The 72,089-nt window shown below is 44.3% G+C and overlaps 3 protein-coding genes across 4 annotated transcripts; 2 read left to right on the plus strand and 1 right to left on the minus strand.

The window, feature by feature from the left end:
* Positions 1 to 21,856: 21,856 nt before the first annotated feature.
* Positions 21,857 to 24,317, plus strand: LOC136528267 (uncharacterized). The gene is made up of 3 exons (XM_066521196.1): positions 21,857 to 22,141; positions 22,441 to 22,668; positions 24,024 to 24,317. Exons 1-3 carry the CDS (start codon positions 21,970 to 21,972, stop codon positions 24,197 to 24,199), a joined length of 576 nt encoding a protein of 191 aa, XP_066377293.1. The 5' UTR covers positions 21,857 to 21,969; the 3' UTR covers positions 24,200 to 24,317.
* A 1,355-nt stretch (positions 24,318 to 25,672) lies between these two features.
* LOC136528497 (uncharacterized) lies at positions 25,673 to 29,392 on the plus strand. Its single transcript, XM_066521460.1, has 9 exons — positions 25,673 to 25,985; positions 26,083 to 26,170; positions 26,357 to 26,467; positions 26,656 to 26,738; positions 27,089 to 27,203; positions 27,709 to 27,800; positions 28,188 to 28,253; positions 28,338 to 28,431; positions 28,920 to 29,392. The coding sequence occupies exons 1-9, from the start codon at positions 25,678 to 25,680 to the stop codon at positions 29,028 to 29,030; spliced, it is 1,068 nt and encodes a 355-aa protein (XP_066377557.1). The 5' UTR covers positions 25,673 to 25,677; the 3' UTR covers positions 29,031 to 29,392.
* A 150-nt stretch (positions 29,393 to 29,542) lies between these two features.
* On the minus strand, positions 29,543 to 35,403 carry LOC136528496 (WRKY transcription factor 72A-like). Of its 2 annotated transcripts, none has more exons than XM_066521458.1 (5): positions 35,273 to 35,403; positions 34,477 to 34,551; positions 33,767 to 34,348; positions 33,524 to 33,637; positions 29,543 to 30,559 (listed from the first exon to the last, which is right to left on the minus strand). In XM_066521458.1, exons 1-5 carry the CDS (start codon positions 35,324 to 35,326, stop codon positions 29,597 to 29,599), a joined length of 1,788 nt encoding a protein of 595 aa, XP_066377555.1. In that variant the 5' UTR covers positions 35,327 to 35,403; the 3' UTR covers positions 29,543 to 29,596. The 2 variants fall into 2 exon arrangements, with proteins under 2 accessions (XP_066377555.1, XP_066377556.1); XM_066521459.1 differs by having other exon boundaries at positions 35,268 to 35,371.
* Positions 35,404 to 72,089: the final 36,686 nt, after the last annotated feature.

The raw sequence follows: 72,089 nt of genomic DNA on the forward strand, positions 1-72,089 counted from the left end.
AAGTTGAGGGTCCCGGCTGTCAGTGACTGTGAAGTGAAAAGATAGTTCATTTATTTCTAGATTTGCATGCAACTTTGGAAAATCATAAGTGGAGTTTTAGAGATCCAATTTTGGTGAACCAAATTTTGTGGTGTTCCACATAAAGTGTAATATGTGATAAAAAATATGTAACACACTATTTCTTGTATTTTTCTAGGTGAATAAAATAGAGTTTAATAAGTGCTTTTAAATGGTTTCACTTTTGTTAAATCTATAACTTGAGCTAGCAAAGTGCTAAAAATGTGAATCCAAGTTTGTTAGTCTTGTATTGTTATGTACTACATGGGAAAAATATTGGTTGCACGGTGATCTTGCTGAAAATATGAGTTTACTATTTATCTTAAATAAATACTAGATTCTTGTGCTATTTTTCATGGTAAAAATATGTATCCAGTGAGCATGAAACTTTGTGTACAGTGTTATGGTGTTATGATGAACCTAAGAAAAATATAAAATATGTTGCTTGACACTTTTCACTAGGGTTTCCTATTTATGCTATTTTAAACCCTGTGGGCTTGTCATTTTTCTGTAGGGTGTTATATTTGTTCAAATGATGTGAAATTTATACGGTAGTCTATTGGGGACATGTTTAAGCTACTGTAATTTTTGTGGAATTTTCTGTACACTTTGGATATGTGTTTATTATTTAACCTAATTATCTAAATAAATTAATAAAGGCATGAAAATAATTTATTTAGGAATGGCCACTATGTTTTCTTATGTTCATTTGATGTATGTTAACTGTTGGTAACATTGATAGTGCTCATAGTACTATTCTTGTATGTAATAAAATATTATTTTCACTATAATTCACTTATAGTGACTTTCTAGACAGATTTTAGAGATAAGCAAATTAACTGGTGAAGATGATGTTTTCAGTGAATTTGGTCAATAACAAAGTTGTAGGGAACTTATTTATCTAGTTTGTGTCAAAATTTCAAGGCATTTGGCCTAGTAGTTTGAGAGTTATATTAGTTGGAAGACAGCACTCCCAACTGCCTGCTCTCTGGAATCCACAAACAGTTTTGTAAGATCTGTCTGTTTGACCTAGTTTGAGTTTGAATTAGACTTTAGTGATTAAACGAAAGTTGTAGAAAATTTTATAAACTTTCCATATTGTCTTGTTTCATGTCTTTTGGATTAGTACAACGCTAGCTATGAATCAAACTTGTTGCTGCTGTTTGCAGCCTAAAAACTATTGAGTGCAGTGAATAACTTATTTGCTTGATATGTGTTGATGTGATGAGTTAGATGCTAGGCTAATTAAAATAACTTGTTAGTTGTAGGTGCTAGACCTCTTGTTGAAGATGAACAACTTTATCTTAGGTTGTTAGAGCTTGGTGAGTGTGTAGTTCTTCTTTTCTAAAAGAGATATGCACCTACTCAGTAAAATAGATGTTAATCTTGTATCATCGTATCTTTCATGCGTCCATCTATACATGGCTGTACATTTCATCATCACCTTCCATCTCTTGTGCATGCATGATTCTTATACTATGCATAGTCATGCAATAGGTGTTTCGGAGGGAGTCACGCTTCTGGAATTTGAGCAAGTACTTTCGGAGGAGTAGTAGCAAGCTCAAGAGCAGGAGGTGCAGGCCCCAGAAGAAGGAGCCAACGAAGAAGTCCTTGAGTGTCCCGATCACCAACCTTTATCTTTTCTAAAAGGCAAGTCCCGGAGCATTCTAAGTCTCCTATGTTTTGAAAATGATTACTTGAGTATCTTTATATGTTTGATGCATTAAGTGATAGGAACTGTTTGCAAACACTTGCTGCATATATATCTATTCCTTGTTCAATAAACGTACCCTGAATCCTATTTAGGTCCAGGAGCGAATCAAAGCTTAGCCTTGCTTAGACCGGTAAAAGTAAGGTGATTTTCTGTCACCTACAAGCTAGGATGATGTCTGGTCATGGTTGACTATATTTGCTATCATGAAAAATAACCATGTGTTAATAATGAATTGAGACTAGGCAGGATGTCGATAGAGAATCAACAAGGCAAGGAGGCCTTGGGTGTGTATCTATCCCTGTCTGAGTTGTTTAAGGACCGATTCACTGTACGTCCTCATGTCATGTTGAACGCATATCTATCACTTAGTTAGCCGAATAACTCGTTCCGACCGCAAAGCCGAGGAGCTCAACTTAGGCCGGAAGTCTGAGAAGTGAAAGTGCGCATTCTGGAGGTAGTAAGGATGTGCTTGGGGACATTGGCGTGAGTCCAAGGGGTCAGGTGCTTAAAATTCCTGCACTTCCTGGCAGAGTGTCGCCCTTGAGAATGCGGCGCTGCTCGGAACCACGATTCCTAAGTTGTACCAAAGGTGATCTAAGGCTACCGTGGCTGGTAGACATGGGTTTGTGTTAGGAATACCCCTCCAGCTGAATAGGAATCGATTCGAATCGTCGCCTCTCCTGGATAGTGAGAACTTGACTGAGCAGCGGCAACGTAGGTACACTTAATGGAACTTGATGGTTATAATGATGATGATGATGTTACAACATTGTACCGGATATGGTTACTAATGTTTGGAGTTAATCAATTGCTTGCTCTAGTACATGTGCTAATCTAGATGACAGGTTAATATGGATAACTTGCTGCTTACTTAATAAATTAAGTTATGCTCTCATATCACTAAAGCTTCTATGCAAAATGGTTGCCAAGCGAGATCCACTGATAGAGCCTTCCATACTCCTTGGTGTCATTTATTTTTGGTTTACGACGGGTAAGTCTAGCTGAGTACATTCTTGTACTCAGGGATTATTCCCCCTTGTTGCAGATGATGTGCTCTATAATGGCTACTGTAAGTATTGTCTCCACCCTGCGGGGGATGAAGACTAGATCATGGGCATGATCATCTATGTTATCTTATCATGTTGCTTTTAATGGATATGACTATGGAACTGGCTTATATTTGAACTAAGTGTGTGTGATGGTCTCAAACTACTTTGCTTTCGCTATTTGTGAACTTGTTTTGTAATAACTATGTGAACTCTGATGTATGAGGTACTTGTGAACTACTTGTGAAATGGATGTAACATGTGGCTTGTTATGTTGAATTACTATGATCTTGGTTGTATGCAAGTTGGTTTGAAATCCTTCATGGTTTCAGTTGACTACCGGGTTTATATGGGTTCAAGTATGATGGTTCGATCACTCAGATGATTGCTTTCGTACTTGTGCTCTTATAAATTGGTCGGTTCTGTTACAGCTGGTATCAGAGCTAGATTCAACATTAAACATGTCATATGTGTATTTAAAACAAAGGTTTTTGTTTGCAAAAATTAGTTTTGACAACTTATAGCTACTTATATATAGGTGTGTTCAAATCTAAAATTTCACTTAAGTGTGCCAGTGGTCATATCCTCTATGCCCAAATAAGGACTTTTAGGTGGCTTATTTAAGTAATGACTTTGGGGGGATAATTGTTGCATTTTATTTCGTCATCTATATGGCGTGCTATTGTATGGATGCCATCCGCTTGGGTGGTAATGTATGGATCAATTGCCTCTACGCCCAGATAAGTGTGAGTTGTGAGAGCATGACCATCCAACTGTCGGGCTAGGGGAGAGTTAGTTGTGGTTACCAAAATATTTACATATTGTACACATGTACATATGAAGGTACTTAATTATGGGTATATCTGTTGGGTAGCTTTGGATACTGAAGTATATATATCCGGGGATGTATATATGGAGAGTATCTTAGTTTACTGCTTTCATTGTGTGCTTATTTCTCTTTTGTTGGGATGGGCTGCAATGAATTTGTCTGCAGGTACACTAACAACGCAACGTGTAGCTCGACTAGATGCGTATATGAGAGAACGTATGTATGTCACCGTGTATGTCGCTAGAATTTTAATTTTTCCTAAGATTTGTGAGGACGTACGGAACGCGCATGCATCATGTTCACTCATGCCATTATATTTTTGCATCACTCCCTCCCTTATCTTTAATTATTCTGTTATATATTTCTCATCCTATAAGATAATCCTCTCACTCCCAAATGGCTATGTTGCTATAGATGGCCGCACTAGCACTAACGTCCAGGAGCAGCACATTCATGCACATGTTTGGCACCCCAATCCTGTTGTGGAGGGTGCTACATTCAGTGGGATATGCGGAGCCGCCTCATTATACTTGGAAGCAAGGGAAGGCTGAAGGAGGGATGCTGTGGTATGACGTTGAGGTGGTTGTCCCGCCTCACACAAACAGACCCTAGTGGCTTGGTTCGAGCGTCGAAGCTGATGGACAAACCCCTTGGGAAGGGGCACAGGTGGCAGCTTTGGAAGTGCTAGTTGATATTTGTCAGGAGTTTGGTGATGAGTTGATCAATGGACCAGCTGAGTCCATTCCTTGAGTAGCCCCATCTGAGGCAGAGTGGCTGAATTTTCAGGATGATCCCTTGGTAATGACTGAGGCAGAAAGGGCACAGAGCTCAGGGCTAGCCATGAGTGCTATGATGGCTGTTCTGAAGATGTTTCAAGATCGCCAGGGCACTTATGTTAGTGCCTTGACAGCCCTTCGGCAGGCACTGAATGAACAACGCAAGTGGAAGAAGCGTGCATGCAAGAATGGTAAGGAGCTTAGGATAGCTCAAAATGATATTGGTGGTCTTATGAGTGCTTTGGAAAACCACATGCAGTAGTTTGTACGTGCTGTCAGGGAAAGAGATGCTAACCATGATCAGATCATGCAGTTGAGTCATGAGCGAGATGATGCAATCCATCTAGCACAAACGAGGAACAATGCTAGGATCATGACAGCAATTCGAGCTGAAGTTAGAGAGAATGAACTCCTCCGCCAAATTGAAGAACTGCAGATTGACGTTCACCGCTTCAACAATCAGATCAATCCGATTCCTCATCTTGTTCCTGTGTACCCTGTGGTGGGAGGACCATAGGTGATCTTCGCTGATGATGAGGGCATGGACTTAGATGCCAATGTCATCGTAGTACCTAAAACCGATGAAGATGTAGAAGAGGAGGAACTCAATCCTGTCGAGGATGAAGATGGTGGAGTGATCGATGCTAACACTGATGAAGATGTGTAGTTTAGCTATAGCACTAAGCTAGATGCACTAGTGCTTATCTTTTGCTTTCTTCTAGAAGAACATGTAACTTAATTTTAGTTAGAGACTTGGATGTAATCTCTAGAACTTGCCTGTTGGCTCCATGTGGATGTGAGCTTTAAATAAAAGTCTAGTTTGATGTTGGCAAGATTCGGCATGTAAGCATATGCATCACGAGAATGTGCGGAGTAAAGTTATTAGCGATGTTATGAGGATAAATTATTGTGCCTCTGTTTATTGTATGAAATTGTTCTCTCCAATAAGTTCAGTTTGACATGATTCTATAATTCATCTGTAATGTGTCTGACATCATCCATCATTACTCACAATTGCACTTCTGTAGATGTCGCTCAATCTGTGTTCAGGCCATGCTGAGGGTAGTGGTGATGATGATCTTCCACCGCCACCACCGCCCACACCGTCTGATCTATTGGCCATGCTCATAGAAGGTCAGCGTGCGTTGGGGGACACCATGCGTACCCTGGCCCAGCATCAAGCGCAGGGCCGCAATCAATGATAGGGACCAGAGCCCAACTAGTATAGTCATTTTAAAGAATTCCAAGATACCAAGCCGCTAGTCTTCAAAGAAGTTGAAGAGCCGCTCCAAGCAGAAGAGTGGCTGAACACGCTTAAGCACAAGTTTTGTTTGCTCAGGTTGATAGAGCAGATAAAGGTGGAGTATGCTTCGCATCAGCTACAAGGACTAGTAGGTATATGGTGGCGTCATTATAGGTCCACCTTACCTGAGAATGCCCAGATCACTTGGAATCAATTCCAGGAGGCTTTCAAGAGTCATTATATTCCTCTCGGTTTGATGGCCATAAAGCACAATGAGTTTATGAAGCTGGTGCAAGGCACCAAGACACTTACTGAATACCTTCATGCATTCAATCATCTGGCAAGGTATGCTCTAGAGTTTGTTGATTCAGAAGCAAAGAGAATCGCTAGCTTCAAGAGAGGCCTTAGTCCCAAATTGATGAAGTCCATGAGGAATAACAAGAGTGTCACTTTCAATGAGTTCGTAAGTGATGCTCTTACTCAAGAGAATAACAATAATGTCCATGCAGCTTCCAAAAATTGCAAGAGGGCCTTTGAGGCAAGTGCCTCTCAGGCTAAAGCTCCAGTGGCTAAGACTCAGTTTCACCCCCCGGCTATAGCCATTAGGTACTGGACGCCTCAAAAGAAGAATCAGGCAAAGACTGGGTTCAAGAAGGCATTTATTGTTCCTCTTCCAAAGGGCACCATAGGACTAGAGAATTCTTTTGTTCCACTAGCTAACAAGCCCTACTAGAATTGTGGTAGGACAGGTCATTGGTCCAAGCATTGTCCTTATCCTCGGAAGGATAATCAGAAGTAGGGGAATTCTGGTGCTTGTCAAGGTCAAGTTAACTACACCAACATGACTGAGATACCCTCAAGAGAGATGGTTACTGCGGGTAAGTTTCTTGTGAATCAACATCCGGTAGTTGTACTATTTGATTCTGGTGCTTCACATTCATTTATGAGTCCAGCTTTTGCATCAAAATACAATTAGAAGGTAATTACACTATCCACGGGTAGTTATTGCATTAGTGCAGCTGGAAGTAATATTTCTATCAATCAAATAGTACCAAATGTGAGTATCAAAATAGAGGGACGAGTGTATACGGCTGATCTGGTAGTTTTGCTAGGATTAGGTATAGATGTAATATTGGGGATGAAGTGGATGAGCGGTCATGGAGTACTCATCGATACTTCCACTAGGGTCATTATGTTGAGGGATCCTATCAGCAATGAGGCTTTCCTTGTGCCACTTCCTAGAGAGCTGGACCTCCACAACACTACGAATGCTATCTAGACCCCGAGAATTGAGGATGTTCCGGTAGTTTGTGAGTTTCTAGATGTATTTCCTAATGATTTACCTGGTTTACCGCCGGATCATGATATAGAATTCAAGATCGAGTTAGTGTCGGGTACTGCACCTATTTCTAGAAGGCCTTATAGGATGCCACCCAATGAGTTGGCATAGCTTAAGGTTCAGTTACAAGATCTGTTAGAGAAAGGTCTTATCTGACCTAGTGCTTCTCCCTGGAGTTGTCCTACTATATTTGTGAAGAAGAAGAACAAGTCATTGCGCATGTGTGTGGATTATCATCCACTCAATGCTATGATAATCAAGAACAAGTACCCATTGCCCCGCATTGATATTTTGTTTAATCAGTTGTCTAAGGCAAAGGTATTCTCCAAAATTGATTTGAGATCTGGTTATCATCAGATAAAAATTAGACCGGAGGATGTGCCTAAGACCGCTTTCTCCACCAGATAAGGGTTGTATGAGTATCTTGTTATGTCTTTCGGTCTGACCAACGCTCCTACATACTTCGTCTATCTGATGAATTCAGTATTCATGGAGGAAATGGACAAATTTATAGTTGTCTTCATTGATGACATCTTGATCTTTTCCATGAATGTTGAAGAACATGCCGAGCATCTGAGAGTTGTTTTATCTAGTCTACAAGAACATAAGCTTTATGCCAAGTTTAGTAAATGTGAGTTTTGGCTAAAGAAAGTACCTTTCTTGGGTCATGTGTTGTCCGATGAAGGGATTTCGGTTGATCCGTCTAAGGTGCAAGAAGTATTAGATTGGAAGGCACCAACTTCAGTGCATGAAGTTAGAAGTTTCCTTAGTTTGGCTGGATATTATCATCGATTCATCCCGGATTTCTCTAAGGTAGCCAAGCCCATGACCAGCTTGCTTCAAAAAGATGTGAAGTTTGTTTGGACTCTAGAGTGTGAGGCTGCTTTTTGCACTTTGCGGACCTTGTTGACCTCAGCTCCTATTTTGGCACAACCTGATATCGAGAAACCTTTTGATGTGTTTTGTGATGCATCAGGTACCGGTTTAGGATGTGTCCTTATGTAGGAAGGTCGGGTTATTGCTTATGCCTCGCGTCAGCTAAGAAAGCATGAAGCTAATTATTCAACTCATGATCTAGAGTTAGCTGCTATTGTTCATGCTTTGAAGATTTAGAGGCATTACCTGCTCGGTAACATGTGTCATATCTATACTGATCATAAAAGTCTCAAGTATATCTTCACTCAACCAGAATTGAACATGAGACTGAGAAGATGGCTATAGTTGATCAAAGATTATAACTTAGAAGTACATTATCATTCGGGGAAAGCAAATATTATTGCTGATGCTTTGAGTAGAAAATCTCATTGCAATTCTCTATTGGAAGCAGATTACCATCTGGCACATCTGTTACATCCTGCTGTGTTGCACAGTATCACTCTTAGCTGCTCTCTAGAAAGTAAGATCATCGAGCTTCAGAAATCTAATGTGGGTATGTTCCACATCAAAAGGAAGATGATGGAACAAGAAACAAAACACTTTCGTGTAGATGAGAAGGGTGTCCTATGGTTTAAGGATAGACTTCTAGTACTAAAGGACAAAGAGCTTAGAAACCAAATCTTACAAGAAGCTCACTCATCCAAGTTATCTATCCACCCGAGAAGTAGCAAAATGTATCAAGATTTGAAATCTCGCTTTTGGTGGACCAAGATGAAGAAAGAAATTGCAGCTTATGTTGCCAAGTGTGACAATTGTTGTAGAGTCAAAGCAATTCACTTGAAGCATGCTGGACTTCTTCAACCATTGTCTATACCAGGATGGAAATACAAAGAGATTAGTATGGATTTCATTGTTGGACTCCCCCCTACCCAAAAGAATTTTAATTCTATATGGGTAATAGTGGATCGTTTAACGAAGTCTGCTCATTTTATACCAGTTAGAACTGACTATTGACCAAGTGACTATGCTGAGTTATATTTTAATCAGATAGTATGTCTCCATGGTGTTCCTAGAACCATTGTATCTGACAAAGGATCTCAGTTCATCGCTCGTTTTTTGGAACATTTGCACAAGATGTTAGGCACCAACTTAGTTAGAAGTTCTGCTTATCATCCACAAATCTCTAGACAGACAGAGCGGGTGAATCAAATATTGGAAGACATGTTAAGAGCTTGTGTCATATCATCCAAAGGTTCATGGGATAAGTGGTTACCCTTGGCTAAATTTTCCTATAATAATAGTTATCAAGAAAGTATCAAGATGGCTCCGTTCGAAGCGTTGTATGGCCGCAAGTGTAGAACTCCTTTGAACTAGGTTGAATTTGGAGAAAGGAGATACTACGGCATTGATTTCGTCGAAGAGGTTGAACAACAAGTCCATACTATCCAGAAACATATGGAAGCCGCTCAGGCTAGGCAGAAAAGTTATGCGGATAAAAGAAGGAAGCCCATTGAATTTGAAGTGGGTGATCACGTTTATATGAAGGTATCGCCGATGAAAGGTGTGCAGTGATTTAGAGTAAAGAGGAAGCTTGCACCTAGGTATGTAGGCCCATATCCGATCATAGAGAAGAGTGGGAATGTAGCCTACAAGATAGAGTTACCTTATGATATGAGAGCTATCTTCAATGTTTTCATGTCTCTCAATTGAAGAAATGTCTCCGCGTTCCTAAAGAAAAAGTTTCACGTGGAAATATCAAGTTTAAATCAGATCTACCCAATGAAGAAAGGCCAGTGCGGGTTATTGATATGAGAGAGAGAGTAACCCAGAACCATGTGGTCAAGTTTTACAAGGTTATGTGGAGTAATCAGGGTAGTGAGAGCGATGCAACGTGAGAATGAGAGGATTATTTGAAGGATGTATACCCTACCTTTTATTCAAAATGGTACGCTTTTCAAATCTCGGGGGCGAGATTTTTATAAGGGGGAGGGCTGTAACACCCTAGGTGCTAGGTTTGCATAATTGCACTTGCATTACATAGCATAAGCATCATTCATTCATGCATAAGCATTTCTATATGAAACATTGCTATGAAACATGTGAAACATACTATTGTTCTTTTATGTTTCATTGTATGTATGCTTTATGATCATGTGTGATTGAGTGCAAGCGATTGATGTTGGTAACTAAAATACCTTATCTATACTTAGGATGTCTAATGGAACAATGTTCATGTTAATGACCTTGCCTAATTTTGCTTCTAGGGTTTAGTTTGACTAGGTGCTCCTCTTGAGTGCTTTTGTTTGACTGAACTGGAACAGTGCCATAGAGTGTTTGCATGTCTGAGCAACCTAAAGCCAAGTTGTAGCAAATTATATGTGGAACATACTTTGTTTAGAGGTCAAGCCATGAAAATCTGTGGAACAGTCCCAAACATGGCCCACAAGTCAGATTTGGGTGCTGATTCAGCACTTAGAAAATTTTCTAAGTCCAAAACCGATTTTCAGTTTGATTGGCTCACATTTGGGATGATTTTACTCCTCAACCATTGAGAATTGGAATGTGATCCTTTAAGAAGAATTGTAGATGGTAGTACGGGCTACAACTTTGATTTAGATTGTTTGCACTGATAAGCTATGTATTAGGAAATTGATCGGCTCCAAATCGCTCTGTCAGGCTCTGATCGTGGTTTCTGATGGTGGCTATAGTGCTGACCGGTTTCAGACTTCAGCCGCCGCGTGGATGGCCACGCGTCGTCATTGGCCTGACCAGCTAGGCCACGTCGAGCCTCAGCCTAGCACTTCACTCCCAAGCATTCGCCCATGACTGTCTGCGCTCCCATTTTCATTTCCCTGCCTTCTCCTTTGCCATAGTGCTCGCCCGCAGCAGCCGCAGCAGCACCGAGCTTGCGTTGTCGCCATTGCTAGCCCGCAGCTTGCACCGCATCACTTCTCCACCACCATAGCAGCTTCACCATGATTCCACTATCTCACCGCGCCCACATTGCTATCTAGAATCGCTCGGTAAGGTCTTCTCGCCGCGCATGGCCTCGCCGGTGTTCCGTCGCCAAGCCCCATCACTGTGGCCAGCTCGCATCCACTGCCACTTACCTCGATAGCATGTTCACTAGCTTTGTCGTGGTCTATAGAGTCTTGGCCAAACCCTAGATCGAGCAGTCACGGCCACCTCTAGCGTCTCACCGTCGAGTCGCACCGCCATGGTAAGACTAGATCTGAGGGTACAAGAAGAGACATCCTATCCTCAGAAGAAGGAAGTCGTAACTCGACAACTCTTTACTTCAGATCCAAGACTACCCCATATACCCATAACCAGTTCATTCCCAGAATTGCATCAATGCCTTGCCTAGGTAGCACCATGAACTGGAGACGGTAAGTATGAGTGGCTAATACTAAGCTCACTATGTCCGTCCGAGTATTAACGCACATCTGTGCACCTAGAGTACTAATTCTATTGATAAAAGGTATAGCCATAAGAGGTATATTATGCCGGTGTGCAAATCCCATGCTCATGAATGAATGTGATGCACCAGAATCAAATAACACATAAGCTGGATGGGAATCAATGGTGAACATACTAGCCATCACCGGTTCATTTTGCAATATTTCCTCAGCCTTCGTGAAATTAACCTGTTTAGATCGGCTGACTGGCACTTTCTTCTTGATCACTGTTCGCTTGATTAGCCTAGAGTTAGTTGATGGCTCAGCAGACTGGGCTAGCTGGTTTTGCGGACACTCCCGGGCATAGTGGCCTTCCTTGCCACATTTGAAACAAGCACCCGGCTTGTTTCCCTATCCCTGACGATATGTGACCTACTGTCCCTAGGGCTACTGATGTTGCACCTGCTGAGTGGGTGCACGATACTGAGTGGAAGGAGCCTAAAAAGTCTGCTGAGGCTGTCAAAACGAATGCCTGCCCAAGGACTGATAGGGCACCTGCCTGACAACCTATACTTTCTAGGCATGGGGGGTGACTAGATGACCTAGTAGCCACCCGCTTGCTCTTCCATTCTGCCTGCGAGTCATGCTACAAGCCCTCCATGGCGATAGCTGCATTCATCATCACCCCAAAGGTCTAATAGTTCCTAGTATATAGCTCCTTTTGTAGGCTACAAGAGAGGCCGCGATAGAAGCGGTCCCTCTTCTTCTCATCTGTATCAACATGAGTCCCAGCATACTGTGACAAGTGATTGAACTTATTGACGTAATCCATCACGGACATACTTCCTTACCGAAGGTCTAGAAACTCTGTCAACTTTCTATTGAGAACACCAGCAGGAATATAATATTATCTGAAGGCCGCCATGAACTCCTGCTAGGTCACCCGATGATCCACCGGCTGCATGGCATTGAATGTATCCCACCATGCACTCGTAGACCCCAACAACTATTGCGCTGCAAAGTGCACATTCTGCTCATCAGTCACGGTGAGCAACATAAACTTTTGCTCTAGAATGCAAAGCCAATGCTCCGCATCCAGGGGCTCAGTCGTCGGTGTGAACATGGGTGGGTGCGTCTTTAAGAAATCCTGATAAGAGTAGGGGCCCTCAGGACCGTGGGCACCACCCCCATTCCCACCATTGCCCCCGTGGCCTCCACGGGTGAAGCCACCGATAGCCTGTGCCAGCAGCTCCATGGCACGGGCTAACACATGGTGAGTAGCCAACATTTCCGCCATCATCTCCGCATGAGTCATCAGAGGCGGTGGTGGCGGAGGAGGAGGAGCCAGAAGTGGAGCCTCATGGCTCTCCCCGTTGCCGTGCTCATTGCCCCGGCCACTTTCACCTTGGCCTTCACCAAGACCGTGGTCTGCCCCGACATTGGTGCTCCCACGACTGGACCTCAGGTTCATCTGTAAGAGATAGGAACCATCCATTTAGAGTAACCCTCTAGATCAGAAACAAGGGATTAGAGAAATGACAAGACATTTATTAAAGCATTCTTTTAATTTATCCCATCAATTTACTAATCCAATTTATACGTGTAGGGAGAATTTAGTTTTAGCAAGAATCTATTATCATGATGCATGCATCGGCCTGTACGCTCACTCAAGCTGGAATATAGCAGCATTCACAAAATTTCGGCACATCGCACACTCACTTTCCGTATGCTAAGCGATTTCTTACGCAACGTAAGTCAGTGTACATGCCATATTGCTAGGGCTTATACTTATTCAGATAATTTTATCGTATCCTACTTTTCGCAAAACTTTTGTTGGTCAAATTTTGAGTTTTGGAAAAGAGTGATAAAACTCATAAACTCATTATTGGCTCTGGTACCAGCTGTGGTAGAACCACCCAAAATAACACTTACGGAGGCGCTCGTCTTCCACCAGACACAAAGCACCCCAAAAGTGAGCTACAGCGAGCGAGCTCCATCGGGCACACGCTAAGGAAGAGCCTGAATAGTCCACATTTTCCCTAAGGATCCAATAATGAGAACGAGTTATAATACTTAGTCCATTTCATACATCCGGAGTTCTTAGAAAGTCATTATTACATTGCTAAATTCAGAGTGCGGAATATTAAACAGTGGAATGATAATAAACATATATCGATAATGAACAAGAATCCGTCTGTGCCCACCAGAAGAATCCTTCACACAATGATACTCCTCAAGTTGAACCTACAACAGGGGTAAATAAACCCTGAGTACACAATATACCCGCAAGACTTATCCGACTAGTGGGAATAATTTCCCGACTCCAAGGGTTATGCAAAGCTTTATGGTTTGCTGGGTTTCTTTTTGTAGAAAGCAATTCTAGTAGTGAATCGTTATTTATGTTATTATTAGCAGTTATGATTAATTTATTATCTAGCCATTCTATGTAAGCACCTGTTCTGCTTTCAAGCAAGGGTTGAGCAATCAGTTCCATTTCATCACCTTTTATCTTTTAGTTCTTACTACTATGCTAGACTATAGACAAATCGTACCGGAACGTCGACGATTCACGAATCAATGCCCCCAGCTGGGTACCCAAAAAACACACACCCTGCTTGTACCCAGGCACAAGTAGGACCAACCCATCACTCTCCTGTCATGGGGTCCAGGTCCTCATCCAAACATGGACTCCAAGCCCGCTCCTGAGTCTCGGACTCAGTGCGGTGCTTAGACCTCCACCATCCCCGCCTCCAATTAGTCAGTCCAGAAAGAGCCAGAACCCATGACAAGAGAGCAACAAATCTTTCCTGCGCCCATACCCAAGTATGTGATCAGGATAATAAGTCTATGACTTGCCTAGATCCTAATGCAACGGCAGATCCTTAACCGACACCGATAGGGAAAAAGTGTAACCAAGCTATGCCCTGTTGGCCGCAGGACACAACCTCTTACACCCACCAATACCCAAACCATATCCCTGCCTCGATCTCTATTTTTCCTTTCCACCATTTTATCATGAGTGATCATAATTATCACCTATTGTGAGTAACGGCAGGTTACTCATGCTACCGATATCTTGAGCATAGCAGCTACTCGACCTATACTAGTAGCACTCATAGGTAGATATATCTATGCATGTAGTTTCCATAAAATGCCTGTAACGTAAATGCACATCATATACGGTGTGTCAACAAAGTTAGCAACGAACGGCTACGGGACTCCCTCCTATACGAGAACATCCTCCTCATACTCCTCAATAATCTTCTTCTAGTCCTGTTCGTCCATAGGCACGAACTCTACCAACTCGTAATCTACATGCATGAAATGATGATGCAACACTTAGTAATACGGCAACAACAACTCTTAAAATACAAATACATCTATTAAGCTCATAAGCGAGTTCTATCGACTAAGGTGCTACGCTACCTATTGTTACCACTAACAACTATGAAACATGGCATGTACTATCTTAGCAACTAAAGGCATTCTTACTCTTAATACCGATTTACTCTATATATGATAAAACGAGGAGTACTAGCTACTCTATTTATCAACCTACTCTAGGGCTACAAAAATTATAGTGAGTGCATAATAATCTAATGAGCCTACTGTAAAAATTTTATGACTAAAGCTATCATCAATTTGCCACAAAAATTCATACAAATATTAAGCTAACTAATACTAAGCTTTCTAAATTGAATTTATGAATCTATCGTTACCATAGATAATTGTAAACTAACTACACCATCAGCTAGATAACATTTTTGTGAACCTAACAAATTTTTATTTCACTATTTTTGGATACCTACAACATTTACTATCATTTTTCAAAGTTCAGCTTAAAACCAAAATAAATAAACCTTTACTAATTCACTGGAAATTGAAAAACCGAATTCCACCGCGCGGCCCATGAGCGAGCGGCTCGGCCCACTCCACTTGGCGCGCACGCTTGCGCTCCACCAGCGTGGCCCACGCGGGGGCGCGACCCAGCCAAGCGACGACGGCCCGCGACGAGAAGGCCAGCGCGCGTCGGTACATTTGCTGAAACGCCCTTTCTCTAATGCCAAATCCAACCGAGGTCCACAGTACTATTCCATCAGTCAGCTGTCTTACAATTCTGCCCCTTCCCTTTTGCTTCTTTACCACGGCCATACCCTTGGGCCCCCACGCGTGCACCGACGCGGCGGCGCTGGCACCAGGTGGTTTCGCTGGCCAGACTAGCCCTTCCCCGCCCTATCTAAGGAGCTGATACCTGCCTAGGCGTGAACGCGAAGCCCTGGGCAAAGAAAGTGCGAGCCAGGACATCATAGTAAGGTCGGTCCATGGCGGCGGAGCTCTTGCAATAAGACGGTGGTGTTCCGGTGAGTTACAACAACACCGGGACAGTAGGGGTAGCGCACAATCTCAAGGTACTCACCACGGACTCAGACGAGGTGGTGGTTCGACCGGAGGTGGCCTGAGCTAAGTTGGCCACATGCGGACAGACGGTGCGGTGGTGCACCGTGGTGGCAAGGCTACGTTAGGGGTGGCTAGGCAGTGGTAGCAACTTGGCAAGGGTGCGCAGGGTGATGAGTAGGTGGAGGCGAAACTGATGGTGCAACAAAATGGATGCGAGCAGCACTGGAGTGGGGGCCTTGCCGTCGACGCATGCCATGATGGTCTTAATGACCCGGCAGGAGGAAAGCTCCAAATTGGAGCACGGCACAGCAAGGATCACAACACGATGGGGTCAGGTGGCTAGCAGACTACACTGCGAAGCCATGGACTGAATTAATTGGACCGAGGCGACTCAACCATGCCAAATTGAAGGCGTAGGTCCGACGACCATGGCGACAGAGGAACAGGGGAAGGACTAGCATGGCTTGGCTCGTCGCTGCCGTGGCGTGACGCGATTGTCAATTCAGTGCACAATCGCGCATGTACTACAGGCCACTAGGGAAACAGTCAAACACGCTTAGGACGGTTGGCCGCACGGCCATAAATCGCAAGCCGACGGCGGCGGCTTGGCCCTGTGCATCGCAGTGACTGGCGCTGGTCTGGGAGAGGCAGCAGCGCAGCGTCACATCGAGTGTGGATGCGATGGCAAAGGTAGGTGAGGCAAGCCCACGCACGGCAAGGCGACGTGCGGGTAGGGCCATGTGCCGATCGCAGCAGGCCAAGTGAGGCCACTCGCACATGGTCTCGTGCAGGCAAGCGCGAGGCGGCAGAGCGGCCAGGCGGACGCGGCGATGGTGGTAGAGCGAGCGCACGTGGGTGACTCAACACACGCGACCGTGGCTAGCAGCAGCGCGGTGACGCGACGCAATGGAGGCAGCGACACGACAAAGCGGGCGGTAGCGGACTGACCAAGGTAGTGGGCCCACGATGACGGCGGTGGTGGCCGAGCGGCCAGGCCACCGGGTGCGTCTTGCGCGTGCGTGTGTGCGTCGCGTGCCAGGGCGCGGCAACGGCAGTGCAGGTGCACATGGCGGTGCACGTGTGTGCACTCGGGCAAGCCAGTGCTGCGCCGCCGAGCCATCCTGAGGCTTGGTGACCGTGTCCAAACGCTGAAGTCGGCCGGGAACGTGCCTTGCACGCTTTTTAAAGCGTCCCAAAAATCCATCTCAATGATCCGGTTGCTAAACCACTTATTTTACACTCGAGATGGCATTTCAAGCTACTAAAACAAACCCTAAGACCCTACTACTACCTAACCCGATTCTTCTACAAAAATTGCCGAACTTAGCTTCGTCAAAGCGACTAAGTCTCGATCGGTTTTGCGTCAAGTTCGATTTCCAAGCTATTAAGCATGCTAGCTAGTGAATCCCGTTCTTGACCGTAAGTATTTCACCATCACCTACGAAGCTTATGCTACAAACTTTATTAAAGTTTCGTATATGCATTCTATAGCATTTTTGTTCCATAAAAATTCGTTTAAAACCCTAAGTGATCTAACGCGACAAGAAATATAATATTCGTTTCGCGTTTCCGATGAACGTTTCGAGTTACGTACATTGCTTTACACCCTATATTATACACATTTACACATAATTATGATGCCCATGCAGTGTTTTAGCAAAAGACTGTACAGTGTAACACCAAGGGTATTACAGAAACCAACCTGCCAACATGCCGATTAGCAGCTTTGTTAGTACTATCTTTCTCCGTCTTCTTGATCTAACTCTTATAGTGACCGACCTTCTTTGCTTTGCTTTCGGCAATGAAAAGAGCTAGCACTAATTTATCCGGCGGTCATTTTCCTAACTTTTAAGGTCTGATAAGCCAGCTGAAGCTGCTTTGTTGTGAGAAAAAAAATACTGTAGATTCTAACTGATAAATCGGCTGATAAGTTCAAGCGAACAGACCCTATATTGTGTGTATATGTTTCTTCCTTCGGATAGAAACGAGTTAAAGTTGGTTCTTTTACGGAGTATTCTCTTCAAATAGATCAAACTCATCCCACGAAACAAATATGGCCTTGTTTAAATTTAGGGTGTAAAATTTTAGGATGTCACATCAGATGTCATATGGGGGTGTCGCAAGGGGTATTCGGATACTAATAAAAAATATATTACAGAATCCGTCAGTAATCCGCGAGACGAATTTATTAAGCCTAATTAATCCGCCATTAGCACATGTGTTACTGTTGCACCATATTGTCAAATCATGGACTAATTAGGCTTAAAAGATTCATCTCGTAAATTAGTCGTAAACTATGCAATTAGTTATTTTTTAGTTTATATTTAATACTCTATGCATGTGTCTAAACATTTGATGGGATAGAGAGTAAACTTTAGGGGAGGAACTAACAAGGCCTACTTCCTCTATCCCAAAATAGAAGTTATTCTCGCTTTCCGAGAAGTCAATATTTTTTAACTCTGACCAATTATATATAAAAATATATTAACATTTATAATACATAATTAGTATCATTAGATATATCGTTGAATATATTTTCATAATAAAATTATTTGAAGATATAAATGTTGCATGTATTTTCTACCAACCTAGTCAAAGTTGAGAAAGTTTAACCTACACACATCCCATAACGACTTCTATTATAGAACGGAGGGAGTACGTCGGTTTCCAAATGCCTTGGCTTGTAAGTATGTCTTTTGAATTTGCTTCTTCAATAAGTCAAATAAGCTTCAGCGCAAGATGCACTGTGTGCCTAGCCTTAGGGTCTGTTTGGTTTTCCCTCTAAAGAGAGTTTAGCTACTAAACTTTAGTCACTTTAGTTACTGAACTATCAAACAAACTGACTAAAAAGGGACTAAAATAGTTTAGTCACTTTAGTATATCAGGAGTAGCTAAAGTGGGCTAAAATGTCTAGTGGACAGATGCTGCCCCTTATTATTGTTGACCCAACACCTTGATTTGCGTATTTATTAGGGATAGTTTAGTCTTTGTTGAACTACTTTAATGATCTTTAGTCATTTTTAGTTACTTGAACCAAACAGGGATGAGTTATTGGTTTTAGTAGCTAAATTTTAGTAATGTGCAAACAGGGCCATATATAGTGCACTGTATACCAAAGTACCAAATACCCTGGCCTGCATGCACGCCAGCGCACCAGCTGACGTTTTCCCTACACTGCCGTAAGGAGGACGTGAACTTACAGCAAGTTTTCCGATCCGCGCATGCATGGATCGAGGCGGCGGCGCCGATGCGGTTCTCGCCTTCGCGGGACTGATCGCCGTGACCCTGACGTCCAGCGTGTCCGCCTACAGAGCCGCAGCCGCGGGGGACGTCGGTTCCGCGGCGTTCGTGGGCGCCAGCTACGCCGCGCTGCTGCTTCTGTTCCGCAGACTCCGCGCCTACGAGCGGTTACCGCCAGTGCCGGTCCTAGGATCTTGAGGCCATCTGTCGAACTTGTCGCGACGGCTCCTCTCGATAAATGTTTCTTAGGTAACATTTTAATATTCTAACACCTGACCTAAATTATAAGAAAAACATAACTATATGAGTACAAAGTACCAGACAAAAATTGAACAAGGAAAAAAACCTAGGGCCCAGACAATTTGGATATGAACTTATTCAGAACCAAGATTTACAAATCACAAAAGGGCAGAAGACAATAACCAAGATCAGATGTCGTCGTCTTCGTCGAGCCCTGCTTCAGCTGCCTGGTCGCCGCCATCGTCTGGAACGCCATCGTCTGGCTTCTCGAAGATTAGAACTCGAGCATCGGTGTCTCGGTGATCTGCACTGGTGATCATGTGGTGAACTGGTGATCGGCGTTGCGTCTCTCGCAGTCTCCCATCTCTCCAGAAGTCCGAAAGTCGCGACTCGCGATCTCTATGTGCGCGTGTGCGGGTGTTGGCGGCTCAGCTCCTTGCCTCCCGGAAAGAAAGAGGCCAACGACTCCTTTTGCTGATGGGCCGCTAATCTTCTCATTAATCTTAAATCATAATAGACTATAGCTAAAAGGTATGGAGTACTATATACTTGGGCTTGGGCCCCATCCCGCGAGGGCCCTCGGCCGTCGCACCTCTGCCCAACCCTTAGGGCCGGCACTGGTTACCACCACCCGCCGGTGCGGCCGCCGCCGACGACGACGACGAGAGGAGGCGGCGGCGTCGGGTGAAACGCGAGGTCTGGACGCTTTGCACGCTGCTCACTGTGCTGTTCGCGTGGAAGGTGGCCGCGGCCATATGCCCTCCTGCCCCACCGCGCCGCCGCCGTGTGGGCTAGGGAATTATTATTAAAAAGTCGTCGTTTGTATAACGGTGTGTTAGCTAGGGAGGTTATATCATAATAACACTTAAGTTAAATCACGTGATTTAAACCATTTATTTTAAACTTTTAGGTATAGTAAAATACGTCATCATTTATTTGTATTGTATATTTTTGTAATTGTTGAATTATTTTTGCACATAGTTTTTGAAAAAAGAGTAAATTATGAGTTGAATTTTTTTGTGCAGTTTGTACATATTTTTCTTGGAAAAAACAAAAGAGCTAATTTATTTTTTCTTGTGACGATAAAAACATGGGCCCACATTATTTACCGAGTGAACCGGGGCCTTTGTCTTGCCTATATGGTTAAGGAAAAAGTTCATATTACCTCCTCAACTTTTGCGAAAGTCTGCTTTTCTCCCCTAAACTCTAAAACCAGATAAACCATCTCCCTGAACTTTTAAAACCGTTCATTTTACCTCCCTAACTGGTTATAAGCGGTTTTCAAAGGCGGTTTTGTCTTTTTCTTTTTTTTCGGCTGAATCTTTAAAAAACCATAGTAAATTATAGAAAAATCATAAAATAAAAATTCCAATTTTGTTGGACTTGACATGAGTACATCTATATAGTAAACATATAATATGGTATGCTTTAGTATAATTTTTTTGCTGTAGCTTTAGATCTATGATTTTATGTAATTAATTCATAGCTGCAGTTTCTATATTCCAATTATGGCAAAATTTTATGGTGGGCTAATTATTGTATGCTTGAACTGTAATAAAAATTTCATACTCATTGGATCATGTATAACTTAATTATAGATTTAAAATACTTTTTAACAAGCATGCACCTAAAAAAATTAATAACTAAGTTATACATGATCCCATGATTATGAAATTTTTACTTGAGTCCAAGCATATAATAATTAGCCCACCATAAAAAATTCACCACAATTGAACCATAGAAACTACAGTTATGAATTAATTATAGAAAAACATATATCTAAAGCTACAGTAAAAATTACTATGATTTTACGGTTTTATGAGTCCAACAAAACTTGAGTTTCTGTTTTATGATTTACTATGATTTTTCAAATATTCAGCCAAAATATATCAAAAAGAAAAGGCAAAGCCGCCTTTGATAACCGCTTATAACTGGTCAAGGAGGTAAAACGAATGTTTTAAAAGTTCAGGGAGGTGGTTTATCCGGTTTTAGAGTTGCGGGAGGAAAAGTAGACTTTCGAAAAAAATTGAGGGAGATAATGTAGACTTTTTCCTATGGTTAAAGATAGAGGTGTTTGCTTTGCTTGCTTTATGGCCTTGATTCTTGGGCTCTCAAGCTTTTTTTTTAATCAAGTCAGTCAAATTTAGTCCCCAGCCCTGGCACGTCTAGCCGCTTCGCTTGGCATGACAAAACAAGTGAGTCTAATAGGCGAGAGAACCAAGCGAGTCTGCTTGATTCCTTGCCCCTGTCCCCGCCTCGCCTTGCTAAGCAAGGCGATCCGGAACCGGTGGAGGAAGTCTTTGTTTTTCGCAAGTAAAGATGTAGTGAATGAAAAATCCAAATTCATGTTCACCGTTTAAGATTTTACCTAGCTAGATGAGATAAGCGCAAAAAGGGTATTCAAAGTTACCACACAAAATTGGCCCGCAATGTCCCCATTTTTTTTGTCTTCACTTAATCGAAGCCCGCTTATTATTATGTTACACATGATTTACCATCCTATACACAACGGTAATAGAGGAATCCCGCGGTGAGATTCTTGTGATGACTTTATTAACTTTGCGATTTAACCGCTTAGTCCTTAGATGTGCTTATATTTGTAGACGTCAGAATGTGGTAAATATCTCACTGCGGCCCGCTGAGCCCGACGCGAAAATGCTCCAGCCTCCAGGCCTCCTCCACGAATCTGGGCGGCCCGCTGAGGCTGACCACCACCACACCAGATCTTTCTTCCTGTTGCTTCCTCGGCTCGCTTCCTCCTCTGTCCTCTCCCGTCGCCTGCTTCTTCCCCCAACCAAACACACAAATCCGCCATGGCGCTCGCCTCCGGCACGTCCCGCCCCCTCCTGGGTCGCCCCGCCGGCACCGCGCGGCCCCACCTCGCCTTCTCCTCATCCTCCCCCGCCTCCTCGATCCGCTTCCCCCGCGGCGCGGGCGGCGGCGGCGGCAGGGCGGCTGTCTCCCTCCGCGCCCCCGCGCCTCCAGGTCCGTGGTCAACCCAGGTGTTTCTTTTCCCCCGCGTAATAATAATTAGAAGCAGTTGGTAAGTGGTAGGTCAAACTGAACTTCAATATTTTGTCGTTAACTTGAGAACAACATCGATCCATGAGCATTTTTACTGCCAACAAACACGACCGTGGAGCTGTAGATTGAAGTGGACTTTAATTATTGATTCTAACATCACTCATATGTTAAAGTTTCCAATAACAGACAAAAGAAATGATGCACACAATTCTGCTCATGCTCCATTTAACATTAAGTCAATGATTGATCATATTTTGCAGCGGCAGCGGCAGTAGCAACATCTGGTAGCATTGCTCCAGCAATTTCATTGACTGAAAAGGCCTTGAAACATCTGAACAAAATGAGGGCTGAACGGAACGAAGATTTGTGCTTGAGAATTGGAGTGAAACAGGGTGGATGCTCAGGCATGTCTTACACCATGGAGTTTGAAAGTCGAGCGAATGCCAGCCCTGATGATTCTGTTGTAGAGTATGATGGTTTTGCAATAGGTAACTACCTTAACCTGGCTATGCACTATTTATATTTTTTTTTTCCAGATTGAGGATGGCCTTTCCATTAACCACACCGAAAAAACAAGGTGTTTACTGTTGAACAGAGTAATTAGACCGGAAAGAAAGACTCGACAGGAAGCCACTAACAAAATCAACCAAGGCCAAGCCTGCAACATGTCACTAAACTACCTGATTCAGATAGAAGCTACCAACTCAGCAGACCCCAACAGTACAAAATCTGCTACCACAAAACAATCTGGTTACCAAAACAACCAAACGACCAAGTCTTTTTCCTACAGTTGGACATGAACTCCCACTTCGCCGGTTCACCTGTTGCTAGTTCCTCTGCTTTCTTGTCAACCTCCAGGTTTCAGCTCCTTTTGCTGCCCTCTCACGCACTGGAGCCTTCATGGATCTGATTTTCTGGAGGCGAAGTTTACCTGATGTAGGCATCGACACCAGGAGCTGTGTTGCGGTGTTGAGCATTGTCCACACTCCCTCCATAACCACCACCTGCATTTCATCTGGATATAAACCTGCCCAATATTGCACCAGCATGTCTCTATTGGATTCTTAATCAGTTTATTCTCAAATCATGCCCTGTTTCGGGCTTTCCAGATAGCCCAGCTTATTACTGCAACACCCAACACATACACTTTATTCTTGAACCCAAGGCCAGTATTGTTGCAAGTTCATGTGAATATTAACAGCACCAAAGCACTTGGCTATGGTTCTGCACACATGCCACATGGTATTAAAAAAACAAGTGAGCAGCAGTTTCCTCTTGCTCACAGAAGTAACATTTGACCCTGTACCTAATTTCTTTTGATCATATTATCCCGGGCCACTTGGCTATGATGCAATACTTATATTAGGATTTAAAGAATGATTAGTGTTTCTAGAATTCAGCCTTTGAATATCAGAGTTCTCAGTGTTGCTTCTTCCTTGGCTGAACTCTAAAGTATAATTGCTCAAAAAGTTACTATTGCTTTTAAGTTGGATTGTTGGAATGCATTAGTAGCGAAAAGAAACTTGGCATTTCTTATTTGAATTGCAAGGCATGCTAAGTGAACGTGATAGAGTAACATCTTAACAGGTCAGCGAGATCTTTCTCCTGCATCTGTGAAGTTACCTTAGGACTTCATGTCCTGCTTCCGAACACTTGCTGACTGCTGTAATATAGGCAATTTTTCATACCTCCCATCTCAACTGATTGCGACCCTATGTGTTCAGAATGAACCAATTCTAATAGCATACATTTATAGGCAGATTTTAAGAACTTCCATCTGAACTGATTAACTCTCTATCAGAATGAACCAATTCTAACAGCATGTATTTCTTTGGTTCTGCAGTCTGTGACCCAAAAAGCCTTCTTTTCATGTTTGGAATGGAGCTGGACTACAGTGACGCGCTCATTGGTGGCGGTTTCTCTTTCCAGAATCCAAACGCAACAAAAACCTGTGGGTGCGGCAAATCTTTCGCGACTGGGAAAGAAACTGAGGCCGCAGCAACCGCTTGCAACAACTAGAGTAGCGAAATATTGATAGCAAAACGTGATGTAACATGTTATATAGCTTGCTCCTGTTGAAGTCCTGTGGCTACACCACAATACAGAAGGCATAGAATTCAAAGAAAGTACACCATTATCAATGGCCCCCGTATTCAGCTTTTCTTGTTCGGCGATCATTGCGAACGAGCGTTAGCTTGAGTGGTTCCGTCCCCGTCGTGGCAGGGCCCTGGTCAGGAGTTCGGCTTTCGGCTGCCGTTAACATAGCTGCGGTTTGCTTTGTTCGCTTGGCTGATAAGTCATGGCTGAAAGTACTGTTGTTGGTTGATTTATTGTGAGAGAAAAATACTATTCGTTGGCTGAAAAAGTATTGCTTATAAGTCAAGCGAACAGGGCGGTTATGCGCAGTTTGTGCAGAAAAAAAGCTGCCTCGTTTATCCCGCGTCACAAAGCATAGGTAAAAAGGACCGACCTACTTATAGGGTTACAGGCCTCGGGGTTTTTTTCGGTTTGCATGAGAGATCTTCTACCTTAAGCATAAAGTTGCAGGGGCTAAAGCTAAGGTTTTTTTTTGCGATCATTCTAAAGTCCTTAAACTTGTGTTATGATCCCCAAACTCTCAAAATATATTTTCAGAAATCCAAGCTTGTCTTGACGTGTCATTCAGTTTATCTTTAGGTTCTTAAACTTGTCAGAGTATACCATCTGTTCCGGATGAGCTCCAATACTCACATGCTAGCATCTAGGGCTCCATCTACATGTTCTCTCTCTTCTAGCTCCATCTTTATGCTTACTCCACTCCACGTTCCAATCAGCGTGGCACATTACCGTCGCTAACTCAGCATCTTCACCATATGACTTCATCATTATCCACATCAAAGGCCATGACGTTATCAACTGTGGTGACTGCATAACTAAAGCTAGTGCTCCTTGGATGGAAGAGGTAGCTGAATGATTGATTTACCACTAAGTTTCTGCCAGTCAAGAATAAGGCAAGGATCCAACCGCTATGTCATGTGGTGTCGAAACGCAGAGTAGATCATGTTTATTTAGACATAAACAATACATTATGACAAGTTTAGAGACCTAGATGACATACCGAGATATAAATCACAATGAGGCAAGTTCAGAGATTTCAAAATAGTATTTTAAAAGTTTAGAACTTAAAAATGTATTTTAAAAGTTTAAGAACCTAAATGCGGTACACATTTATGAACAGCCGCATATGTTCCTCAATTTTCATCGGACGGACATAGATGGAAACCCGTGTATGATAGCCGTCCCAAAATAAGTGTCGTTTTGGGTGAACGGTCAAACTTTCTCAAATTTAACTAGATTTGTAAAATATTAACAATATTTTTATCTCTGAATAATTTATTATGAAAATAAATTTAATAATTAATTTAATGATACTTATTTTTATTACTAATATTTTTTACATGTTTATCGAAGTTATAAGCGTATTTAATGACGATCATGTTTTTTTGTACTGAGGGAGTATGCGTTATCCGAGCTGCAGAGCAGCCGCTTCTCTCAGCCACGTCTTCCTCGCACGGTCGCGGCGCCAAGCAATGGCAACCACGGCGCCGCTGCTCTCGCCCCAGTGCGTTCGCCCTACCCATCTCTCGCGCCGCCTCCCGCCCCTACATTTCGCATCCCCCCTCGACGCGCCAGCGAGGCGGCTGCGCCTTCGCCGGGCGCCGCCACCTTGTACGGCCAAGTTCGGCAAGTTCGACGCCTCCGACGCCCCCGCGGAGGCCGAGGAGGCGGACGGTGGGGTGGCGCAGCCCGTGGAGGAGGACGACAGGTCAGGCTCACTGCACCCTCAACTCGTGCGTGCGTAATTGAGAACACAAAAGATGCTGACGTTCTGAGGCGGCCTCTGCTGTGTCTGTGTGGTTCAGCTGCTTGCCATCGGATTTGGAGGGCGCGATTCGGCAGTCGGGGAAGGCGAGCGCCGATTTCGTCAACTCTGGAGGCCTGCGAGCTATCGTATGATTCTCATTGGGCATACGTATTGTTGCTTCTGTAATTCGGTTCAATCGTATCTGCTGTAATGCTGTAGAAATGGTGATAGAATTCTAAAAGTACTCGCTCTGCTGGGCTTCTGATTAAGCATATTTACCATACGATTCTTGAGGATTTATGATTGGTGATGACTTGATATCAATATTGCAGGCAGAGCTGCTGATCCCTCAGTTGGAATTCCTCAACGAGGAAGGAGCACAGGCTGAACTCTGGGCGTTGTCAAAGATTTTCCTGGACACGCTTGCACAAGAGACAGGGCAGGTTTGGATACCAGGTCGTTTCGGCATTAGACATGGATTTTACTCTCTCCAGCTTACAATTGCATCACTCTAGCTCCTACCAAGCCCTGATTGATATTTGAGACTACAGATTACTACGCAAATTTGTGGCTCCTGACCTCTTATGATTTATGTATTTGTCTGTATCTGATTCCACTTGCTGTTTTTCAGAAAGTTACTGCCATTTTCCCCGACGCTGGAGCAGCCGCCCTTCTTAAGTATCAATGGAAAGATGCACAATTTAAGTGTGCCAGGTACTAATGTACTATCCACTGAGAAGTGATGGTTTCATACCAAGTTGATTTAATTTGTTGCATCTCATGATTTTCTGAGTACAAGTGACGTGCTATCGATATCAATTGAAAAGCACAACTCATTTTCTTTTGAAACCAGGAACAGTTAATTTTCTAGCTACCAAGAATTGTCCAGTTCACCTTTAATCCTCGTTGCAAATGCCATATTTTACTGGACATGGCAAGACAGAATTCTGACTCATTTTTGTGTTCTTGAAGAAGAAACTTTATGGATACGTCCAGATTATGACACTAAATAGTAATCAGGTTGTTATTTCAAATGTTCAATCTGTTTTTGACTTGACTTGCAGCTTAAGTGACCGGAAGCCAGTTGATCCTGAAGATGAGGTCGCAGTTATGATTATCCCTGATCATCAGATGCTGGAAGCTGTTGAACGCATTGCGTCTCAACTCTCTGATGATCCTGTATGCAACTTATGCCTGATCAGATTGCAAATTTCTGCAGAACTTGCATCGAAAAAAAAGAAATTTCATTTAATGTTCCAAGCAGATTTGGTAGAATAAAATTTACATGAACAAGAGTATTAGGATAAAGGGCATACATGCAGTGTGGTAAATCCAGATCCAGGCCATAAATCAACCATGTATTTCCATGTTGTATATAGTGCAAATTGGCTAACAAAGTTTCAGATCCACCCAAGTGATTCATCCCAGATCAATATACATTGGCCTAAGGTGCTTATGCATGTATGTGCTTATGCAGGATCTAAATGCATCTGCTCCAGCAGATTGGTCTATTCCACCTACATGTATAACCATTTCATGAAGAACTCATGCAAATCTTCATGCCTAAAACCAACCATCCATATTTACATTAATTTAACATTGCATTTGATCAGCAGCCATCTTTGTATTTGTATATATATTTCATTTAATGCTATCCTCAACTAGTGTCTACTTTTTAATGAAGATAAGACCTCTTGTTATGTGGAACCCACGCCTTGTTAGTGGAGATGTTGGAGTAGGCTTTAATGTCCGGAATCTGCGCAGAAATTTCTTAAGGTAAGTCAAGTGGAAACATCTGTAAACTGTTGCATGTCATTGTGTAACTATTCTGCTTCAGGAAACAGATGTAATGCTTATTGAGGCCAGAATATCATCCGAGATGTCTCTTTTGTGAAATATACTGATATGTTCTAAACCACAGTAGTTGTACCCATAAATCATATGTTATCTCGGATAGTTATATTTTCTAAAAGGTATTTAATGAAATAATTAATCCACTGTTTTATGTCAACACATGGGGTTGAGAAACCTTCCTTAGATCTTACACAAATTAAATGCGCGTATTTTCTATTGTTGACTCCAGGTCTCGTTGAGTCGAGCATGTTTGCTTATTATTTGTTGATTTTTCCCTTACTTTCGCTACATCCACCACTCACTTTGCAGTACTTTTACCACTGTTTACTCAATGAGGCCATTGCCAACTGGTGCAGTCTTTAGATGCTTTCCAGGGTGAGTAGATAACTATTGTCATTTCCATTCATTTATGATCCAAAAGAATAAGCTAAGGCATATGTTACTTTATTTATGTTACAGGCAGTGGAAAGTGTTTTATGATGATCCAAATAGGCCAAATCGGTATTTGCTTGCTAGAGAACTCACAAGTAGGCCCGATGCAACTGATATTGAGGTAAGGCACAGAGACTGACAGATACCTTATTTGTTGTTTTTCTGTCTCTATTTGATGATTACCTCTTTTTTTTAGTTCCTCCAGTCATGAAAACATGATGTTTCAGAGAAACAAAACAACTTTTTTGCTTTTGCTGCTGCTTGTCTGAATGCCATCTATTCTTGACTGGAGGTAGTAATTGTGTGAATTGAATCTTTGCACTGTTAAAAAAGTGAGTCAAATCATGCGTCTGCTATAAGAACTAAAGAGTATCCAATAGTCAGTATTTCTCAGTCTCTAGACAGTATGTTGTGGCTGCAGCACATTAATCAGCTAAACTACTGAAATTTAACACAAACTGGAGAACACCACTTTTTTATTGAACAAGACATGTGCCTGGTAGGAAAATACTTGATGACATATGCTGCTGTAGCCTTTAGTTCAGCAATGAAGTTTGTGTTTTCCCAAACTTAAAATTTTTAAAAACTAACCCTACTATAATTCTGCAGAGAATATTTGTTGGTGCCGATGAGCAATCTGAAGAGGCACCATCATTGATGAACAATGTCATGGGCGTGTTTAGTTCTGTGAGTCAGTTTATGAGGGTCATCTCTAAGTGAAAGTTAAAGCAAACATTGTTCACACTTGAAGCCGTCAATAATCATCATGATGCTTGAGTTATACAAGAAGATTATTTTGGTGCATCCATGCTGTTTTTAGTCTGTAACTCCATGGTACTACTGTTCGGAACGGTATAGTTTGGCATTCCAGCACAAGGCACCAAATGTGTACACATACCATACCGTGGATTCCTGGAGTCATCTGATGTCCTACACCGTGAGGGGAAAAAAAAAACTGTAGATAGATCCTCATCCGGGAAAAGGCAGGTATTTGATTATAATTCAATACTGTGTTGATGTATCATAATCAGCTCACATTTTGCTAACTCAGGGAAGGAAAGGCTGGACAAAGATAAATTCAATCCTTTGTTTTACATGTGTGTTGTCTGAATCAAAACAATTTCTTTACCTTACAGTGAGAGTCAGGATATCTATCCTCTAGAGTGACACTTATCCTCAGGATATATACACCAAATGCTGCTGAAATAACCAAATTTTTGAAGGAGAAGAAACATTTGAATGAAGTGACCTAAATACAATACATTCAGAATCTTCAGCTGATGCGATCAGTGCTCCCTGTTTTCCACTGGAGAGGTGGAGGCGCTGTAAGAGCCCGACAAGCCCAGCGACGGCTGCAAGAACGACCGGTGCCCATTCGAAGCCTGCTCCACCGCTGCCGTCGTCGACGATGACCGTGCGAGCAGCGCCGACGAGCACGCCGCGCCCGCGCTTGATGGCGACGGCCCCAGGCCGAGGTGCTGTCCCCACTTTAGCCCCTGCAGCTGGCTCCCGCCTCCCGCCGACGATTTGTTACCGCCCTGGGTGCCGACGTACGACGTGATGGCGGCCGCCAGCGCCGTTCGGAAGCCCGGGTCCGACGTGATCACCTTCGCTATCGTGTCAGTGAGCACGGCCGCCGGTGCGCTCCCGCTCCCGCTCGCGGAAGCCGCCGCCTTCTGCTGCTGCTGGTAGAGCACGGGGACTTCCCCGCCTTGTTGCCTCCAGTTGATGTTGCTCAGTGTAACGCCACCGTTGAACAACGACGCAGCTGGTGACCCGTAGCTCATGTACCCAGCACCACCGGCCGCCGGCCATGCAGCGCCGGACAGCGCGCTGGGCCCGGAGTTGGAGAAGGAGAAGCTCGTGGGATGATGGTACCTAGCACCGCCGTGCCCCAAGCTCGAGAACCTGTTGCCCAGAGAGAATGCCTGCGAGGTGGCCGACGGCGAGGTGAGGTCGAGCGTGATGGTCGGGTACGACGGCGTGGAGGTGATGGACGCGGCGCCGCCGGTCGGGAGGAAGAAATGTCTGGAGGCGTCGTGCGGCGCCGGAGGGAAGCCGAAGCTGAGGCCGGCGGCGGCCGGCGAGGCGGCGGGGAAGCGGAGGGAGGTGGAGGAGCCCGAGGTGAGCATGGACGCCGCGGCGGAGGTGGTGGACGCCATGGCGGTGGCGGAGGCGGAGAGCGGGTGGTTGTGCGTGCCCTCGTACGTGGTGATCAGGATCGACATGTCGTCCACGCACCTCTGCACCTGCAAATGTTACACGCACGGTGTGTCATGCTCATGCATGCAAATGTTACAACCAAACAGCATTTGGCTAGTTTCTTATAGTAGTATATTAAACAATCAAAATAAAAGCAGCATATATCAATCTTCCGGGCCCTGATCGAATACCATGTGCACATGCACTTATTGTATCCTCAAGAACTGTGCCAATTCACTAATCACTAGTGATCTTCTTGTGACTATACAAGTTGAGCTTTAAATTCAAAATTTGTATTAGGGCTTATATTAGAAAATTATGTGCAGGATTATTTGTGGTTATCTTTCATATTTCTGTATCCTAGACTCTCAAAGATCCAACGCATTAGGGGCGTGTTTGGTTCGCAGTGAGGCCTAAGGGTGCTCACCCAGACAGGTTGATCCAACCGTCGGGCGCTGAAAATCAACTGCCTGGGAAGCTGATCACTGACCTTGGCACTTTTGTCAAGGTTAGAAGCAAACACATCCTAGATGCTGGGAACCATAAAAACAATCATGAAAAGGATCTACTACGCATATTTTTTTTATAGAGGTTAGGTCAGTGACACTCGAGCATTTAAATGCTCCTACACCAAATTATAAATATTTAACATTAGATCCAACATTTCTCCTCAGTTCATCCTTCTTTCTTATCTGTGCCAATAGATGACTACCACTTTTTACAACGGCTCTTGCTATCCACTCACTCGCTAAAAATTGGAATTGTAGTGGGCTCTCACCTCCACCAATCCAACCAGGCTCATATACCTCCGGCGCCCACCCTTCCATGACAGTATGATACCTCCACCACTTTCCCTCTAGGCCTGTGGGAGAACACAAGTACTCCCAAACCCTAACCTCGCCAGAGGCGAAAAGAAGCTCTCATGATGAGGTGTAGAGAGAAGCAAAATTCATATACGAGAAAAAAAACTTGGATCTGAACGTGTAATATAACATTCATCTTTTTTTAGCATAGCTTATAGTATATATTGGCCATCACCTAAAAAGATTATACTAACTCAAAACACAACGGGTGACATGGAAAGAGACAATTCTTATTGGTGTGGTCAATCGATTTTTAAAATATATAACTTAGAGTAACTCCACCAGATATTCTTTCCCCCTTTCCCTTAAAACTTCTTTGTAGGAGAATTCCCTCTAACTTATAGGAGATACGACGAATGCGTACTGCAGCATATTGGGAAAAAACATCTCTCCTTTTACCTCTCCTGACACTTAGGACCCACATGTTAGTTCGCAAAATATTTATTCTCCTTCTCTTTTCTTCTCACATGCCTCTCTTCTACCCGGTGTAACTCTCACTGCTACCAACCCCTATCTCTCTCTCCTCGACATCGCTCTCACCACTACTAGGTGTTCCCACCACTGACACCTCCCATTGTCTACTCTCACTACTGGCCGCTCTGACCTCATCATCCGTCGTCCTTGCCAAGGGAGAGAGGAGGGCATGAGGCTACAAGGCCAACCACCATGGGGGAGATGAGAAGAAGCTAAGGCAAAAACAGTGGGAGACAAGGTCGACTGACTACTTTCCTTCTCTTTCATCTTAGGGCAGTGGTGTGGTCTACTCGTCGGGACCTCAACTTAGGGCGGTGGTGCGCCCTGCTCACAACGAGGCCAACTTGGTTGGCGGCGTGTCTTGTCAGCACCGACGAGAACCAAGGTAACGAGCGCTTGGCACAGGTAGAGAATGAAAGGAGAGGGGATTGAATCGCTACCCCTTTCTTTGAGGGACTGAGGGGGTGGTTTTCTCAATTGATAAAAAATAGGGAAGGTGATTTGCTAGAGCTTGCCTTTTATTTGATCCTCTTTTCATCACTTGTTATAGGGAAAGGGATCACTTAGGGCCTTTTGACATGGCTTCGGCTCTGGTAGTAAACTTTTTCCAATGAACTGTATCAAACACTTTAGGTGAAGGAATTGTTTTCTGGTGAATAGTAGAGGAGTCAGAGCCGTTTTGGGGTCTAGAGGAGGAGCCACAATTTGTGTATCTGGCTTCACTTGAGGAGGAACCATGCCAAAAGGTTTCCAACCAGACCCAAAAGTTCAATACCTATTCGGCATCTTTTCCAACCAGACCCAAAAGTAAATCATTTCTGCAAATGAGTTTTCAGAAGAGAGATGCTTATATTTGGGTTGTGCCTATTAGACAACCCAAAATAGGTCTCCCGTATAAAAACCCTGTTTGAGGCTGATTTTAGGTCTCTCGCTATCTATTTTGGGTTTGGTCGCCCGAATGAGTTCCTTGGAGACAGTCTTAATTATGAGCGCCAGTGCGAATGTACGATTCCTTGGTTCACGAGTTCGATTAGATGCGTGTGTTTTGTTGGATTCTGTTTGGCGTGGTGGTTCTGAATTCTGATCAATTTTATGGGTGAATTAAGACCTAATGTTCAATTTAGCTCGTCTATTGCCAACTGGTAGTAGTGCTACTGGTAGATTAGTAGAATCCGTAGAGTAAACTGGGGCTTCGGAAGCGGTTGGATCACATCATTCGCATTTCAGAGACCTAATAATAAGTGACAGCATTTGTTTATTAGTTTACACATGGGTCCATGTCAAGTTGTCAACCAATCACTTGCGATTTCAATGCCTCGTAGACCGCAAGCAATGATTGTTCAAACTAAGCAGAATTCAGGCCATCCATTGACTCCAAACCCACGTTCTCGAGTAATAATTCTATAGGGGCCTAGATTCAGTACCCGGCTATCCACCCCAACTTCCTCAAGTCAATCTCTAGCAACTATATCATGTGCATCTTAAATAAAGTCCCTTCTGTTTTCAACTGATGAATAAATAAATTATAGCCGTGTAAAGGAGACTTGGCCGGTTTAGTATGTTTGGATTTTCCATGTTCAGAGACAGAAGCATTTTACCTTTGAACTGAACATGTGTAGCTTCAAATTTGAGAATTGAGCAAGTATTGTTTGATTTAAGTCATGTATTATGTACCTGTTTTCTGACGGGGCATCCTGCTGCCACTGTACACCGGTAGTAGGAACGGGGGCATGGGTTCCCCTTGGCTATCTTCTGCCCATACTTCCTCCACTGGCATCCATCATTCATCTGATCAATAATCCAAAGCATATTTTTGCATGTTCAGTTATCTGATCTCCGCGTATCATTCCCTACTCCAATATATACATATGAAGCAAGCATTACATCTCTCTCAAATGGAATATTATGTCTACGTACCGTTGGTGCATCACACCTTGCCCTTACAGACACCCTTGCCTTCTTGGCCTGTGGCAGTGGACCTATGTCATCCTCAGGCTCCGTGCCAACGTTCCTCAAGTTGATCTTCTGCGTTTTGCTTGGCTGCCACTGCTGATCTGCTGCCTCCATGGTGTCGTCCTTGGCATCCTCGGAGCTAACTTCAGGGCTCAAGGTCATCACATCGGGCTGGATCTTTGCAATGTTATTAGTTGCACCATCTTTGCAGGCTGACAGTCCAAGTGACAGGCCTTCTTCTTTAATACTCATGAAGTCTTCTCTCCCTTTTCCTTCGGCAGCACTATTCTTCTCTTCCTTCTTGTGCATGCTTGTGCTCGTGCCGAGGCTCAGTGAGACGAATTCAGGCTCCTCGATGCCGGTGGGCATGATGGTCGAGGGGTCAGCAAGCTTCTTGGCTTGTCCTTTTTGAAGAACGTCATGGAAGTGTAATTGAAGAGATCGGTAGTCCTCTACAATGCGTGACAACATTGTTTTTAACCTCTTGTTCTCTTCTCTTACCTCACCCATCTCTGCCCTTGTGGATGCAATTTTATCTTTATCAACCTGAAGACACAAATGCACAACTATGAGATCTGTAGCCATTCCTTAACCAAGTCACATATGTTAATAATGGACTTTTGTCTTTGTATAAACCTCGGAAGATTATTGATATAATCAGAATGCATCCTGACCTTGTTATGATTAGTTGAAGTTTGATTTGATGCTTCGTCCATTTCAGATCTTTCCCAAAGGTTTAGGGAGCTTGCCTAGTAAGGCACAAAAAACGGCAGATCAGAATACTGCAGTAGATAATAAGAAAAGGTAAAACTACACACAGAACTCATGAAGAAACTATGTTTTCTCTTCTCATGAAAATTCCAGGACCAATTTTATCCTCTCATGTTTGGCCATGCATGAATTGCTTTCATGCATGGTTAATCAATTATTGAATATATATGTTTATACTAATAGTCAGGCACCACTTTTCTTGAACTTGATTCGTGTAAGGACTTAAACAAGTTGCCATCCAGTTTATGATCATCATCTTTGATCTGCAATAGTAGCTTGGAAATTTGTTTTTGTAAGAACAGCAAAGAAAGCCATGGATGAATATGTTGAGGACCAACTATGCATGGGGCAGAGACCATTCCAGTTTAGTTTTTCCACATGTTTTTTGTGTGCTATTTACATATGCACCACAATTGATGGTTTCTAATATTCAGTTGGACACCTGATTGATTTCGATATCAGAATCTACTGCTGAATATGTCTCCCTATAATCCTAGTTCCAATCATATCTATATATTCCAGGAAAACTGCAATTCTGAAGGAAGTCCCTTTACATATATAGATCAAGAACAATACATCAATAATCCAAAAGAGAGAAACTCACTGTGTCCTGAACTCTTGATCATACATAATCGAATACACAACTAAATTAAACTCTTCAGAAAATCACAGACAAACAAAACGAGAAAAATACCAAACCTTGCTTGTTAACTGCTCTTCATGGCTACCAGACTGCTTCTCCCCCCTAACCATCTCTCTCCTCTTTGACGGAAGCTAGCTAACTTTCAAGGGGTCTCTAATCCCTCCTTTCTTCTTCTCTAACTTCCCTCTAGCTCCAGTTCTCTCTCTTCCGATCTCTTTGTTCCTGCAGCAGTCTACAGCTTATAAAGGCAGGCCACAACCTCTTGTCTCTCTCTCCTATTTGGACTTTGGCATAAAAAAAGTCGTAACCCAGTGCTAACCTATGTTAGACGGTCAACATCTGTATACTGTATATCACTATTTGGTTTAGACTTGAGGACCACATGTGTCTTTTTCAGAAGTCAGTATTGTTCTTGGAGAAAAGTCCACTTAATTTCACCAGCATGATGTGGTAATAGTAGCTTCAAAATTGAGTTAATTAATTGCTTTGGATGCGTATATGAACAACCATTGTACATGCAGTTTAGTTTTCTAATGCTATATTCTCTGATATCTAGAAATATTTCTCCAAGCTCTGAATCACGGCATTGACTTGTGATTCAACATGTATTTCTTTTAACGCAATGGCAGGAGCTCTGTCTTTCAATTAAAATAGGAAAAGAGAGTTTATGTATAAGCAAGGACCCCCCAGATGAGGGTTTAAAGCCCCCCGAAGGGGGGGGGGGGGGCACACACCCCAAGGGGGGAAACAATAGCTAAACATAAGCGAGTGCTCTCTTCCTTTGTTCTATGTCTTCCTTTATCCTTGCGGCACCGTTTCTATCTTGTTGTTGAAAATTCTCCTATTTCTCTCTTTCCAAATATTCCAAAATGTGTAGATTACTACCCGTTAAATCGCCTATGTTTAGATTTTGGCACTTTCCTTGCCGCCTCTTCCCACCGTGCCCTGATATGGATGGGGTCAGCCTGGGGTTGTTGTTGCAGCTGAGTGAAGTTTTCCCAAGAGAGAATTTGATTCCAAACCGCCTTAGCAAAAGGGCAACATAGACATAGGTGGAGGCCGGTTTCTAAGGAACCGTTGCACAGCACGCAGTGTTGTTGGTGTGGCCACCCTCTCTTTTGTAGGTTGTGCGCCGTAAGAATTTTATCTTGCACTAAAATCCAGGCGAAGATCTTGCATCTGTTCTCCACCTGTGCTTTCCAAATGAGTTCAGTACGGAACAGGACGAGCGCGCCTTTGAATTGAATTCTGTAAGCTGAGCGGGTGGAGTAGATCCCATCCTGGGTCCATTGCCAGGTGATGGAGTCCTGAACGCCCTGTTGCAGGTGCACGTCTTGAATTCGTATCCAAAGGGACACAAACGCCTCTATGTGGACAGCCGAGGTGATTTTCCTTCCTAGGGAGCGCATCCAATTGTTGTTCCGGAGCTCTTGTTGCACTGTTCGGTTTCTCCTTGAAACAAGGCGAAACAAATTCGGGGCTAGGTACCTTGGAGCTTCTCCTCCAATCCAATTATGGTGCCAAAACTTAGTCTTTGCACCATCACCCAAAGTTATAATGATTGAGGAGTTGAAGAGGAGACGATCAACATCAGTACATGGAAGTTCTGAGCCGCTCCAAGGCTTAGAGTCGTCCACCCATTCCTGCCAAAGCCAGCGCAACCGGAGGGCTCTCCCAAATCCATCAAGGTCAGGTACACCTAAACCACCAAGGTCTTTCGGTCTAGTAACTGTTGGCCAGTTAACCAGACAGTGTCCACCATTGGCATTCTCCTCCCCCTTCCACAAGAAAGATCTCATGATTTTGTCGATCTTTTTCTTAGCCCATGCCGCCAAAGGAAACACTGTGAGGTGGTAGGTTGGCATGGAGGAGAGGACTGAAGTCACTAGAGTGAGGCGTCCCGCTTTGTTTAGCCATCTTCCTTTCCATTTGGGTAACATTTGTCCAATACGCTCAATGAGAGGTTGCACATGGACCTTTTGTAGTGATCTAACGTGGAGTTGCAGCCCCAAATATTTGCATGGGAAGTCACCTCTACTACCAGTGAAGGGTGATAGGACTTGGTCTAGATCGACATTTCCACAACTGATTGGATGCACAGAGCTCTTTTCTAGATTAATATGGAGTCCTGAGAATGTGTCGAAAGCTTGGAGGATGATTTTGACGGCTTCAACATATATTGGTATATTAAGAAAGTTACTAGTATTCCAGTAGAGGGTCTACGGCCTTTTTTTATGGGTTTACCATTCGGTTCCCCAAAAAAATCTGTGTTATAATGAAGGATCTGACATTTTTTTTCTAAGGCTTTAGTGTATCTATATGCTTAGTAGCTGATCACAATAAAGTGACCAAGTATACAGAAATTTATTATGCCATAAAAAACAAAGGGCATGCTAACCTAGAATTAATAGATTTTTTCACGAACGCCTCAACACATATTTCATTAAGAGGAGAAGAAGTGCGACCGCACGCACGCCTAGGCCAGGACAGGGCTTAGGCAGCACGGAATCCAGTTACAGCAGTTCACAGGAAAGCTACCAATAAACATGGAGTACTCATTGATTGAACCTACAAGAAGCAATATAGCCTAAGAGTAAGGCTAATAATACAGCCAATTTGTTGGCTGTAAGATTCGTTATAGCCTTCTTTCAGCCCACTTATATAGTAGTTGGCTCTTTACAGTTAATACATGACCCACTTATCTCTCTCACAGACTTTCTTGGTTCTTGTGCCTAAGCCGGCTGTAAGCTTACAGCCCGCTTCTCCTCTCTCTCCTCCTCTCTCTCCTCCACCTCAGCATTTAGTCGGCTTATAGCCTGCTATTATACTTGCTCTAAGGAAACTGTAGAAATCCAAACGTCCACCTAAGCGTGAATTATTGGAACTGACTAATAAAACAATATAAAAATCTAAGGCATATCTGATTGAAAAATTCGTCATTCAAGAAGTAATGATTTGCTGCTACCTAGATTTGGCTTCATCTACAAAACTTGGATTATGACTATATATATCTCCTAGATCTAATGTTTCCACTTCCTCAGGCGCATCGACAGTCCACTTGTATGGTATTCTTTGAGAAATAAACAAAGTGACACATTAATCAATCACAAGACCATTGACCTTAATCATAACTAATTCTATAGAGATTAAGAACATAATGCAGTGTTGTGATCCAAAGTTAGCTGTACCATTTTTCTAGAATATTGTGTGGGTTCAACTGGGGTGGTCTTTGAGATTCTGACTGCCTCTTCCGATGACACCATTGGTGCTCCTTTAGAGGCCAACTCTATGGATTTGGTTCTTTTTAAATCCCAATGCTTTTAAAACTCCATTTACTATTAACCATTTGCGTTGCAACCATGCATGGTTCTATGCTTCCACTAGTAACAGATCATTGGGACAAGTGGTATGAACTTATACCCTCATACAATGTTAGCACTACCATTCTAAAATCCTTATGAGTTGTTGACTATACTTACCCAGTTAGAAATTAAGACCAGTCGCCTAATCTTTGTTGCACTGAATATATACTCAGCTAGAAACTGACAGTGTCTTCATAAATCTTTATCATTTTTCTTTGCCATTTTGGGCCTTCATAGCTAGCGCGTATATCATTAGAGAGAATTAAATATATATCTATGCTACTCCATAGCAGGGTTTGGAATTTCGATCGAATTAGGTGATTTTTGGTCCTGCTGGTGACCTTCAGTAATTTCAGGTTTATTTATGCTACCGGTAATTTCATTAGAGAGAATTAAATATATATCTATGCTACCGGTAATTTTTGGTCCTGCGCGTATATCATTAGAGAGAATTAAATATATATCTATGCTACCGGTAATTTCAGGTTTATTTCATTTGGATGAGATTAATTCAAGTTTACAAATTTTAGTCAAAATTTTCGGTTGAAATTTTGGTCGATTTTTTGTCCTACCGGCCCCCTCCGATATTTCTGTCACAACTGGTAACACGAGCACTGCTCCACAGTCGTTCTCATGCAGCTGAGGTAATCAGCTATTGTGTTCAGTAGTTCCTTTCAAGCTTTCTCTTTGAATCGGTGTACAAACCAGCTGGGCTTTACATATTTATATTACGTATGTGATGCCCTTTAGCTGAGCTATGATTTTGCAGCAATTCAAGTCTGAACAGTAGCTGCACGCATTTCTCTTCAAGTTTGTGCTTTCCACTGAATTGATATTTACTTACAGCAGTATTTGTTAATTTAACTTATCAGCTAATGCAATATTTTATTTGCGTATAGCCTCAGTTTTTTTAATTGTGTCTTGTGAGTCTTGGTCTTTGATCATACATTTGTTTGACTTTGGAAGAGTGAAATAAATATTTTGCTAGCTCTGTTACTGTTTGAGCCTGTTGAAGTTACAAAATGAGCAGTAGTGTGATAGTTGTACACGCATGTGTGAAAGGACCTAGGATGCCGCCTAGAGGGGGTGTTAAATAGGCGTTTATGAAAATTAACACCTTTAAATACGAAAACAATTAGAAAAGGGAGTTTCCAAAATGGAAACTCCAAATTAAGAGTAATACCACCCCTCACAAGTTAGCTACAGAGTAAACAAAGTATAAAGAATATATCTAGAAGCTACAATCCTGCAATACAAAGTAAGAACAGAGAATAAATATTTTCAGCATAGAGCTCTAATACCGGACGCTGGACACGTCCGGTATGAATACCGGACATGTCTGGTATACACGATTTCTGCAGATCAACCCCGAACTTGCTCCTTTCGATTTCGATCTTCAAACCAAACTGCAGGCACCTACTAGAGATGACAATATACATAGAGAACCTGCACAAGAGCTAGAGCAACACAAATATCAAATAAAATACAAATTGAGACACGATATTTGTTTTACCGAAGTTCGGACTCGTTCGAGTCCTACTCTCCGTTGAGGGGGCTGCGGGCGACCCAGCGAAGGTCAGCCCTAGAGGGTACCACGAAGGTCACTCTAGCCGGAGTCTTTTCCAAGTCCTTTTTCTCCTTCCACTAGTTGATTCCGAGGTGGCGGAATCGACCGTTACAAACTTTCCGAGGCACATCATAATCTCTCGGGTGCTCTCCGATGCCGCCTAACTGTCTAGGAACGAAGAGTCCAAGAGTAACAAATGTGAATCATGAGATTGACAATATGCACAAGTGCTCAAGTGGTTGGATTGCTCTCTTTTTGAATTTCACTCAACCCACAATTTGATTTGGCAAATTTGATCAATCACTCACTGAGAGAGGGTTGGGAGAGTTGGCAAGGCTCAAAAACATGTGTGTGTATCAGCAGAATCAGCAGCCTCCAAAGGTGGAGGCTTGGGGGTATTTATAGTCCCCTTGGAAAAACTAGCCGTTTTATAGCCGTTGCCATACCGGACACGTCCGGTATGACTTACACTGCCCCAACGGTAACTAAGTTACATTGACAATGTGAGGCGTTGGAACTCTCGATGAATGCCGGAACTCGTGACCGTGGAACTCCCTATTCACGTCGGAACTCCCGACCCTCAGCAAATTTGAAAATCATGTAACTGAGTTAAAGTATGTGAGGTGTCGGAACTCCCGACTCATGCCGGAACTTCCGACCGTCGGAACTCCCGACCACGTCGGAACTCCCGACCACGTCGGAACTCTCGGTCCTCAAGGCTTTTAAAAACTAGCCATTGGCCTCTGGTCGTGCATACCGGACACGTCCGGTATGACCAGGACAGTGAACCCTACAATGTCAGTTAAAGTGCGAGACATCGGAACTCCTGACCATTGCCAGAACTCCCGACCGTCGAAACTCCCAACTTACGTCTGAACTCCCAACGAACCAACCCGAGAACAACAATTTTACCACAGCTGGGCAAATATCGGACACGTCCGGTATTGCCAGACCAGCAAAAATAAAGTTAGCTCTTTTGTCGCTCAAATACTCAAAACTCACATGGGTTGGCTTGAGCACTTTTGAAACATTATCTATCAACATGATGCATCCCTCTTAATAGTACGGCATTCCTATTAACTCAAATTCAAATGTATAATGAATTTAAACCTTTTGAGTTGTTCCTTTCAACCGAAGCCGTGTATTCCAATCTTCACCAAGTGAGGGTGCTAACATGTCAACTCTGATCTTTTTCACTTGAGCATAGCCATCTTGAGCACGTGACTTGATTCCATTCATCAAATTTGAATAATCCCAAATGTATCAAGTCACTTCCATCAAACACTCCAATAGTGATTTGATCCTCCACATAAACATGGCCATCATAGCTTGATTAGTACCTCAACTAAATGCAAGTACTTCCTTCTTCACCCTAGCTAGGTTCTTCGGCTGCCAAGCCGTCGCTTACCCTTCACCCTTGCTTAGTACCTCGAAGCCTTTCCTTGCTATCTTCACCATCTCAAGCCATCAGGTCACATCTTGTGTTGAATCATCCATTCATGTATTGTTATCTTTTTCATTTCAATTTAGCAAGCTTCAAATATGAGACCATTCCATATGTAATCCCTTATGTCTCATTAATCAATTCTTACAAGCTTGCTTTCACATAGTACATGGAAATCTCACAATAAATAAGCCTTTGCATGAATTCCATTTGCATTGTTGTCTTGTGCTTCAACTAGATTGTTTATACAAAAACACATCATTTTGGCTTTCATTAAGTACCTGTGAGATAACCTATTACCTATCCACACTTAGCAAATGGGTTAGTCCTTTAATCACATTGTCATTCAATCATCCAAAACCCACTAAAGGGCTAGATGCACTTTCAATCTCCCCCTTTTTGGTGATTGATGACAACTTGATTAAAGCTTACAAAAGAATATAAACATTTAAGCTTTTGGGTTCAATGATTTCTAAGAGGCTCCCCCTTAATATGTGCTTATGATTAGAATTCACAAAACGACCTCAAATGTCAATTGCACATACTAAAACATATAGGAGACTCTCCCTAAATCATTGCATCCATGGGGTGCATGTGTGTGTGTGACAAAGTAAAATCGTGATGCATATGACAAGATATATCACACAAGAATAAATATAAAGGCATCACATCAAATATTTTCATTCTAGCATGCATGGTCCTTATGAAAATAAATATAACACATGTAACTCACGCATAGCACTCATTACACATTTTCTCAAGTCCATAAGCCACTGATAATAAAGATCATGTCTCAATAGATACATAGATAAAGCATAAGTATGAGTCTCATCTCTCACATGATACAATGCAATCTCAAACTCAAAATACATCAATGAAGCTCAAAAACAAAAACTATAGCCTGTAGTACATATCTTCAGGTACAAAGATAAGCAAATGAAACAAAAATCCTAAAGCTTTAATCAGTCTCTCTCCCCTGTTGTCATCTATCACCATAAAGGTGCAACAATGACATACTAAGGACAAAGGGGCGGCAAGCTGCCTCTGAAAGCAATGATCACTCATCATCATCTTCATCTCTACCAGCATCCTCATCATCCGAACATGTAGCATTGGCTGGGCGAGAACCACCCGCACCAAACGGGTCATAGGAACTACCCGTGAGGTCACTCCACCAGTCTAAAGCATACTCGTCTATAGCACTAGGACATGGCTGAGAGTGAGTAGGCACCCGAGCCTATAGTGGTAAAGTGTCAGGATGCTCTGGAGCCTGCTGGTGCTGCTGCTGTCATCGCTGAAGAAACTCAGCAAACTCTGTGTCATACCTGCCCTACTACTACTCCTCAGTCTTAGGCTCACTAGCTGCCTCATCTGATAGTGGAGACCTAGGAGGAACAAGCTCAAGTCTAGAAGCAATCTACTTCAAAGTCCGAGTATCCTTCCTCCTAGCCTCCCTCTCCTGCTGCTGATAGGTCTGTATGTCCTTGCACATCCCAAAGATAGCACTGGACATCTTGCGAATAGGAGATGGAGCGGCAATGTGAAGAAGAACGTGAAGGAGCATGTGGTAGAGGAGAAGCTCATCCTACTACTGCACCACCTATAGGTGCATCTGCCTCTAGTGCTGCTGCTGCTCCTCCTGGTCCTGCTGGAGGTACCCCAACCTCAGGCAAATCTACAACAATCTTCAAGGCCTTGTGAATCTTGTCATACTCAAATGTGTGCCCTGTGACTTGCTCAATCATATACATGATATAAGGAGCAAATCCATAGCCCTTGAGGGGCCTCTCTCCCACACTCCTGATCTCTGACCAAATAAAGTCAAACACACTGAATGGCTAAGCATCAGGTGCCATCATGTGGAACAGGTTCCTAGAATAATCTGCAATGTTGTCCTTGTCTCCACCCTTGCAGTCAATAGTCTTCCTGAACATCCTGTCCAGGTATCTGTAAGTTGGGTGAAGACCTAGAACCTTCCCCATAGCTCCTCTCTCACCTCCTAGTGGATACATATAGGCGAGCTGCTCAGGAGGTAACACCTGCTTGGTGTGGATCCTGTCTCTCTGAAGGTCCTCCTCTGAGAAGCCAAGAAAAGCTATGAAGGCATTGTAGTCAACACTGTACCACTGGCCCTCAAGCATCCAGTGCATACGCCTCAGCTCCTCTTCCACAAACAGAGTAGCATAAAACTGAGCTACCACCTCTGTGTTCCAGTCATGCTAGAACTTCATGATCTCATAAACTCCTGTGCGCTGGCAAATGGCAATAGCATGATCAACTGAGGCCTTTTGCAGCTCCCTGACATACTGCCAGTCTATCCACTGAGATTTGGCTACCACAGGGTTCCTGGTAAGAATCACACTAGAGTAGAAGTCCATGTGAAAGGCTGTCTAGAAGCGATGATCAAACTAAACCTTAGGTAAGCCTCTCGGATCTACTCTTCTCTCATCTTTGGCTTTTCTGGTCATGCCCTTTCCCCTGTAGTCAACTCTGGAGACATAGGAGGGCACATTAGGCAGACATGTCTCAAGAAGACCATAATGCATACCCTGACCAGGCTGGTGCTGACATGGAGGTACATGCTCCTCCTCAAACTCCTGCTCCTCATCTGAGCTGTCACCATCTGAGCCTCTATCAGTGCTCTTCCTCTTTCTATCTTCTTTGGGCTCCACTTTGAGCTCATCAGTATCAGTGTCAGAAGAAGAGCTCCCTGACCCCTCTGTATACTAAGGTGCTGCACTATAGGTAGCTCTGGTAGACCTCCTACTGGTTGGCTCGAATCTAGGATGCATTTCTTGTCTTGCCTTCTTGTATTTCTCCAAAGCTGGATGATGCCTATGCTTGGATCTGGGCTCCTATCTTCCACTCATAGTTGTTGCCCTTGAGAGAAGAGACAAGAAAGCGACGTGAAATCCAAATCCCCGGGCCTTCAACCTTGATGCAATCCTTCTCCAATGCAATCTCCCTCTCTCCCTTTTCTTGGTGAAAGCTTCGGTCACCCTAGGTGAGGATGAGGGCATCAGCTGGGTTGGTTGGAAAGATATAAAACTAACTGGGCTAAAGGGGTACGCTCTGTCTTATAGCCCTGCTCATACCGGACATGTCTGGTATACGCGGGCTGGCCCAAATTGTTCCAAAAGGTGTTTTCTCTCTTCTAATCCCCTTCTCTGTTATTTCTCAGTCCAAAAGGTATATAATATTGATCCAAATAGAGTATCATCACTTTTCTTATCCAATGCCATGAATATCACTTCTCTTTTCTGATTATTTGGCATATATAGATTTTGATTACTTGAGAGAGAGATAATGTGAGACATAGTAGATTATGGACTTAAGAAAGCCGTGTCATGTGTGATTAGCCAATCAAACAATCAAGGAGAGCCATAATCATCACATGACAAGGCTAGGTCACAAGGACCAAGATTCAAATAGTTTTTCAAATTCACACTTCCTACTCATGCTAGTTAGGGGTTTTGAAAAACATCTCTCCTATGTCACACAAATGCATATTCTAACATATAAAGGGCCTTAGATGCACTTACAATGCATGTATGTAAATACATACCTTTGCCTTGAGCCCACAAGAATACCACTAAGAAGATACATAGCATGATAATCTTTATGTTGACCTTAATTGCCAGATAATCATGCTAGATACATTTTCATCTAAAGGACTACAAAGAATGCTAGATAAATTTGTTAGTCCACAAAGTACAAAATAGAAATTTAGCTCCCCCTAAATAAGTGCCTCAAGTAATTTGAATGGCTTTCAACAAGCACTTTTATTCTCTTAAGAAATTGGGAGCCAATTCTCCATTTTGACAATAAACTAGATGAATTGCCATATTTAAAATTGAGTTCAAAAGATGCTCACAATCCACTTAGATTTGATATATCACAAGCTTTTGAGAATATTGAGGGTATATGAAATCACATGGATCAAAACTCAATTGCTTTCAAATTGGTGTTCTAGTTCTTTCAATACCGGACACGTCCGGAATACGCAGAACAAAAACATTTTCTCTGTCCTTGGCCATACCGGACACGTCTGATAGTAATACCGGACACGTCCGATAGGTGCAGGACAGAAACAAATCATTTGCTGCTTATGATTCTTCGTTTAGCTTTATTATTTATTGTATGCCCACATCTCAACAAATGAATTGCTCTACTAGAGAACTATTTAAAAGCACCATATGGCAAACATGATAATTATCAAGTAAAACTAATTAACCACTTTCAATTTTTTACAAATATGCCTATTTGTGAGTCATTGAGCACAAAACAAATAAAGTGGCTATCCTATATGGTTTAGGTACTCGTTACCAATGGTGAGGATGAAATATATGACATATTCATTGAATTATCTTTGGGTCAACCATATAAGAGATTATGATAAGAATTGGTTGATAGATTGAGTGAATATTATCAATTTGCTTGCTCAACCCACCAAACCTTCATCTCATCACCAAGTACCTACATCAACAACCTAAGCACACTTTGGTACCCAACTCTTGTTGGGTCCTTTAGGGTTAGTCAATAAGTGCTTAGGTACCCAAATGGCTTTAGTACTAGTTTGTGGTGAACACATCACCTTGCTAGTGCTAACTCTATTTGTGGTTTTCCTAGGCATATCATTATAAACAAATATTTTCGGCTTAGGAACATTACCATTTGGGCATTCATAGCTTAGATGCCCCTTTCTTCTACAAGCATAGCATATGCGACCTTTGTTTGCTCTATGCTTGCTTTGCTTGTATGGACATCTATCAACCTTGTAGCCCATCTCATTGCATCCATAGCATTTTCTTGTTGCAACGTGGGCTTCCTTTCTTGCCTCTTTGTATATTTGGCATTTCTTGGTAGGATGCCCCATTGTCTTGCTCATGAGACAAGCGCTTTGTCCATCTTTTTCTTTTGGTTGGCCAACTTGTTTGAGGCCTTTTGTTCAACCACTTCACACTTATCGGCCCAACTCTTGTGTGGACACATAGCCCACTCATGTCCATACAATCCACAACCATAGCACATCCTTTTTCCATATTTCTTGCTCTTGGTTGTGTTGGCCTTACTTGAAATGTGATTCTTTTGTTGGGCTTTGGAGGAAGCAAGGTTTGAACCCTTCTCAAGCTTCTTCACCATGTTGTCATGGTTATCTTGAGAAGGTTGTGCTTTCTCCTTACCCTTCAACTGAATCACATCTTTCTTTAATCTTTACACCTCTTCTTTGAGCTCTATGTTTTCTATGAGATTTAGCTCAATCGAAGATTGGCTTGCTTGAGGAGCACATTCATTAGTACAAGAAATATTTAATTGAGATGGTGTACTAATGAGTGAATGTGTGAGAGGTTGAGAAAATTTTACCGATGTGATCACAACCTCATGGGCTACCTCAAGCATGATGCTTGATTCTACTACTTCCTCATGAGAGCACTTTAGATGAACATAGTTTGCTTGTAGCATATTATACTTGCTTGATAGTTCATCTAGCCTTGCCTTGAGCTCCAAGTTTTCCTTCTCTAGTTGTGAAACACTAGAAGAGAAGTTAGTAACTAAAACATACTCAAATGACAATTTTTCATACCTTTCACTTAGAGCCTTTAGTTCTTCCATCTTGGAGATGAGAAACAATTCTTGCTTTTGAAGTGATTGCTCTTGCTTCTCAATCTCTTCTTCAAGCTCATCATTCTTTTCAACTATCTTCATGATGATGAACTTGTCCTTACGGTTGAGATGATCAAGGTTGTAGTTGTCTTCAACTTCAACATCACTCTTATCTTGATCATCCACTTGTGCTTTCTCCTTTTCTTGATCTTTCTTGTTACTCTTCTTCTTGCTTTTCTTGGCCATGAGACACAAATGATGAGTATCATGAGATACTAAGGTTGACTCATCACTTGGTCGCCACCGGGCTTGAGCATTGTTACAAACAGTTGCTTGCTGTTCTGCTGCCTCGGCCATACCGGACACGTCCGGTTTGTGCAGGCAGATAGCAGGTCATGCGCTGCTTGCACTTCTTGCTCTAGCTCGGCGCTCTTGAGGTCTTGTGAGTCTTCTTCGCTGCATGAAGACACAATGGACATACTTTCCATTGACTCGATCTCAAGTGCATCATCACATTTGGATTTTCCATACAAATAAAAAAGTCTAGTCTAAATGAGATGAGCACTCTCCGAAGGTGGTTGTCCATTGAAGATTGCCTCATCTTGAACCTCTACACTCAATGTACTTAAAATGACATTAATAGCTTGAGCATTGAGTTGCACACATATCTCTTCCTCTTTTGACAATTTTTTGTAGTTGCTCCAATCAACTATAGGAAGAGGTATGCTTGCATCCACAATATGCTCAACAAGAGGACTAATATCCCTAAAAGCATTGAGTACATGAATTGACCAAGGTAGAAAGTTTGAACCATCATTTTGGAGAAGCACCGGCTCCAACTTGATAGGCGCCGACATCCTTTTCTCACGGCGGTGAAGCTTTAAGTGAGAACCTCGCTCTGAAACCAATTGAAAGGACCTAGGATGCCGCCTAGAGGGGGGTGAATAGGCATTTCTAAAAATTAACACCTTTAAATGCGGAAACAATTAGAAAAGGGAGTTTCCAAAATGGAAACTCCAAATTAAGTGTAATACCACCCCTCACAAGTTAGCCACAGAGTAAACAAGGTATAAAGAATATATCTAGAAGCTACAGCCCTGCAATACAAAGTTAGAACAGAGAATAAATATTTTCAGCACAGAGCTCTAATACCGGATGTGTCCGGTATGAATACCGGACGTGTCCGGTATACACGATTTCTGCAGATCAACCCCAAACTTGCTCCTTTCGATTTCTATCTTCAAACCAAACTGCAGGCACCTACTAGAGATGACAATATACATAGAGAACCTGCACAAGAGCTAGAGCAACACAAATATCAAATGAAATACAAATTGAGACACGATATTTGTTTCACCAAAGTTCGGACTCATTCGAGTCCTACTCTCCGTTCAGGGGGCCGTGGGCGACCCAACGAAGGTCAGCCCTAGAGGGTACCATGAAGGTCACTCTAGCCGGAGTCTTTTCCAACTCCTTTTCCTCCTTCCACTAGTTGATTCCGAGGCGGTGGAATCGACCGTTACAAACTTTTTGAGGCACACCACAATCTCTCGGGTGCTCTCCGATGACGCCTAACCATCTAGGACTAAAGAGTCCAAGAGTAACAAATGCGAATCACGAGATTGATAATATGCACAAGTGCTCAAGTGGTTGGATTGCTCTCTTTTTGAATTTCACTCAACCCATAATTTGATTTGGCAAATTTGATCAATCACTCACTGAGAGAGGGTTGGGAGAGCTAGCAAGGCTAAAAAACGTGTGTGTGTATGAGTAGAATCAGCAGCATCCAAAGGTGGAGGCTTGGGGGTATTTATAGCCCCCTTGGAAAAACTAGCCGTTTTATAGCCGTTGCCATACCGGACACGTCAGGTATGACTTACACTGCCCCAACGATAACTAAGTTACATTGACAATGTGAGGCGTCGGAACTCCTGATGAATGTTAGAACTCTCGACCGTCAGAACTCCCTACTCACGTTGGAACTCCCGACCCTTGGCAAATTTGAAAATCATGTAACTGAGTTAAAGTATGTGAGGTGTCGGAACTCCTGACTCATGCCGGAACTTCCGACCGTTGGAACTCCCGACTCACGTCAGAACTCTCGATCCTCAAGGATTTTGAAAACTAGCCGTTGGCCTCTGGTCGTGCATACCGAACACGTCTGGTATGAATACCAGACACGTCTGGTATGACCAGGACAGTGAACCCTCCAATGTTAGTTAAAGTGCGAGACGTCGGAACTCCTGACCATTGCCGGAACTCCCGACCGTCGAAACTCCCGACTTACGTCGGAACTCCCGACGAACCAACCCGAGAACAATAATTTTACCACAGCTGGGCAAATACCAGACACGTCCGGTATTGCCAGACCAGCAAAAATAAAGTTAGCTCTTTCGTCGCTCAAATACTCAAAACTCACATGGGTTGGCTTGAGCACTTATGAAACATTATCTATCAATATGATGCATCCCTCTTAATACTACGGCATTCCTATTAACTCAAATTCAAATGTATAACGAATTTAAACCTTTTGAGTTGTTCTCTTTCAACCGAAGCCGTGTATTCCAATCTTCACCAAGTGAGGGTGCTAACATGTCAACTTTGATCTTTTTCATTTGAGCATAGCCATCTTGAGCACATGACTTGATTCCATTCATCAAATTTGAATAATCCCAAATGTATCAAGTCACTTCCATCAAACACTCCAATAGTGATTTGATCCTCCACATAAACATGGCCATCATAGCTTGATTAGTACCTCAACTAAATGCAAGTACTTCCTTCTTCACCCTAGCTGGGTTCTTTGGACGCCAAGCCGTTGCTTGCCCTTCACCCTTGCTTAGTACCTCGAAGCCTTTCCTTGCTATCTTCACCATCTCAAGCCATCAGGTCACATCTTGTGTTGAATCATCCATTCGTGTATTGTTATCTTTTTCATTTCAATTTAGCAAGCTTCAAATATGAAACCATTCCATATGCAATCCCTTATGTCTCATTAATCAATTCTTACAAGCTTGCTTTCACATAGTACATGGAAATCCCACAATAAATAAGAAGCCTTTGCATGAATTCCATTTGCATTGTTGTCTTATGCTTCAACTAGATTGTTTATACAACAACACATTATTTTGGCTTTCATTAAGTACCTGTGAGATAACCTATTACCTGTCCACACTTAGCAAACGGGTTAGTCCTTTAATCATGTTGTCATTCAATCATCCAAAACCCACTAAAGGGCTAGATGCACTTTCAATGTATTCTTATTCCACTGCTCTGCTACTCCCTTCTTTTTGATCTGGATTCATGCATGGATTGTAAGTCAACTAAAGTTATAGTATTTTTGGTTCAACATAAACAAATAATGCTAATGAGTTGTTACAGCTAGTAAGATGTTCTCTGTCTCTATGACTCTACATAATTAGAAAGGTGTTTGTTTGACCTGTAGATTTTGAGTACTATTTGTATTTGTACGGTACATGTACCTAAAGGAAACAGTGTACCTTTGAAACGTAGATCAAGGGTAAACATCTTACTTAGATGGAGAAACTCATTCCACTACTTCGCCTTCGCGCAGTTGCGCCGCAGCCACGTGGACGCCGGTGTCGTGGGAGCTCGGCGCGGTGGAGTCCAGCGTAGTGGTGGCGATGCAGAGGCGACGGTGACGTGAGGTGCCGTGGTCCGGTGGTGACGGCGAAGTCAGTGGGTCTTCCCATCGCTGGCAGCACTCTCTTTAGATTGGGTTAGGTTTCGCTGTTGGTGGTTCACGGCGGCTCCGGTCAACCTCATGGTTAGAGCCCTAGTCCCCACCTCTCTTTATAGTGCTGTGCGATGGGGCCCACCAACCATATTAGGGTTGGACGCCCCCGATCAGGGCGCAGATCCAAGGACCCAATAGGCCGTTGGGCCTATTGGTGGAGATCAACTAATAGTACCATGTTCCAATGAATGCGGGTCCATCCTTACAGTTGACTATGGTTCGCGTTTTGCATTTGTCTATGCAATTTGTTAACCTCACAGAGTATCTTTTTATATTTTATTAGACAATGAGGCCATGTGTTTTGGTTAATGACCTCTAAAATCTGTCAACCTAGCTATATATATTCAAATGGAGCAATGGTGCTGCTCGATCTGCCAATCTAGCTCTTCGAAGTAAAAGTTATGGCCCCGTTCGCTTCGCTGAAACATTGTTCCGTCTGATTTGTTGTGAGAGAAAAACACTGTTCCGGCTGAAAAAACAAGCTGAAAAAGACGGATTATATGAGAAGCGAACATGGCAGATAATTTGTAAGTTGATGGCAGATAAGATAACTTGTAAGTATATAGTACTGTTAGTGAATAAACAAGCTGAGATGAAAAACATGAGATTATGTAGAACAACCATGAGATGAATAAATGTAGCAGGAGTACAAAAAAAAATGGTGCCTGGTCAGTTATAATCTAGTAAGTATATAGTATATGAAAGTTGATGGCAGATAAGATAACTTGTTCGAGATGAAGCAATTACAACTAGAGTGCAAAGTTGCACCGTTTTTCTTGAATTTCTAAACTCTAAAGTAAGGAAGAGTTGGGCACAAAATAGAGTGCAATGGTTTTGAAATCATTAAAATTACGATATTGTTATTAACAACGTTGGTTAGAAAATAACAACATCATAATCATGCCAAAATCTCTTTTTCTCCAATTAAATATCACGTTGGTTCAAAATAACTGAAGAATAAACTATTTCTTTAGCAGCGAAAACATGAAAAAATTATCCCGTTGGTTCAAATTTTAATAGCGATATTAAAGTAGACAAATATCATCAAAAATTGCTTTCGAAAAAAATAAAACTTAAACTCGTATGAACACTGTTCATTTGGCCCAAACCAGCTGAAACAGTGAATTTTGGCCCGGCCTGTTTCTGTTCGCGTGGGCGCTGCAGCTTCCTAGGCCGCAACCTGGGCCTAGGCCGGCAAACTTGTCCACCGCGCTCCCACCTGGGCCGAATGTTGGCCCGTTCACTGTCGTCCGTTGATCTGTATCGAACGGTCGCGCGCGCGTCGGTCGAACAAAACCCCCGACGCGACGTCCTCCCCCGAACCCTAACGCATTCGGTGCCTCCCTTCCTCTCTCTTCGCCACTCTCCTATTCCCTCTCAGCGCAGCAACAGCGAGCGACCGAGAGCGAGACGCGACGTGGGTCTGGTGGCTCCACCGTGGCACCCCTCGCCGGCGCACGCGTGCTACCGAAGCCGCGCGCGGCACCATCGAGCGGCACCATGGTGGTGCCCTTTGGCCCGAGCCCGAGGCAAAGATCGTGTGGCGGCACTTCTCCCACCCCGGCGGCTAAGGTTGACTTCCCGCGCGGTGTCCTCGCGATGGCCGGCGATGGACACGGAGCAGGCGGACCCTAGGTAGGAGCTCCTAACCCTTGGCCGTTCACTGTCTTCCCCTTTCTCATCGCGAGTTAGGGTTAGGGTTTTGTTAGGGTTCAGATTAACCTGATTCGGTTTTTCTCTCGGTTTTGATTTGAGATCGGCGAGATAAGCCCCTTCCCCTCTTCCCCTTCTCTTTTGGATCTTCTTTCTTTTCTTTTCAGAGTTGAACCGATTTGGGGTTGGGGTTAGGGTTAGGGTTACTATTCTTCTTCCCCGACGGGTTAGGGTTCGGTTGAACTCTCTGCATCTCAATTTCTTTCCCTATTAGGGTTAGAGTTTGACTCACTGGAGTCACTATTCATCTTCCCCAGTGAGTGCTTCGTGGGTTAGGGTTCAGCTTCGCGTGCCGAGACCCCTTTCTCTTCTCTTCTCAGATCTGAACGGGCTCTGTTCTTTTCTTGCCGTGCGCCGGCGAAGACGATGGTACGACACCTTTCCCGGCGCGGTGGCAGTGGTGACCGGTAGTTGAGTGACGCCCGCCACCTTCCCGGTCTCTTTTCTATTTTCTTTTACCCAGTTAGGGTTAGGGTTTCAATCCGAAACGGATTGAACCCTCTGTTCCACTTCGATTTCTTTTCAATTCTCTACACCATACTAGATCTACACACTGTTAACCCAGCTCCGATACCATTGAAGGAAATAGTGTACCTTTGAAACGTAGATTAGGGAGTAAATATCTTACTTAAATGGAGAAACTCATTCCTCTACTTCGCCCTAGCGTAGTTGCGCCGCAGCCGCGTGGACGCCGGTGTCATGGGAGCTCGGCGCGGTGGAGTCTAGCGTAGTGGTGGCGATACAGAGGCGACGGTGACGCGAGGTGCCGTGGTCCGGTGGTGACGGCGAAGTCAGTGGGTCTTCCCGTCGCTGGCAGCACTCTCTTTAGATCGGGTTAGGTTTCGCTGTTGGTGGTTCACGGCGGCTCCGGTCAACCTCATGGTTAGAGCCCTAGTCCCCACCTCTCTTTATAGTGCTGTGCGATGGGGCCCACCAACCATATTAGGGTTGGACGCCCCCGATCAGGGCGCAGATCCAAGGGCCCAATAAGCCGTTGGGCCTATTGGTGGAGATCAACTAACAGTACCATGTTCCAATGAATGCGGGTCCATCCTTACAGTTGACTATGGTTCGCGTTTTGCATTTGTCTATGCAATTCGTTAACCTCACAGAGTATCTTTTTATATTTTATTAGACAATGAGGCCATGTGTTTTGGTTAATGACCTCTAAAATTTGTCAACCTAGCTATATATATTCAAATGGAGCAATGGTGCTGCTTGATCTGCCAATCTAGCTCTTCGAAGTAAAAGTTATGGCATCGTTCGCTTCGCTGAAAAAACAAGCTGAAACATTGTTCTGTCTGATTTGTTGTGAGAGAAAAACGCTGTTCCGGCTGAAAAAACAAGCTGAAAAAGATGGATTATAAGAGAAGCGAACATGGCAGATAATTTGTAAGTTGATGGCAGATAAGATAACTTGTAAGTATATAGTACTGTTAGTGAATAAACAAGCTGAGATGAAAAACATGAGATTATGTAGAACAACCATGAGATGAATAAATGTAGCAGGAGTACAAAAAAAAATGGTGCCTGGTCAGTTATAATCTAGTAAGTATATAGTATATGTAAGTTGATGGCAGATAAGATAACTTGTTCGAGATGAAGCAATTACAACTAGAGTGCAAAGTTGCACCGTTTTTCTTGAATTTCTAAACTCTAAAGTAAGGAAGAGTTGGGCACAAAATAGAGTGCAATGGTTTTGAAATCAGTGGCGGCGGCTGGCCAATATTTAAGGAAACAACCCTGTTGACCATCATGTAGCTAGGACCTATAGCCTGGTTTACATGATTGTTTGAAATTATTAGGTTTATTTAGGTCACCAACAGTTTTGACAATTATATCACAATAGGGCTGTCAGTCGATCACACGACCACAACGACAAGACTTGATGATAGGAGGACTTATGTCATGCTTATGTCGTCTTTGTTGTCCGAGTAGACGTGTAGATTTGTGCTTTTGTTTTTGTCTTTGCAACTTTTAAACTAGCTAGATGCATGCATGCTGTAGCGCGGTGCTGAGTAATTCTTCATCAGACTATAATACTCCTGCATGAGAAGAAGTCATACCGCGACAGGTGTGAATATATACAAAACAAAATGCATGCATTACTCATCATATATTTTTATATCAAACAAATCTAGCATATAATTTGTAGTGGCCATCATGAAGCAGCAGCATATGGGGCCGAGCTTTTCAACTATCTGGTCAAAGAGGTGCCTAATCCACATGGTGAGACTACTCATTGCCGTTGGTTCAAAGGAGGCAACCAATCAGAAACCCTGAAAATAATTCCGATATCAAACTGGTTGCTTGAGAGAAGTTATAGTATTTTTGGTTCAACATAAACAAATAATGCTGATGAGTTGTTACAGCTAGTAAGATGTTCTCTGTCTCTACGACTCTACATAATTAGAAAGGTGTTTGTTTGACCTGTAGATTTCAAGTACTATTTGTATTTGTACGGTACATGTACCTAAAGGAAACAGTGTACCTTTGAAACGTAGATAAGGGTAAACATCTTACTTAGATGGAGAAACTCATTCCACTACTTCGCCTTGGCGCAGTTGCGCCGCAGCCGCGTGGACGCCGGTGTCGTGGGAGCTCGGCGCGGTGGAGTCTAGCGTAGTGGTGGTGATGCAGAGGCGACGGTGACGCGAGATGCCGTGGTCTGATGGTGACGGCAAAGTCAGTGGGTCTTCCCATCGCTGACAGCACTCTCTTTAGATTGGGTTAGGTTTCGCTGTTGGTGGTTCACGGCGGCTCCGGTCAACCTCATGGTTAGAGCCCTGGTCCCCACCTCTCTTTATAGTGCTATGCGACGGGGGCCCACCAACCATATTAGGGTTGGGCGCAGATCCAAGGGCCCAATAGGCCGTTGGTGGAGATCAACTAACATTCTCCCCCTTGATCTCACTACCATCTTTCAATTTCATATCATATACTTTTGTTCATTCCATTACAGATTAGTGCATAGAGCATGTTTCATCGTCACAGTCAATTGCCGATAGATTTAACAGCTACAACACACCACTCTATTCTGAAATAGATACTTAACTTTGGGCCTTCTTTTGTCCATGAATTATAGGCTTTCCCTTAAACCCATGCTGGCTACATGTTCTCTGAACACGTTGGGTGGTAAGCCTTTTGTAAGTGGATCTGCAAGCATCTTTTCGGTACTTATATGCTCAAGACTTATGACATGATCCCAGACTTTATCTTTCACAACATAATACTTTATGTCAATGTGTTTGGCAGCACCACTTGACTTATTGTTGTGAGCATACTGTACTGCCGGATTATTATCACAGTATAACTTAAGTGGTCTATAGATGTCGTCAATCACCTTCAAACCGGGTATGAACTTCTTTAGCCAGTTCACCTGCCCCGTTGCCTCATAACACGTTACAAACTCGGCATACATTGTGGACGATGTAGTGACGATTTGCTTTGAGCTTTTCTATAAAATAGCTCCCCCTGCGAGAGTGAATACATATCCAGACGTGGATTTTCTATCATCTCCCGCATAATCAGAATCTGAATATCCCACTATATGGAGTGAATCAGATCTTCTATACGTCATCATGAGGCTTTTCGTTCCTTGCAAATAACGCAAGACTTTCTTTACTAATTTCTAGTGTTCTATTCTAGGATTGCTCTGAAATCTGTCAAGTAACCCGGTAACAAATGCCAAGTCAGGGCGCGTACATACTTGAGCATATTGCAAGCTTCCGACAGCTGAAGCATATGGAACCGTTTTTATTTGATCGATCTCATACTGATTCCTGGGGCATTAAAAATCCCCATATCTATCGCCCTTGACTATAGGAGCAGGTGAGGGACTATAATTGTACATACTGAATTTCTTTAAGATCTTTTCTATGTATGCCTTTTGTGACAGTCCTAATACCCCTTTATTTCTATCTCGGTGAATCTCGATCCCTAGAACGAATGAAGCTTCACCAAGATCTTTCATATCAAATTTTGAGGACAAAAACTTCTTTGTCTCCAGTAGTAGATTGACATCACTACTAGCAAGTAAGATATCATCCACATATAGGACAAGAAAGTTAAACTTCCCATTCTTAAACTTTGCATAGACACAATTGTCCTTTACATTCTCTTTAAACCCAAATTCCTTATTGTCTGATCAAACTTCAAGTACCACTGTCTTGAAGCTAGTTTTAATCCATAAATGGATTTCTTTAGGCGGTATCCCATTCGTTCTTTTCCTTCCATGACAAAACCTTTCGGTTGTGCCATGTAAGCATTTTCCTCCAAGTCCCCATTGAGAAATGTCGTCTTTACATCGATCTGATGTAATTCTAAATCGTAATGTGTCACTAATGCCATTATGATTCTGAAGTAATCCTCACATGAGACTGGAGAAAAGGTCTCATTGTAATCAATCCCTTCTCTTTGCGTAAAGCCTTTTGCCACAAGTCGTGCTTTATATCTCTCTATATTCCCTTAAGAGCCAAGTTTTGTTTTGTGGACCCATTTACAGCCTACTGTTTTGGCTCCTTTAAAAATTATTTCCAAGTCCCAAACTTTATTGGCATTCATAGATTTCATTTCATCTTCCATGGCCTCAAGCCACTTTGATGAATGATCACTTCTCATGACTTCTTCAAATGAGGTGGGATCATCCTCCATTTGAAATTCCTCAGTGTTGTATACCTCATAGTCAGCAGGAATAGCTAATTTTCTAACTCTTTGAGACCTTCTAGGGGCCTCCACATTTGGCACATCTTCTGTTTGAGGCTGTTATTGCTCCCCCTCATGTGTGGCAATAGGTTCTACAGGATCCTAAAGAACAGGTTCCTCATCGTCATTCATTGTTGCCACAGATGGAATAACAACTGGTGCTGGCACCATAGTATCTTGCACTGTCGGTGCAGCGACAGCAGGTAGTGAGAAAAATGGCTCATGAATCATCGGAGTGGGCGCATACACCCGCTTCTCTTCAAGGTCAATTTCTTGAGCTACCATGCTCCCCTCATCATTTTATCCTCTAGGAAGACAGCGTGTCTCATTTCCACAAACTTTGTATGTCTATCTGGATAGTAGAAATGAAAACCTTTTGACTTTTTTGGGTAGCCAATGAAATGGCAACTTACTGTTTTGGGATCTAGCTTCCCAATATTTGGGTTAATACTTTAGCCTCAGCAGGACTCCCCCCACACGTAAGTGGTTTAGTGAGGGCACTCTTCCTGTCCACAACTCATACAGTGTTTTGGACACCGACTTACTTGGTACTCTATTGAGAATATGAATGGTGGTTTTTAACGCCTCCATCCATAGGCTCAACGGTAAAGTGGAGTAACTTATCATACTGCGCACCATATCCATTATGGTACGATTGCGTCTTTCAGCTACTCCATTCTGCTGAGGTTCGCCCGGTGTAGAATACTGGGCTACTATGCCATTCTCCTGTAAGAACCTTGCAAAAGGTCCAGGAACTTGGCCATATGGGGTATGCCGACCATAGTACTCCCCCCACGGTCGGACCTGACTATCTTAATCTTTAAATTGTGTTGGTTTTCAACTTCTGCCTTAAATATCTTAAATTTATCCAATGCTTCTATTCTTTCTTTGATTAGATAAATGTAGCAATAACAGGAGTAATCATCTGTGAATGTTAAGAACGAATCATAACCATCCACACTCTTTACAAGAAATGGACCACATATGTCTGTGTGAATAATCTATAAAATTCCTGCGCTTCGTTTGGCATCTTTCTTAATTTTCTTTACATACTTTTCTTTTATGCGTTCTCTGCATTGTTCTAAATCTAAGAGCTCTAATGGAGGAAGAATATCATTCTTAACTAGTCTTTCTATTTTCTCCCTCGAAATGTGGCCTAAATGACAGTGCCATAATTTCGACGACGTATCGTGAGCTCTCTTATGCCATCATTTTCAGAATACCTCTCTATCACCAGCTGCTTTATCAGCTAGGTAGCATATGTCTTTGAAGAGCCAGTGAACTGACTCTTTATTCTATCGAGATACTTGGTGAGCATGTCACACTCTGGGATTGAGCCCACAATTACAGGCTCAATCATGTTCTTTATCACAGCTAAACATTTCTTGTTGGCAGTGACCCACTTCCTATGCTCAAGGTCATAGGATATCTTTTTGGGATTCAAAACCCCTCTCTCTAGTTGCACAAGCGGCATCAGCCTCGTTTGTCTCCCTCACCGGTGCCATAGGCTCAGTGGGACATAGTGAGGTGACTACCCAGTGCACCGTAGCCAAGATGAAGGTCAGGTCAATCTTTTTCTTCCACTCCGTGTAGTTGTCACCTTTGAGAGTGGGGATCTCTTTGATACAACCCATCAAGTTGTATCCGCCTAGCAACACAATTCATATAAAGTGAGAACATAAATAACAACAACAATTGTGTGGGGGTATGGCCCCCGATATCCACAAGACAAGACATGGGCCGCACCATCAGAGGTGGCCTAGCCCATAAGATCAAGGCGTGCATGGCGCTGCTCGACGTGCACCGCAAGATATTGTATAGTACTAAATAGGTTACTTTCCTTGTAACCCTGCCCCTCCAGAGTATATAAGGAGAGGCAGGGGTCCCCTAAATGATATCGACATAAAAGATACTTGGTCATCCAGATCAATACAATACACCAAAGGCACAGGATGTAGGGTATTACGTCGATCAGACGGCCCGAACCTATCTAAATCGCTGTCTCTGCGCCTTGTGTCACCATCCGGTTCCTGATTACGCGCATCTCCATCGACAAATCTACCATCGTGGGATACCTCTCGGTGGACTGCCGACGATATTCTGTTGACAGTTGGCGTGCCAGGTAGGGGTGTGCGCTTGATTCATGATGAGTTAGATGGACCTCAAATCAATGACGCGTTCTCATCGTCAATATCGTGGAGATCCATGTTGGTCCACGACGATGATTCATCGCTGGCTACATTAGCCCCTGCGACAATAGATCCGATCTCAAAACCACCTCTGAGGTCATCTTTACCAACAACTCACCGCCCGCTAGGTTCTCGCCGTCAACGCCGACCAGAGAATGCCATACGTCGCCGACCAGACTTTTTGTCTAAAGCTAAGTGACGCTTTAATATTTTTCTAAATATTCTCCAATCTTCGTATATCACCATAATTTTCCTCCGAGCTATTTTCTCCATGTTTGCTCTCCAAACAATTTTTTTTGAACCCCCGAACAGTCACGTTGATGCTCGAACGCTTCCAGAGACGGCCCTATCTCCGGCTCCTCCCTACACGTGCACGAGCGTCTACCCTCTGTGTTATGGGTGGTCGGCAGTGGCTCCTTGGTGACGTCTGTTCCTCCTACACGTGCACGGGCTCCGCGCTCGATGTAATGGACTATGGGCTAGCTAGGGCTGGAGACTCAGCTACACACTAACTGGTCGGGCGGTTCATATTAAACATAAATATATCTTCACACCAACTGATCGTCGAGCTGCATACGATGTTTCATTGCCATTGCTGATTTTTCTCTGGAGTTCATATATTTTTACATCATATACTACCCATTCTCCATATTTCTATTACAGGAGCATTGTCCAGGTGATCGGACCACCTGGTGCTCGGACTTCTCCACCAATCAACTAGTTAGACCGCTAGGTTCATGGACTTCATCGCCGACCAGTTGATTGGACTATTCACCGCTACGCCGGGGGCTCCTCAGTGCTCAGACATCGCCAGCTACGTCGGTTACTCCTCGGTGCTCAGATTCTTCATGCCCGAGGACTAAGTGGGCACACTTCACCGCACGGACGTCGCCAGCTATGCCGGGGACTCCTCGGTGCTCGAACATCATCAGCTACGACGGGGACTCCTCGGTGCTTGGACATTGCCAGTGACACCGGAGACTTCTCACACTTCAGTGCTCGGACATCGCCAGCGATGCCGAGGACTCCTCGCTCCTCGCTGCTCGGACTTCGCCAGCGATGACTCTCGCTCCTCGGTGCTCGGACATCACCAGCGACGCCAGGAACTCTCGCTCCTCGGCGTTCGGACCTCGCCAGTGATGCTGAGGGATTCCTCACACTTTGGTGCTCAGACATCGCCAGCGACATCGGGGACTCCTCGCTCCTCGATGCTCGGACATCGCCAGCGACGCCAGGGACTCCTCGCTCGTCGTTGCTCGGACTTCACTAGCGACGCTGGGGACTCTCGGTCCTCAGCGCTCGGACATCGCCAGCGACACCGGTGACTCCTCGCTCCTCAGTGTTCAGACATCGCCAGCGACGTTGGGGACTCTCGCTCCTCGGTGCTCGGACATCACCAGCGACACCGGGGACTCTTGCTCCTCGGTGCTCGGACATCGCCAGCAACATCAGGGACTCCCACTCCTCGGTGCTCGGACATCACCAACGACGCCGGGACTCCTTGGCGCTCGAACATCGCCGCCTACGTCGGGAACTCCTCGCTGCTCGGACATCGCTAGCGACGTCGGGGACTCCTTGCTCTTCGGTGCTCGGACATTGCCAGCGACGCCAGGGATTATTGCTCCTCAGTGCTCAAACATCGCCAGCGACGCCGGGGACTCTCGGTCCTCGGCGCTCGGACATCGCTAGCGATGTTGGGGACTTCTCGCTCCTCAGTGCTCGGACATCGCCAGCGACGTCGGGGACTCTCGCTCCTCGGTGCTCGGACATCACCGCCTACACCGGGGACTCCACGGTGCTCGGACATCGCCAGCGACGCCGGGGACTCTCGCTCCTCGGTGCTCAGACATCGCCAACGACATCGGGCACTCTCGCTCCTCGGTGCTCGGATCACTCCAGCAATGCCGGGGACTCTCACTCCTCGGTGCTCGGATCGCTCCTCGGTGCTCGGACATCGACAGTGATGCCGGGGACTCCTCGCTCCTTGGTGCTTGGACTTCGCCAGCGACGCCGGGGACTCCTCGCTCTTCGATGCTCGGACATCGCCAGCAACGCCGGGGACTCCTCGCTCCTCGGTGCTCGGACATCGCCAGCGAAGCCGGGGACTCCCCTGGTGCTCGGATCTTGCTACGTCTCATCGGTGTGCTATCAAGCTGCTCCATGCTATTTGGATCAGGGTGCTAATCTTGGGCAGCACGTCTGGGGTCTTGATACGTGCATGTCAGACGACGTCGGCAAGCTTTTAGACTTCTTTTTCTTTGACCCTGCTACAAGATTCATTCTTCATCTTCTAGCAGACTCGGAGACTAAGTGGGCACACTTCACCTTGCGGTGAATGTGTGCTTTTCTCATCTCGAGGCTACGCTCGGGGATTGGCTGCCTGCTCGGCTAGTCTTCTACTTTCTGACCCTGGCACCACGTGACTACATCACCCACTGTCAGGCTCGAGGACTAGCTGTGGGGGTATGGCCCCTGGTATCCACAAGATAAGACATGGGCTGCACCATCAGAGGTGGCCTAGCCCACAAGATCAAGGCATGCACGGCGCTGCTCGGCGTGCACCGCAAGATATTGTATAGTACCAAATAGGCTACTTTCCTTGTAATCCTGCCCCTCTAGAGTATATAAGGAGAGGTAGGGGTCTCATAAATGATATCGACATAAAAGCTACTTGGTCATCTAGATCAATACAATACACCAAAGACACAGGACGTAGGGTATTACGTCGATCAGATGGCTCGAACCTATCTAAATCGCTGTCTCTACGCCTTGTGTCACCATCCGGTTCCTGATTACGCGTATCTCCACCGACAAATCTACCATCATGGGATACCCCTCAGTGGACTACCGACGATATTCTGTCGACAAATTGCATGTCTTGATTCCAACATTGGTCAAAATAAAAACATACAACTGTTCTTATACATTAATTCTACATCACCGTTGGGCAGAAATAGAATTAATGCATGAAATCATTAAAATTACGATATTGTTATTAACAACGTTGGTTAGAAAATAACAACATCATAATCATGTCAAAATCTCTTTTTCTCCAATTAAATATCACGTTGGTTCAAAATAACTGAAGAATAAACTATTTCTTTAGCAGCGAAAACATGAAAAAATTCATTATCTATTTTTTCAGAAGCATTAAACTTTTCTCAAAGATTCTCTAAAAAATTATCCCGTTGGTTCAAATTTTAATAGAGATATTAAAGTAGACAAATATCATCAAAAATTGCTTTTGAAAAAAATAAAACTTAAACTCGTATGAACACTGTTCATTTGGCCCAAACCAGCTGAAATAGTGAATTCTGGCCCGGCCTGTTTCTGTTCGCGCGGGCGCTGCAGCTTCCTAGGCTGCAACCTAGGCCTGGGCCGGCAAACTCATCCGCCGCGCTCCCGCCTGGGCCGAATGTTGGCCCATTCACTGTCGTCCGTTGATCTGTTTCGAACGGTCGCGCGCGCGTCGGTCGAACAAAACCCTCGGTGCGACGTCATCCCCCGAACCCTAACGCATTCGGCGCCTCCCTTCCTCTCTCTTCGCCGCTCTCCTCTTCCCTCTCAGCGCAGCAACAGCGAGCGACCGAGAGCGAGACGCGATGCGGGGATGGCGGCTCCACCGTGGCACCACTTGTCGGCGCACGCGTGCGGATGGAGCCACGCGCGGCACCATCGAGCGGCACCACGGTGGTGCCCTTTGGCCCGAGCCCGAGGCAGAGATTGTGTGGCGACGCTTCTCCCGCCCCGGCGGCTAAGGTTGACTTCCCGCGCGGTGTCCTCGCAACGGCCGGCGATGGAGACGGAGCAGGCGGACCCCAGGTAGGAGCTCCTGCCCCTTGGCCGTTCACTCTCTTCCCCTTTCTCATCGCGAGTTAGGGTTAGGGTTTCGTTAGGGTTCAGATTAACCCGATTCGGTTTTTCTCTCGGTTTTGATTCGAGATCGGCGAGATAAGCCCCTTCCCCTCTTCCCCTTCTCTTTTGGATCTTCTTTCTTTTATTTTTAGAGTTGAACCGATTTGGGGTTGGGGTTAGGGTTAGGGTTACTATTCTTCTTCCCCGACGGGTTAGGGTTCGGTTGAACTCTCTGCATCTCGATTTCTTTCCCTATTAGGGTTAGAGTTTGACTCACTGGAGTTACTATTCATCTTCCCCAGTGAGTGCTTCGTGGGTTAGGGTTCGGCTTCGCGTGTCGAGACCCCTTTCTCTTCTCTTCTCAGATCCAAACGGGCTCTGTTCTTTTCTTGCCGTGCGCCGGCGAAGACGGTGGTACGACACCTTTCCCCGCGCGGTGGCAGTGGTGACCGGTAGTTGAGTGACGCCCGCCACCCTCCCGGTCTCTTTTCTATTTTCTTTTACCCGGTTAGGGTTAGGGTTTCAATCCGAAACGGATTGAACCCTCTGTTCCACTTCGATTTCTTTTTAATTCTCTACACCATACTAGATCTACACACTGTTAACCCGGCTCCGATACCATTGAAGGAAATAGTGTACCTTTGAAACGTAGATTAGGGAGTAAATATCTTACTTAAATGGAGAAACTCATTCCTCTACTTCGCCCTAGCGTAGTTGCGCTGCAGCCGCTTGGACGCTGGTGTCATGGGAGCTCAGCGCGGTGGAGTCCAGCGTAGTGGTGGCGATGCAGAGGCGACGGTGACGCGAGGTGCCGTGGTCCGGTTGTGACGGCGAAGTCAGTGGGTCTTCCCGTCGCTGGTAGCACTCTCTTTAGATCGGGTTAGGTTTCGCTGTTGGTGGTTCACGGCGGCTCCGGTCAACCTCATGGTTAGAGCCCTGGTCCCCACCTCTCTTTATAGTGCTGTGCGACGGGGCCCACCAACCATATTAGGGTTGGACGCCCCCGATCAGGGCGTAGATCCAAGGGCCCAATAGGCCGTTGGGCCTATTGGTAGAGATCAACTAACAGTACCATGTTCCAATGAATGCGGGTCCATCCTTACAGTTGACTATGGTTCGCGTTTTGCATTTGTCTATGCAATTCGTTAACCTCACAGAGTATCTTTTTATATTTTATTAGACAATGAGGCCATGTGTTTTGGTTAATGACCTCTAAAATCTATCAACCTAGCTATATATATACAAATGGAGCAATGGTGCTGCTCGATCTGCCAATCTAGCTCTTCGAAGTAAAAGTTATATGTAGAGCAATCATGAGATGAATAAATGTAGCACGAGTACAAAAAAAAATGGTGCCTGGTCAGTTATAATCTAGTAAGTAAGTTGATGGCAGATAAGATAACTTGTTCCAGATGAAGCAATTACAACTAGAGTGCAAAGATGCACCGTTTTTTCTTGAATTTCTAAACTCTAAAGTAAGGAAGAGTTGGGCACAAAATAGAGTGCAATGGTTTTGAAATCAGTGGCGGCGGCTGGCCAATATTTAAGGAAACAACCCTGTTGACCATCATGTAACTAGGACCTATAGCCTGGTTTACATGATTTCTTGAAATTATTAGGTTTATTTAGGTCACCAACAGTTTTGACAATTATATCACAATAGGGCTGTCAGATCGATCACACGACCACAACGACAAGACTTGATGATAGGAGGACTTATGTCATGCTTATGTCGTCTTTGTTGTCAGAGTAGATGTGTAGATTTGTGCTTTTGTTTTTGTCTTTGCAACTTTTAAACTAGCTAGATGCATGCATGCTGTAGCGCGGTGCTGAGTAATTCTTCATCAGACTATAATACTCATGCATGAGAAGAAGTCATACCGCGAGAGGTGTGAATATATACAAAACAAAATGCATGCATTACTCATCATATATTTTTATATCAAACAAATCTAGCATTTAATTTGTAGTGGTCATCATGAAGCAGCAGCATATGGGGCCGAGCTTTTCAACTATCTGGTCAAAGAGGTGCCTAATCCACACGGTGAGACTACTCATTGCCGTTGGTTCAAAGGAGGCAACCAATCAGAAACCCTGAAAATAATTCCGATATCAAACTGGTTGCTTGAGAGAAGTGGCTTGCATATATTTTTGTAGCGTTCCGTCAACTTTCGTGGTCTGTTGGGTACTGGGAGAGTCCTCACCTTGCATGTGCCGACTATTATCCTCTGATTGGTTGAGCTTTTCCATTGAACTGTGAGCAAGTACCACTACTACACAAACGATTTTGCGCAGTGTTGCACTTTTGCACTCCGCGGCGGACACCTATTTTTGCCCGCTGCAGTTAATCCAACGATTTACCGCGGCGGGCATTTTTTATTTACCGCGGCGGGCATTTTTTATTTACCGCAGCGGGCACTTTTGCCTGTCACGGTAAATTGATTTACCGTGGACCGTGGCGGACGTCTTAAATTGGCCGCCATAGAAAATGCCTATTTACCACAGCGGGCTACTTAAGACGTCCGCCACGGTAAATTGATTTACCGTGGCGGACAACGTTAAAAGCCCGCCACGGAAAAGGCCTAGGCCCATTAGACCCAAGCTGGCCCGATATTCATCTACACGTATATATAGCTACTTAGGGTTTTGGGTGCAGCCGGCCTCCCCACTCTCTTCCCCCCTCTGTCTCTTCCTCCCTCCCTCGCACAGTCACTTCCTTCCTCCCTCTGTCTCTTCCTCCCCACTCTCTTCCTCCCCACTCCAACGACGGCGGCGATGGACGCCCCGACGGCGCCCCTTCCTCTCCCTCCTCCGGCCGGCGGTGGAGGCCCCGACGGCGCCTCTTCCTCTCCCTCCTCCGGCCGGTGGTGGAGGCCCCGACGGCGGCGGTGGAGGTCCCGACGGCGTCCTTTCCTCTCCCTCCTCCGGCCGGCGTGGAGGCCCCGACGGCGGCGGCAGATCCGGCGCAAGGAGAGGTATGCGGCATGGAGCCCTCTCTCTTCTCTCTCAGATCAACGGTAGATCTCGTCCCTCACACTCACACCCTTGCAGATCCACGGCTGGGCGGCGCCGGCACGGATCCTCGGAGGGGGGTGGCCCCAACCCGCGGAGACGTCGCGGATCCACGTCGGGGCGGTGGCTCACTCCCTCCCAATCGACGGCAGCGCAGATCCTGTGGGCGTGGCGCCCATCCCGGGCCTTCCTCTCTCTCCGGTGGTGCGGCGGGTTGGAGCTGCGGTGGATCCAATCAACGGCGGTGGATCCGGTGTATGCATGCAGGTCCGGTCCAGGAGCACCGCCGCCTTCCCTTGGGCCGCCCAAATCCGGTACGAGGAGGCGGAGGCCGGCGAGATCCACACACAAGGATGACGACAGCGAGCGCGTCCGTAGCAGATCCGATGCACCTGGCAGCGGGCTCGATTGGGCCTGGCGATGGGCTCAATTGGGCTCGCTAGGGTTTTTTTTTGTTTTTTTCTAAACCATTAACCGCGGCGGGCATCCTAACCTGCCCGCCACGGTTAATCGATTAACCGTGGTGGGCAAGTTGGCCCGCTGCGGTAAAGCCATGATTTCCCGTGGCCTTTGAACAACGGCGGACAGCTTTGCCCGCCGCGGAAAACCGATTTCGCCCGCTGCGTAAAATCATTACAGTAGTAGTGTACGTGGGTATTATTCGGGTCAGAGTCTCCAGTCCAGAATTTCTAATTCCTGAGTTCAGAATTCTCGATGGAATTATATGGAGGTCTACATACGGTGCATTATTGTCGTATTTATGAAACGTTTGAATTGCTGTTGAACTAGGTGCAAGTGGCGTCGTATGGTTGTAGACTTGTAGTCACGCATGACAACATTTCCTAGTAATTATCAGGGCCGATTGTTCTAATTCTCATGTTGGAAAGTTTTGTGTAGCAAAAAACAAAATATTCCCTCCGTTCTAATTTATATCAATTTTAGAGTTATTTTAAGCTAAATTATTTTAAGTTTGATCAACTTTATAGAAAAAACACCAATATTTATATACGACACCAAATTAATATCACTAGATACATAATAAAATATATTTTTCAAAATATATTTTATTTGGTGTTCTAGATGTTGTTACCTTTTTATATAAAGCTACATAAATTTAAGATAGTTTGATTTAGGTTGATTTTAGAAATTGATTAATTTTTTTTTTCGAAAAGCCAGCGACAAGAGTATGTCGAGCATATATTGATAGAGAAGGAGCCAAATACAATCAGAAGAAAAGAAAAGAAAAACTTCAAAGCCCCACGAAGGTAACAACATGACCACCACCAAAATGAAACCACACCAACTAAACCACCAAAACAGCAACCACCAAACGCCACTCTGAAAGCCACAAGAAACAAGCTTCGTAGCAGGAAAAGGTAGGAGGTGGTTTCCACAACAAGTCCTCTAAGAAAGGGGAACGACACGCACAGGTGCCGCAAATGCCATTCGGAGAACTAGGGTTTTTCAATCCAAACTCCTTTAGAGGCAGATGCCTCACTGCAATGCCTCCAACGAGGGGAATGCCACCAAAGACGTCACCATTGCCGGCCACAGCCAAAGCCTAGGCAGGTCGCCCGAGAACCCCAAACACCTTAAACCCAAATCCTGCCACGACGTGAAACCTTGTAGCTACGCCGAACCGTAGTAAACCGCCACCAGCAGGAGATTCCTGAGGCACTAATGAGGTCACAGGCATGCGTGACCAATCACCGCCCCGCCCACGCCGGCCAGCAAGGGCCACCTCCATCCTGCATGACACCGGCCACCATGCCTAGCCACCACTTGCTCCTGCATCAAGCCACGGTAGGCGCCAGCGTTGCTGCACGTCGTTGTCCATAAAGCTTCTAGAGAAAGCAACCAGTGTTCCTGCCCGGACCGCCATCCACAACGAACCGCCTTCTATTGGTTGTCGCTGCAGAACCACAGACATGCGTGGCACCGTCACAGCCGCGCCGGTCGACACGGACCGTAGTCAAGCCAGCAGTCACCAGCCCGAAGAAGATCGCCCAGGAGGAGACCTGCCACGATCACTATCCACTTGCATCAGACAGCGCCACCGAAGACCATCCAACAAACTCCAAGATTGGCAGAAGTCTTGTTGCCACCAACGTAACCCACCAACAGTAGGAGCCATCGTGGCCACACCAAACTGACCACTGCTAAGTGGGACCAGTCGCCATGGACATGACTCCGAGAGGCCACAGCAAGGTCAACACCGGCCACCGCGAGATGCTCCATGAAGGAAAGGGGCAACCCAGGTGAGCAGCTTCGCAGAGCCTCACCCGGCCACCGCCGGACAAGCCGCCGCAACGCTGCACCACCACCACCTATGGGGCCGGGGCAACGCCGCACCTGCCACGCGCGGACGCCTCCGGCGAACCGACGCAACACCATGGATGGGAGAGTAGCGGAGCCGAGCCACTGCAGCAACGAGGGCCATCCCTCGGGCAGCCTCCATTGCCCGGCGCGCAAGACGGAGGAAGCCACCGTCGCTGCCATTCATGGCGTCCTGGCCGCCACGCCGCCACAGCACCACGCGCCGCCGCAGCCGCCTCCCACCACCGCTGTCACAGCCCGCTCGTCCTCCGCGACGCTGTCGGTGTCGACACGCGCGTAGGCCGGTAGGCCCCTTTGAGCCGCCGGATCCGGCCACCAGGTCCTCAGCACCGCCGTCGGACGCCCAACCAGGATCCGGTGCCAGCATGACGACGTCGCCACCAAGGGCAGCGCTGCGGCTGCGCGCCTGCCGAAATCGACCAACAGACGACAGATCCACCCGCAGGGGCAACGGATCCGCCCACGGCGATGCCAGAGCCAGCCATCGAAAGACGTTCGGCGCCGTTCGTCCGAGAAGGCCATCCTCCCGGAGCCCAACTTAGAAGTGCCCCGCCGCCGCCATCCTAGCTGCCGCTCGGGCACCCGGCGGCCGGCTCCGGTGACGGCAAGGAGGGAAGAGCGAGGAGGGGGCGGAGAGACGGCGCGGTTGAGTCGCCGCCCGGGGATACGAGCGACAATGCAAAGAAGATCTAAACTTAACATATACCTATGTTCACCCCGTTCCCATTTTGAGTTGATGGTGCAAAACTACTTGTACAATAATTAAAAAAATTTAAACTTGAGCTAAATTTGGTGTTAGAAGTCCCTATCAAATTTATGTTTCATCTTTAAAGTTTGTCGGTTGAGACTTGGAAGTTTGGTAGGTCTCAATCTAAGTCTAAGGAACTAATAAGGCGAGAAGGAATATGGCCCCGGTCCTTTATTCACCTCTTCTATGTCTATACACAAACTTTAATCCTGCTGCATCAACTCTCAAAGATATAGAACTTGGTTTCGGAAATTTCACTAGAAAAAGGAAGCAATGCAATGATACTTTGCACCTGTCAACACGGTTTTGTACATTTTTCTGCTAACCAACGAAGACATGTTGTTGTGATACTTAAGATATATTGTTGGGATACGTCGACAGTTTAATGCCCGCGGACCGGCTAATGCTAGGGTTTCGGGACTTGAGGTCCTCCGTAGCTATAAAAAAATAATAGCTCCCACTCCAGTGCCTCATGGGACTTGAACCTAAGACCTCATGCATTGCCTCGCGCATACCATTACACTCCACCTACACAACACATGTGACTTTAGATGAAATGCTTTCCTTTTAAACGAACCCGTCGGAGGACCTTTAGTCCGGATTGATAGCACCAACCGAGACTAAAGGGTCCTTTAGTCTGGGTTCGTAACACCAACCGGGACTAAAAGGTCAAGGCTCTTTAGTCCCGGTTCATAACATCAACCGAGATTAATGTAGACCCTTTAGTCCGGGTTGGTGTTGCCAACCGAGACTAAAGGTCCTCCGACGTCCAAGAAACTTAGCCTGGGAAGGGTCCAATTCTAGCCGAGACTAATGTGTTGAACCAAAGTCTGTTCTCTACTAGTGCAGATTTGGTGAGAGGAGTCGAAGGGCGAGAACTTATGTGGTGCTCATATCAAAGCTCTCGAGAAATTTAACTAGTTCAGACTTGCTTGGATAAGATTCATTTGTCCTGTGTGAGCCTAAGCACTCTGCGTGTTCTTGGTTGCAAGAGTTGGAACCCTTTTACGTGACATTGGGGGCCTTCTATACTTCAAAGCCATCTATACACCCATGCACGCACTTATAATTGGATATAGAGGCTGCAAAGTACATATTTATATAGAGGTTGCAAAGTGCGTATTTATATGAAGATAAAGAGATTCCCCAAAAAAAAAGAATGAAGATAAAGAGAGTGCACAAAAAATAAGTAATTTTGATAAGCTATAGGTATTAAACACGAACTTCTGCGGTTCAAGCTCATGCGGGAGCATAAGTTGATGGCTAGTTTAGTTTAGTTTAGTCTATTTTCTCATATGTTTCATTAAAAAAATGGATTTTATTCATTTATTTTGTGACTATAATAAGTTGGTGTACAAATGCAGGCACATCACTATACGCATGCACGACACACTTATACATCCATGTGTCCCTGTTACATGCCTATAATTTGATTAGTGTAGAAGAATTAATACTATATCTCATTTGGCTAAAGAAACCGCTTACCCTTATATATGGTTTGCTTCAAGTAATCTTGTTATGCTTCTGGAGCAAGCTCTTTGGGTCATCCATAGTACAAAATCTTGCTGTAAATGTCGAAATGTTACCATCAAGTATAAGATGTACAATCAGGGACACCTAAGTCGTTTCATGGCCACTCACAAAATCTAAAAATACACCACATAATTACATGTACATCCATGTGTCCCTATTACATGCCTATAATTTTCTTCATATTTTACTGTAGAAGAATTAGTATTGTATCTCATTTGGCTATAGAAACCGCTTACCCTTATATACAATTTGCTCCAAGTAATCTTGTTCTGCTTCTCGAGCACAATCCCTCTATGGGTCATCGATGGTACAAAACTTTGTTGTGGATGTCAAAATGTTACCAAAGTATAAGATGTACAATTAGGGACATCCAAGTCGTTCCATGACTGGTCCACTCACAAAATCTAAAAATACACCACACACTTACACATCCTTGTGTCCCTATTACATGCCTATAATTTATTTAGTGTAGAAGAATTAGTAGTATATCTCATTTGGCTAAAGAAACCGCTTACCCTTATATATGGTTTGCTTCAAGTAATCTTGTTATGCTTCTGGAGCAAGCTCTTTGGGTCATCCATAGTACAAAATCTTGCTGTAGATGTCGAAATGTTACCATCAAGTATAAGATGTACAATCAGGGACACCTAAGTCGTTTCATGGCCACTCACAAAATCTAAAAATACACCACATAATTACAGTACATCCATGTGTCCCTATTACATGCCTATAATTTTCTTCATATTTTACTGTAGAAGAATTAGTACTGTATCTTATTTGGCTATAGAAACCGCTTACCCTTATATACAATTTGCTCCAAGTAATATTGTTCTGCTTCTCGAGCACAATCCCTCTATGGGTCATCCATGGTACAAAACTTTGTTATGGATGTCAAAATGTTACCAAAGTATAAGATGTACAATCAGGGACATCCAAGTCGTTCCATGACTGGTCCACTCACAAAATCTAAAAATACACCACACACTTACACATCCATGTGTCCCTATTACATGCCTGTAATTTTGTACAGATTTTAATGTAGAAAAAT

Source organism: Miscanthus floridulus, chromosome 19, assembly GCF_019320115.1.
Source record: "Miscanthus floridulus cultivar M001 chromosome 19, ASM1932011v1, whole genome shotgun sequence".
In the NCBI taxonomy this organism is placed as follows: domain Eukaryota; kingdom Viridiplantae; phylum Streptophyta; class Magnoliopsida; order Poales; family Poaceae; genus Miscanthus; species Miscanthus floridulus.

Bases quoted from the DNA above. Each gene is read 5' to 3' on its own strand.
- LOC136528267 (XM_066521196.1), top strand. From the start codon at position 21,970: ATGGCGCTCGCCTCCGGCACGTCCCGCCCCCTCCTGGGTCGCCCCGCC. The intron at 22,142-22,440 runs GTCCGTGGTCAA...CATATTTTGCAG, and splicing joins CCGCGCCCCCGCGCCTCCAG to CGGCAGCGGCAGTAGCAACA. The intron at 22,669-24,023 runs GTAACTACCTTA...TTGGTTCTGCAG, and splicing joins GTATGATGGTTTTGCAATAG to TCTGTGACCCAAAAAGCCTT.
- LOC136528497 (XM_066521460.1), top strand. From the start codon at position 25,678: ATGCGTTATCCGAGCTGCAGAGCAGCCGCTTCTCTCAGCCACGTCTTC. The intron at 26,171-26,356 runs GTATGATTCTCA...TCAATATTGCAG, and splicing joins CTGGAGGCCTGCGAGCTATC to GCAGAGCTGCTGATCCCTCA. The intron at 27,801-28,187 runs GTAAGTCAAGTG...CTCACTTTGCAG, and splicing joins CTGCGCAGAAATTTCTTAAG to TACTTTTACCACTGTTTACT.
- LOC136528496 (XM_066521458.1), bottom strand. From the start codon at position 35,326: ATGGTTAGGGGGGAGAAGCAGTCTGGTAGCCATGAAGAGCAGTTAACA. The intron at 34,349-34,476 runs GTCAGGATGCAT...TTGTGTCTTCAG, and splicing joins CTTCAACTAATCATAACAAG to GTTGATAAAGATAAAATTGC. The intron at 30,560-33,523 runs GTACATAATACA...TAACATTTGCAG, and splicing joins GATGCCCCGTCAGAAAACAG to GTGCAGAGGTGCGTGGACGA.